Source organism: Hordeum vulgare, chromosome 1H (assembly GCF_904849725.1).
Source record: "Hordeum vulgare subsp. vulgare chromosome 1H, MorexV3_pseudomolecules_assembly, whole genome shotgun sequence".
Lineage (NCBI taxonomy): Eukaryota > Viridiplantae > Streptophyta > Magnoliopsida > Poales > Poaceae > Hordeum > Hordeum vulgare.
The window spans coordinates 501,092,006-501,163,834 of record NC_058518.1 but is presented as its reverse complement, the minus strand read 5'-3'; the positions used below and the strand labels follow the sequence as shown (position 1 = coordinate 501,163,834).

Genomic DNA, 71,829 nt, shown 5'->3' with positions numbered 1-71,829 from the left:
TGGCAGTGTTTTTTTATTGCTGTGTCATTGCTCTGTTTATGTTTTACTTGCTATTCATCGTCATTAGAGGGGGCATTTAGGTCTGTCCAGTGTAGACGATGTGATCTGTGCGCCATGACAAGTTCATGTATCTTAAATGAATTAGCAGTTTGGAACAGAAATTATTCAGTTTTCATGTTGTGTTTCCTCTGTTTTTTGTTCTTCAGTTAACAGAGTACACACCCAAATTCCGTTAGCAGTAAAAAAAACAAAATTGGGCTGCCGAGTGCGAGACCAAAGAAAGTTCAGTTTGAGTACAAAACAATTATTCGTGGACTGGCGAATAGATGTTGGGCCCAAAATAAAAACGACGGATTATAACCAGGCCCAAAGGTGTAATTTACAAAAGGTACTACTGATTACAATAGGAATAACGAGGCCCAAAATTATTTGACTGGTCATGTATGATTTTCAATAGGAAATAAAAACGACGGATTATATACAACAATCCAAGTTCATCTATCTTAACATCTAATCTGATTTATATTATTTACAAACGGGCCCATTTACAAACATGGCCTAAGCGGCCTGCAAGATACAACTGTAAAATGTACATAGCAAGTACTACACGGGGAACTACACTTGAGGAACGTCTGTGATGCGTGGAACAGTGGCTGGAACAGGTTCTGCTGCTTATTTTCTGGCCCTTACTGCTCGCTGTGCCCGTTATTTTCTGCAGAATCGCCTGTTCTGGCTGGAACGGGACCGGCTGGAACAGGTTCTGGCTGCCAAACTGGAGCCCCTTGTCGCTGCGGCTGCGCTCCATTGTCCCCCCCTCCATTGCTGCCTTGCTGCTCCGGGCCCTGCTGCTCCTGGGTCAAACAAACGATAGATTAGTTCCTGGTGAATGGTGACAAAATAAACACAAAACCATGAATGGTGAGAAGAAAGGATGAGCCCAATACCTGGTTCACTGCGTCACGGTCACTGATAAATATATAAACTTACAGTATAGCCCCAAATAAACACATAGATGTGCACGACATAGATAAGATATAAACGGGCCCGATATAAACACGGGCATCACATAAACGTACGTAGGGCACAATAGTACGGGCGATTACAATAAACTTACAGATAACATAGTGTTTAACATTACATATACGATAGAAAGATTAAACTAAGATAAACCCGGCATGGAGGGGCGACGGGCGCGCGTCTTCACTCCTCGTCGTCGGCCGGCGGGAGGTTGTAAGGGAGGGTGTGCATGGCGTGCTCGTTGGGCCAGATGCTGTCGAGGTCGGTGAAGATGTTCTAGGTGGTGAAGCAGATGAACTCGCACCCGCCAAACCACACACGGCCGAGGAGGTGATAGGCGTCGTAGGGGTTGCGGAAGCGCACGATCATGCCCGTTCCTCCCATGCGAGACTCGTCGATGGTGAACATCTGCGGAGTTCCCACAGGGAGGTGGTGATAGAGGGCGCGAAGGAAGAGCCCCGCGAACTCCCGTCCACCCCGCCAGCGCGACATGGCCCAGACCCGGAGCTCGTTCTCCACGATGACCCCAGCGGGGTACATCCTTTCCGGCCTGGTGCCGGGCGCTCGGAACGTCGGGCCGTGGAACTCCATGTCGGGGCTTGCGGTTGCTTGGATGTGAGGAGGGCAAGGAGGAAGATGAAGATGTGCACGGGGCAGAGGAGGGTTAAATAGCAGGTTTTGGGCGGGCTGCATCGGTTGCGGTTTGTCGATTCAGTTGCAGCAATTAATGGATGCCGCCCATTTGCGTTTTCCTATTGGATGAAAGGGTGCGTCGCCGATTCACACACTGCGTCGAGGACTGCGTCGAGCACGCCCGCCGTTCAAACTTTCGTCGGTGCACCGTGTCGAGCACTCCCCCCTCATATTCAGAGCCCATTCAGACTACGCTGCTAATGGCTCTGATGCGACACGTGCATGCATGCAGAAAAACGGGCGCGTGTCATGCAACAAAGAAGCACACGAAGTCAGAGGCGCGTACGCCACATCCATGCACCGATTCATTTCCAAGTGTCGGATCTTCACCGAACTGACTAGATCCAACGGACAAGCCCTCACCTGGGCCCTCGATCCAAACCCCCGCTCGCCAGCCAATCAGCACACGCGGATCTGTTGGAAATATGCCCTAGAGGCAATAATAAATTAGTTATTATTATATTTCTTAGTTCATGATAATCGTTTATTATCCATGCTATAATTGTATTGATTGAAACACAATACTTGTGTGGATACATAGACAAAACACTGTCCCTAGTAAGCCTCTAGTTGACTAGCTCGTTGATCAAAGATGGTCAAGGTTTCCTGACCATAGGCAAGTGTTGTCATTTGATAAACGGGATCACATCATTAGGAGAATCATGTGATGGACTAGACCCAAACTAATAGACGTAGCATGTTGATCGTGTCATTTTGTTGCTACTGTTTTCTGCGTGTCAAGTATTTGTTCCTATGACCATGAGATCATATAACTCACTGACACCGGAGGAATGCTTTGTGTGTATCAAACGTCGCAACGTAACTGGGTGACTATAAAGATGCTCTACAGGTATCTCCGAAGGTGTTAGTTGAGTTAGGATGGATGGATCGAGACTGGGATTTGTCACTCCATGTGACGGAGAGGTATCTCGGGGCCCACTCGGTAATACAACATCACACACAAGCCTTGCAAGCAATGTGACTTAGTGTAAGTTGAGGGATCTTGTATTACGGAACGAGTAAAGAGACTTGCCGGTAAACGAGATTGGAATAGGTATGCGGATACTGACGATCGAATCTCGGGCAAGTAACATACCGAAGGACAAAGGGAATGACATACAGGATTATATGAATCCTTGGCACTGAGGTTCAAACGATAAGATCTTCGTAGAATATGTGGGATCCAATATGGGCATCCAGGTCTCGCTATTGGATATTGACCGAGGAGTCACTCGGGTCATGTCTACATAGTTCTCGAACCCGCAGGGTCTGCACACTTAAGGTTCGACGTTGTTTTATGCGTATTTGAGTTATATGGTTGGTTACCGAATGTTGTTCGGAGTCCCAGATGAGATCCAGGACGTCGCGAGGAGCTCCGGAATCGTCCGGAGGTAAAGATTGATATATAGGAAGTCCTGTTTTGGTCACCGGAAAAGTTCCGGGCTCATCGGTAGTGTACCGGGAGTGCCGGGAGGGGTGCCGGGGACCATCGGGAGGGGTGTCACGCCCCAAGGGGTCTCATGGGCTATGGGAAGATATAAACCAGCCCCTAGTGGGCTGGAATAAGTTCCCACTAAGGCCCATAAGGTTTGAGAAGGAAAAAACACAAGGTGGAAAGAGTTTCCAAGTGGGAAGGTGGAATCCTACTCCAAGTAGGATTGGAGTAGGACTCCTCCACCTCCAATTTCGGCCAAACCTTGAGGGTTTGAGGCTGCCTCTTCCCTCCCCCTCCCTCCTATATATACTGAGGTATTAGGGCTGATTTGAGACAACTTTTGCCACGGCAGCCCGACCACATATCTCCACGGTTTCACCTCTAGATCGCGTTTCTGCGGAGCTCGGGCGGAGCCCTGCTGAGATAAGATCATCACCAACCTCCGGAGCGCCGTCACGCTGCCGGAGAACTCTTCTACCTCTCCGTCTCTCTTGCTGGATCAAGAAGGCCGAGATCATCGTCGAGCTGTACGTGTGCTGAACGCGGAGGTGCCGTCCGTTCGGCACTAGATCGTGGGACTGATCGCGGGACGGTTCGCGGGGTGGATCGAGGGACGTGAGGACGTTCCACTACATCAACCGCGTTCACTAACGCTTCTGCTGTGCGGTCTACAAGGGTACGTAGATCGGACATCCCCTCTCGTAGATGGACATCACCATGATAGGTCTTCGTGCGCGTAGGAAAATTTTTGTTTCCCATGCGACGTTCCCCAACAGTGGCATCATGAGCTAGGTTCATGCGTAGATGTCTTCTCGAGTAGAACACAAAAGTTTTTGTGGGCGGTGATGTGCGTTTTGCTGCCCTCCTTAGTCTTTTCTTGATTCCGCGGTATTGTTGGATCGAAGCGGCTCGGACCGACATTACTCGTACGCTTACGAGAGACTGGTTTCATCGCTACGAGTAACTCCGTTGCTCAAAGAGGACTGGCGGGTGTCAGTTTCTCCAACTTTAGTTGAATCGGAATTGACCGAGGAGGTCCTTGGATGAGGTTAAATAGAAATTCATATATCTCTGTTGTGGTGTTTACGTAAGTAAGATGCGATCCTACTAGATACCCATGGTCACCACGTAAAACATGCAACAACAAAATTAGAGGACGTCTAACTTGTTTTTGCAGGGTATGCTTGTGATGTGATATGGCCAACGATGTGATGTGATATATTGGATGTATGAGATGATCATGTTGTAATAGTTAATATCGACTTGCACGTCGATGGTACGACAACCGGCAGGAGCCATAGGGTTGTCTTTAAACTAACGTTTGTGCTTGCAGATGTGTTTACTATATTGCTAGGACGTAGCTTTAGTAGCAATAGCATGAGTAGCACGACAACCCCGATGGCGACACGTTGATGGAGATCATGATGATGGAGATCATGGTGTGACGCCGGTGACAAGAAGATCGTGCCGGTGCTTTGGTGATGGAGATCAAGAAGCGCATGATGATGGCCATATCATGTCACTTATGAATTGCATGTGATGTTAATCCTTTTTTGCACCTTATCTTGCTTAGAACGACGGTAGCATTATGAGGTGATCTCTCACTAAAATTTCAAGACGAAATTGTGTTCTCCCCGACTGTGCACCGTTGCGACAGTTCTTCGTTTCGAGACACCACGTGATGATCGGGTGTGATAGACTCAACGTTCACATACAACGGGTGCAAAACAGTTGCACACGCAGAACACTCGGGTTAAGCTTGACGAGCCTAGCATGTGCAGACATGGCCTCGGAACACATGAGACCGAAAGGTCGAGCATGAATCGTATAGTTGATATGATTAGCATAGAGATGCTTACCACTGAAACTATTCTCGACTCACGTGATGATCGGACTTGAGATAGTGGATTTGGATCATGTACCACTCAAATGACTAGAGAGATGTACTTTTTGAGTGGGAGTTCTTAAGTAATATGATTAATTGAACTAATTATCATGAACATAGTCTAATGGTGTTTGCGAATTATGATGTAGCTTGCGCTATAGCTCTACTGTTTTTATATGTTCCTAGAGAAAATTTAGTTGAAAGTTGATAGTAGCAAACTTTGAAGAGGATTGTCCTCGTTGCTGCGCAGAAGGCTTATGTCCTTAATGCACCACTCGGTGTGTTGCACCTCGAGCATCGTCTGTGGATGCTGTGAACATCCGACATACACGTTTCTGATGACTACACGATAGTTCAGTGCAAAATACTTAATGGCTTAGAACCAAGGCACCGAAGACGTTTTGAAACGTCACGGAACATAAGTGATGTTCTAAAGAGATGAAATTGTGATTTCATGCTCGTGCCCTTGTTGAGAGGTACGAGACCTCCGACAAGATTCTTTGTCCACAAAGTAAAGGAGAAAAGCTCAATCGTTGAGTGTGTGCTCAGATTGTCTGAGTACGACAATCACTTGAATCAAGTGGGAGTTAATCTTCCAGATGAGATAGTGATAGTTCTCCAAAGTCACTGCCACCAAGCTGTGAGAGCTTCGTGATGAACTATAACGTATCAAGGATAGATACAATGATCTTTGAGTGATTCGCGATGTTTGACACTGGGAAAGTAGAAATCAAGAAGGAGCATCAATAGTTGATGGTTTGTAAAACCACTAAGTTTCAAGAAAGGCAAGGGCTAGAAGGGATACTTCGTGAAACGGCAAAACAGTTGCTGCACTAATGAAGAGACCCAAGATTAAACCCAAACCCGATACTAAGTGCTTCTGTAATGAGGGGAACAGTCACTGAGGCGGAGCAACTCTAGATACTTGGTAGATAAGAAGGCTGGCAAAAGTCTAAAGAAGTATATTTGATATACATGATGTTGATGTGTACTTTACTAGTACTCCTAGTAGCATGAGGGTATTGGTACCGGTTCGGTTGCTAAGTGATTAGTAACACGAAATGAAAGCTACGGCATAAACGGAGACTAGCTAAAGGCGAGGTGACGATACGTGTTGGAAGTGTTTCCAAGGTTGATATGATCAAACGTCGCACGCTCCCTCTACCATCGACATTGGTGTTAAACCTAAATAATTGTTATTTGGTGCTTGCGTTAAGCATGAACATGATTGGATCGTGTTTATTGCAATACGATTATTCATTTAAAGAGAATAATGGTTACTCTATTTTCTTGAATAATCACCTTCAATGGTTTATTGAATCTCGATTGTAGTGTTACACATGTTCCTGATATTGGTGCCAAAAGATACGAGGTAATGATGATAGTACCACTTACTTGTGGCACTGCCGCTTGAGTCATGTTGGTATAAATTGCATGAAGAGGCTCCATGCTGATGGATCTTTATACTCACTTGATTTTGAATCACTAGTGACATGCAAATCATACCACATGAGCAAGGCCTTGTTTTCATTGAGATGAAATAAGATAGTAACTTGTTGGAAGTGATACATTTTGATGTATGCAGTCCAATGGGTGCTGAGGCACGCGGTGGATATCATTATGTTCTTACTTCAATGACGATTTGAGTAGATACTAGAGTATTTGCTTAATGAATCACAAGTCTGAAATATTGAAAAGTTCAATTCTGTTTCGGAGTGAAGTTCGTCGTAACAAGAGGATAAACTGTCTACGATATGATCATAGAAATGAATATCTGAATTACGAGTTTTGGTACGCAGTTAAGACAATGTGGAAATTGTTTCGCGGTTCATGCCACCTAGAACATCATAGTGTGATGATGTGTCTGAACGTCATAGCCACACACTATTTGGTATGGTGCATGCTATGATGTCTCTTATCGGATTACCACTATCGTTTATGGGTTAAGCATTAGAGACAACCGCATTCACTTTAAATAGGGCACCACGTATTTCCGTTGAGATGACACAGTATAGACTGAGGTTTATAGAAATCTAAACTGTCGTTTCTTGAAAGTTTGGGGTTTTGACACTTATGTGAAAAAGTTTCAGTCTGATAAGCTCGAACCCAAAGCGGATAAATGCATCTTCATAGGATATCCAAAACAGTTGGGTACATCTCCTATCTCAGATCCGAAAGCAAAGTGTTTGTTTCTAGAAACGGATCCTTTCTCGAGGAAAGGTGTCTCTCGAAAGAATTGAGTGGGAGGGTGGTAGAACTTGATGAGGTTATTGAACCATCACTTCGACCAGTGTGTAGCAGGGTGCAGGAAGTTGTTCCTGTGGCGCCTACACCAATTGAAGTGAAAGCTGATGATGGTGATCATCGAGCATCGGATCAAGTTACTACAAGCCTCGTAGGTTGACAAGGTCGCGTACTACTATAGAGTGGTACGGTAACCCTGTCTTGGAGGTCATGTTGTTGAGCAACAATGAACCTACGAGTTATGGACAAAGCAATGGTGGGCCCAGATTCCGACAAATGGCTGGAAGCCATGAAATCCAAGAGAGGATCCATGTATGAAAACAAAGTGTAGACTTTGGAAGAACTGCTTGATGGTCATGGGACTATTGAGTAAAGATGGATCTTTAAAAGGAAGACAGACGATGATAGTGATAAGTCACTATTAAGAAAAGATCGACTTGTCGCAAAGATGTTTCCGACAACATCAAAGAGTTGACTATGATGAGACTTTCTCACTCGTAGCGATGCTAAAAGTCTGTTAGAATTATGTTACTAGTTGCTGCATTATTTATGAAATATTGCATGTAGGATGTCAAAACATTGTTTCCTCGACGGTTTCCTTGAGCAAACATTGTATGAGATACAACCATGAGGTTTTGTCGATCCTAAAGATACTAGAAAGTATGCAAGCTCCAGCGATCCTTAAATAGGACTGGTGCAAGCATCTCGGAGTTGGAATATACACTTTGATGAGATGATCAAAGATTTTGGGTTTGTACAAGGTTTACGAGAAACTTGTATTTCCAAAGAAGTGAGTGGGAGCACTATAGAATTTCTGATAAGTATATGTGGTTGACATATTGTGGATCAGAAGTAATGTAGAATTTCTTTAAGGCATACAAGGTTGTTTGAAAGGAGTTTTTCAAAGGAATACCTGGATTGCGCTACTCGAACGTTGAGCATCAAAGATCTATGGAGATAGATCGAAAGCGCTTAATAGAAGTTTCAACAAGATGCATGCCTTGACAAGTTTTTGAAGGAGTTCAAAATAGATCAACAAAGAAGGAGTTCTTGGTTGCGTTGTAAGGTGTGAATTTGAGTAAGACTCAAAACCCGACCCCGGCAGAATAAATAGAATAGACGAAGGTCGTCTTCTATGCCTTGGCCGTAGAATCTGAAGTATGCCATGCTGGGTACCGCACCTGATGTGTGCCTTGACTCAAAGTCTGTTGAGAGGTACAAAGAGTGATCCATGATTGAATCACTAGCAGCGGTCAAAATTTATCCTTACTAACTGATGGACTAAGGAATTTTTCTTGATTATGGAGGTGGTTAAAGAGTTCGTCGTAAAGGGTTACGTCGATGCAAGCTTTGACACTAATCCGAATAACTATGAGTAGTGAAACGGATTCGTATAGTAGAGTAGATATTTGGAGTATTTCCAAATAGCGCATAGTAGCAGCATCTATAAGATGACATAAAGATTTGTAAAGAACACACGGATCTGAAAGTTTCAGAACCATTGACTAAAACCTCTCTCACGAGCAAGACGTGATCAGACCCCATAACTATACGGGTGTTGGATTCGTTGGAATCACATGGTGATGTGAACTAGATTATTGACTCTAGTGCAAGTGGGAGACTGTTGGAAATATGCCCTAGAGGCAATAATAAATTAGTTATTATTATATTTCTTAGTTCATGATAATCGTTTAAGATCCATGCTATAATTGTATTGATTGGAAACACAATACTTGTGTGGATACATAGACAAAACACTGTCCCTAGTAAGCCTCTAGTTGACTAGCTCGTTGATCAAAGATGGTCAAGGTTTCCTGACCATAGGCAAGTGTTGTCATTTGATAAACGGGATCACATCATTAGGAGAATCATGTGATGGACTAGACCCAAACTAATAGACGTAGCATGTTGATCGTGTTATTTTGTTGCTACTGTTTTCTGCGTGTCAAGTATTTGTTCCTATGACCATGAGATCATATAACTCACTGACACCGGAGGAATGCTTTGTGTGTATCAAACGTCGCAACGTAACTGGGTGACTATAAAGATGCTCTACAGGTATCTCCGAAGGCGTTAGTTGAGTTAGGATGGATCGAGACTGGGATTTGTCACTCCATGTGACGGAGAGGTATCTCGGGGCCCACTCGGTAATACAACATCACACACAAGCCTTGCAAGCAATGTGACTTAGTGTAAGTTGCGGGATCTTGTATTACGGAACGAGTAAAGAGACTTGCCGATAAACGAGATTGAAATAGGTATGCGGATACTGACGATCGAATCTCGGGCAAGTAACATACCGATGAGATCCAGGACGTCGCGAGGAGCTCCGGAATCGTCCGGAGGTAAAGATTGATATATAGGAAGTCCTGTTTTGGTCACCGGAAAAGTTTCGGGCTCATCGGTAGTGTACCGGGAGTGCCGGGAGGGGTGCCGGGGACCATCGGGAGGGGTGTCACGCCCCAAGGGGTCTCATGGGCTATGGGAAGATATAAACCAGCCCCTAGTGGGCTGGAATAAGTTCCCACTAAGGCCCATAAGGTTTGAGAAGGAAAAAACACAAGGTGGAAAGAGTTTCCAAGTGGGAAGGTGGAATCCTACTCCAAGTAGGATTGGAGTAGGACTCCTCCACCTCCAATTTCGGCCAAACCTTGAGGGTTTGAGGCTGCCTCTTCCCTCCCCCTCCCTCCTATATATACTGAGGTATTAGGGCTGATTTGAGACAACTTTTGCCACGGCAGCCCGACCACATATCTCCACGGTTTCACCTCTAGATCGCGTTTCTGCGGAGCTCGGGCGGAGCCCTGCTGAGATAAGATCATCACCAACCTCCGGAGCGCCGTCACGCTGCCGGAGAACTCTTCTACCTCTCCGTCTCTCTTGCTGGATCAAGAAGGCCGAGATCATCGTCGAGCTGTACGTGTGCTGAACGCGGAGGTGCCGTCCGTTCGGCACTAGATCGTGGGACTGATCGCGGGACGGTTCGCGGGGCGGATCGAGGGACGTGAGGACGTTCCACTACATCAACCGCGTTCACTAACGCTTCTGCTGTGCGGTCTACAAGGGTACGTAGATCGGACATCCCCTCTCGTAGATGGACATCACCATGATAGGTCTTCGTGCGCGTAGGAAAATTTTTGTTTCCCATGCGACGTTCCCCAACAGTGGCATCATGAGCTAGGTTCATGCGTAGATGTCTTCTCGAGTAGAACACAAAAGTTTTTGTGGGCGGTGATGTGCGTTTTGCTGCCCTCCTTAGTCTTTTCTTGATTCCGCGGTATTGTTGGATCGAAGCGGCTCGGACCGACATTACTCGTACGCTTACGAGAGACTGGTTTCATCGCTACGAGTAACTCCGTTGCTCAAAGAGGACTGGCGGGTGTCAGTTTCTCCAACTTTAGTTGAATCGGAATTGACCGAGGAGGTCCTTGGATGAGGTTAAATAGAAATTCATATATCTCTGTTGTGGTGTTTACGTAAGTAAGATGCGATCCTACTAGATACCCATGGTCACCACGTAAAACATGCAACAACAAAATTAGAGGACGTCTAACTTGTTTTTGCAGGGTATGCTTGTGATGTGATATGGCCAACGATGTGATGTGATATATTGGATGTATGAGATGATCATGTTGTAATAGTTAATATCGACTTGCACGTCGATGGTACGACAACCGGCAGGAGCCATAGGGTTGTCTTTAAACTAACGTTTGTGCTTGCAGATGTGTTTACTATATTGCTAGGACGTAGCTTTAGTAGCAATAGCATGAGTAGCACGACAACCCCGATGGCGACACGTTGATGGAGATCATGATGATGGAGATCATGGTGTGACGCCGGTGACAAGAAGATCGTGCCGGTGCTTTGGTGATGGAGATCAAGAAGCGCATGATGATGGCCATATCATGTCACTTATGAATTGCATGTGATGTTAATCCTTTTTGCACCTTATCTTGCTTAGAACGACGGTAGCATTATGAGGTGATCTCTCACTAAAATTTCAAGACGAAATTGTGTTCTCCCCGACTGTGCACCGTTGCGACAGTTCTTCGTTTCGAGACACCACGTGATGATCGGGTGTGATAGACTCAACGTTCACATACAACGGGTGCAAAACAGTTGCACACGCAGAACACTCGGGTTAAGCTTGACGAGCCTAGCATGTGCAGACATGGCCTCGGAACACATGAGACCGAAAGGTCGAGCATGAATCGTATAGTTGATATGATTAGCATAGAGATGCTTACCACTGAAACTATTCTCGACTCACGTGATGATCGGACTTGAGATAGTGGATTTGGATCATGTACCACTCAAATGACTAGAGAGATGTACTTTTTGAGTGGGAGTTCTTAAGTAATATGATTAATTGAACTAATTATCATGAACATAGTCTAATGGTGTTTGCGAATTATGATGTAGCTTGCGCTATAGCTCTACTGTTTTTATATGTTCCTAGAGAAAATTTAGTTGAAAGTTGATAGTAGCAAACTTTGAAGAGGATTGTCCTCGTTGCTGCGCAGAAGGCTTATGTCCTTAATGCACCACTCGGTGTGTTGCACCTCGAGCATCGTCTGTGGATGCTGTGAACATCCGACATACACGTTTCTGATGACTACACGATAGTTCAGTGCAAAATACTTAATGGCTTAGAAGCAAGGCACCGAAGACGTTTTGAAACGTCACGGAACATAGGACTCCTCCACCTCCAATTTCGGCCAAACCTTGAGGGTTTGAGGCTGCCTCTTCCCTCCCCCTCCCTCCTATATATACTGAGGTATTAGGGCTGATTTGAGACAACTTTTGCCACGGCAGCCCGACCACATATCTCCACGGTTTCACCTCTAGATCGCGTTTCTGCGGAGCTCGGGCGGAGCCCTGCTGAGATAAGATCATCACCAACCTCCGGAGCGCCGTCACGCTGCCGGAGAACTCTTCTACCTCTCTGTCTCTCTTGCTGGATCAAGAAGGCCGAGATCATCGTCGAGCTGTACGTGTGCTGAACGCGGAGGTGCCGTCCGTTCGGCACTAGATCGTGGGACTGATCGCGGGACGGTTCGCGGGGCGGATCGAGGGACGTGAGGACGTTCCACTACATCAACCGCGTTCACTAACGCTTCTGCTGTGCGGTCTACAAGGGTACGTAGATCAGACATCCCCTCTCGTAGATGGACATCACCATGATAGGTCTTCGTGCGCGTAGGAAAAGTTTTGTTTCCCATCACCAGAGGGGTTTAGGATGGGGTTTTCGGGGTTTTGGTTTGCAGTGGGCTAGGGTTGAGCATAAAAAAATCAAAAAAAATCAAACAAATATGAAACTTTCTCCCACTGTCTACTGATGCAACTACGTTGCTATAAAAAAATTGATTCATGTTATATCCATGTTTAAATGAAAAAGATTCACACAATTCATGTTATTGATGGAATGATCTAGGGTAGAGTATAAGTAATTCAAAAAAAATTAAAAAAATACAAAACCAACGCACATTGTGTACTTATTCAACTGAGTTGCTATAAAAAAATGGAAACTTGTTATATGCAAAGTTTAAAACCAAAATTCACACGTTCACGATATCGACGAAATGAGCTAGGGTTGAATATAATTAATTAAAAAAAATCAAAAAAAATATAAAACCAGCACACATTGTCATTTGACATCACATACTTAGCAAACAAAAATATAAACTTTGATTTTGAATTGGTCAACGTTTTTGTGAAAAAGTTGACTGTTTTTCAAATGAGCACAAATAATTCAAAAAAAATCAGAAAAATCAAAACTTGTGCCCATAGTCCTATTATGTTGCATAGCAACCAAATATATATATGAACATGGTTTATATACATTTGCAGAAAAATGCCTTTAAGAAGATGACGTTTACCCTACCTTATGAGGTCGTTTGTCACACATTTTTCATGACCATGGCTCTAACTTAACAAAAGAGCTCAGAATGATGACATAACAACCATATTTGAGTTGTTGTGGTAGCATTGAAACATCATACCTGAGTCAAAAGTTCAACTTATTCCAAATTTGAATTTAAACCGAAATTTTTATTTTTCATCAAATTTGAAATTCAGTTTGAAAACAATAATAATCAAACAAGTTTGATGGAAACATGTGGGTACATAGTGCCCAACAAATTTTATTACATGCCATAAATTTCAAATGATCAACAGTTCTATCTCTTCCGATCACGCCGTGTACCCTTCTTCGCCTTGGCATTTCTTGTTTTTGGTTGTACTGCACACACTTCACTTATCATCTTGGTTTTCTTCACTGGACTAGATGCTATCGCCTCATGAAACTCGATATCAGCTTCGGTTTCGACAATTTTGACAGTGTGCACAGCTTCAGTTTCAGTTTCGACAGTGTGCACAACTTCAGTTTCGACAGTGTGCACAGCTTCAGTTTCAGTTTCGACAGTGTGCACAACTTCAGTTTCGACAGTGTGCACAGCTTCAGTTTGAGTTTCGACAGTGTGCACAACTTCAGTTTCGACAGTGTGCACAGCTTCAGTTTCGACACTTGCAGCACCAAACTGTTCCATCCACTGACTTGTTTGCCTTCTGCTGCCACTCACTTGCTCTTTTTGTTGGCCAACACTGTTCGACAACAATAGGCTGACTTGGAAGCTTCCTCCTGAAAACAACAAAGCATGTCACATATTTATAATTTAAACAAAATCAGAATATGAACAAACACAGATAAACAAGCACATACTTTCTCGGATTAGGAGGAGAGAAAATGCATAGTCTGGATCCCTCTCTGTGCCCAAGTATTTGGCACCTTTTGCATCTGTTTTTGTTACCCTTTTGAGCCCTTTTTGGCTTTGCATCTTTCTTCTCCTTCTTGCCCTTCTTACTACTCTCACCTTTTTCAAACCATGCTTTGAATCTACTCTGTTTAGGTGTGCCTGCCTTTCTTTTTGTTAGAGGAGGACACATGGAATATTCAAGCGGCACTTCTGGCCACTGTTCCTGATCTGTAAGAGGTGGAATTGGAGTTGCATATGCAGCTCTGAATTTTGCAACCGAATAATACTCATGCAGATATGGATGCATATTTATATTTGGTTGGCCGGCTAAGAATAGAATGGCATGATCACATGGTTTACCAGTGGCCTGCCATTCGAGGCAACTGCAATCATGCAATTCAGTGTTAACAACATGCCTCCTTCCAGTCTTGTTATCTCTAACTTCAGCACCCCACAGTGATGATTTTTCAACAGACAAATCTGTAAGACCTCTGCTTCTGTTGACCACCTGTTGCACCACTGCTGGAAGTTTATCACCTTGCAGACAATCAGCAATCTTTTTTCTCAATTCCCACAGCCGCATGAGCATGATCCTGATTTGATCAACCATGTCATGCACAGGCAAATCTTTTAGCTGCTTCACCTTGTTGTTGAAACTTTCTGCCAAATTGTTGTTGATATGGTCACACTTGATGGCAGTGTTGAATCCTGACCTGTACCATAATAAAGAATGGTAGGTGTTCAACCATGTACCAAACTCCTCACATGTTGCCATTACCTTACTAAGATGATATGAATGTGTCTGTTTAGTGTAAGATCTTGCTGCTGGCCACATTCTCCCAAATTCATCTCCTCTGAATTTTTTGATCAAATTCATCCACAAATGGCCGAAGCACTCCCTTTGCTCAGCATGTGGGAACACATTTTTAACTGCATTTTCTAGACCTTTGTATGCATCTGTGTGTATTGCCAAAGGTGACACTGGCCCTAAGCATCTTTTCAACTGCATCATGAACCATGTCCATGAAGCCTCTGTCTCTGACTGAAACAAGCCAATAGCAACTGGAAACATCCAGTTATGTCCATCTAGAGCATTACATGCTGCCAACTGACCATTCCACTTGCCTGTCAAAAATGATGAGTCTATGCTCAAATATGGACGACATCCTGCTTTGAAGCCATCGATGCAAGGCTTTAAAGCCATAAAAAATTTGGAAAAATAAACCTTGCCATCCTCTGATACCTCAGTATCTATCTCGACAACACTGCCAGGTGACCTATTCTCCACCTCTGCTTTGAAATTGAAAAGCAGCCTAAATGTGTTTGCCCAATCACCATACAAATTCTTCATTGCCCTTTGTTTAGCCTTCCACACTGTGGTATAATGCAGTTTAATGGGGTACAACTTTTCCAAGTCTACTTGGAGTCTTTTTGCAGTAGTGTTGGGTGTTTTGGCCAAAATTGGAGTTATCTTTTCTGCAACCCAAATCTGTGATGTCATGCTTGATTTTTTCTATGAACTTGTGAGACAAGTATGTTTATTAGGGATTTGGTTAACCCTGACAGTACTTCCATCAGGCTGCACTCTAGCAGATATGTACCACTTGCAAGCCCTCCTACCACTACCATCAAAACCTCTGCACTTAGCATAAAACTTCTTTCTATCAGTCCAAACTGTCTTGGCATCAAACTGATGTCTGACTGCATAAGTCTTGAAAGACAACCTGAACTCATCCATGTTTGGCCAAAACTTCCCCACTCGAATGACAGGGTTTTCCTTGTCATACACATGCACTAGCTCTTCATCATGTGCATCATCTACATCATCTGCAGCATCTTTCATCAACTGTTCATCATCTACATCATCTGCATCATCTTTCATCAACTGTTCATCTACATCACTCAATTCTCTGTCATCATTATCACTTGTATTAGCTTCATCCCTCTCCTCCTCATCTCTGTCATCGACTGGAATGCCAAATAGTTTGGCCATCTCAGTATCAGCAATTGGTGCAATGCCCAAATCAGTAGGCTCCTCCAACTCAACTGCATTCCAATCAACAACATTAACATTTCCCTCTTCTGCATGTGCATTAGCTCCATCGGCTATTACTACTAGATCCGTCATAATGGGAACGATATGCCTCTGCGAAGCCCAATCATCATCTGCCTTCTGCATAGCCAAGTGTGACGGCACATAACCTACCTTCGAGTCAATATTCAGATCAACGAGCTCAGCAAAAAATTCAGCCCCGAGGCTTGCCCAGCCCTCTTGCCTATCGATTTCAACAACAATATCTTCACCATCTTCAATTCTGACATACTCTCCTTTGAAATCATCATACCGCAATAGTGAAACCTCTTGCTCTGGACCCCAAAGCACAGTTTCCCCAATTTTCTCCACCAATTTTCTCACTGCCTTCTCTTCCATCGACTGTATCTCAATGGGATCAATTTCTGCACAATCAACCTCCCATTTCACAATTGTGTCTCTCTGGATGTTCTCAATGCTACCATCAACTAATTTTGCCGTCGATGGAAAGAAATTGATTGCAAATTCAAATGTTTCAGGAGCAGCATTCCCTCTGTTATAGGCGGGCGGGCAGCGTCAGACAGAGCAAAGATTGCCTTCAATCGCACTCACAAAATGGGCGGGAAGGGAGGTGCATTACCTGTTCGAAGCTGAATCTGGCGGCTCCTTCTCGACCTGACCACGGGCTCCTCTCACCGCGCCGCCCCCTCTCACCTTCTATCGATTTCACCAAGCAAAACAGAGAGCTCAGATCTACAAGGCGGAGGGGATTGGGACTAGAGTATCGAATTCACTCACCACCATGGCCGCCGCCGCTGCCGAAAGGGGGCTACGCCGAGAAAGAGGGCTCCTCCGCCGTAGCCGCCGCCGGAGCTGAAGATGTCGGGCAGTTTCGGACAGCTCTAGTCGGGCAGTTTCACGAGATGCAGTGCTAATTAATTTGGGCCCAAATTAGGTAAGACATGACTTAACGCAAATTGGACTAGTTGACTAAGGTTTTATCGCATGTGTGGCCGTGAGCTATTTTCTTCCTGCAAACCGTCGCACGAGAGCTATTTCATCGAACAACGTCCCATTCCATCCAATTCGCAGGAAAGACGTCGCATAGGAGCTATTGGCCCCATCAATCCACCCCAAGCCGCCACTCACATCTACAAACTCGATAATGTAGAGTGCTCTGATTCTCCATATCTAAAACGGTGTCATCATCAATCCATCCACATAACGTATCGAGACCAACAGCTGGTGCAGCAGACCTAAAGCGCATAGCGTATACACACATTTTAGAAGCCTCCATCATCATTGGACCACTGACCCATCTTCAGAAGAAAGATTTGCATCATCCTTGCCAGTCCGAACATCCGTCGATGCCACCACGGCACCACCACCCTGCGATCATCCGTACGTCCAGACGTGAAGACTCTGGAAGAACTGTCGTGCATAGCACCTGCCAATCTGGCATGACTCAGCGCAACACTTGTAGGTCAGGCATGACTTGACAGCTTCACCAAAGATTTGTGCAAGACAAAGCCGCTCCACCTCCTACCTCTGTCATCCAGCGTTGCTCCACAAACAATGCTTCCAAGAAAGAAACGCAACGCAATGCTCCCAAGGAAGACCAGATCCTAGGGTTTTCCCTGAAGTAGTGCCCACCACCAGCAACCGTCAAGGACCCACACAGTGTCCACCACCACTCGGCCCTCAAGGCAACGCCTTCAGGAAGGTCACGGCATCAAGGACGCCGCCGCCACCCATCGGAGTTAGGGTTTTCACCCAAAAGGCAGGTAGGGGAAAGTGGAGGAATAGACGTAGACCGACGTCTCCAAGAAGAAAAGTTGCGCCCTTGAGCATCGTCGTCGGTGCGGCCGGCCGGGGCCGATCAAGGGGTTTCCCACAATCTGGATCTCCTTCACCAGCTTCACCTGCGGCCACCGGCCAGGTCTCGAGAAGCCACGCCGGCACCGCCAGGAAAGAAGCACACCGATCATCAGGCGCCTTCGGCCAGCAGAGAAGGCACGCCAGGCCCTAGTTCACCGAAGATCCATCTGCCGTCCAACCAGACCACCGGTACCACGCCAGTCCAGCCAATTGCCGCAACACGGAGGGGCCTCGCCAGAAGGGTCGTCGCCCCAGATCCAATATCGCTCTCTAGCGCGCAAGGTAGAGCAGTAAGGGCCCCGCCGCCGCAGTCCTCGACTGAGCCACGGGCTTGCCCGGCACCAGCCTCATGCAGCGACAAGGGAGGGAGGGAGAGGAGTTGGTTACGTCGCCCGAGAACGCTGGATTCCGGGATGGATGGGGAGAGGGTAAAGAGAGGGTTTTGGATCTAGTCTCTCTAGTGAAGGAGGTGACCGGAGGCGGGAGATCAGGCGACGGCGGCGGCGGAGTTCTCGCGGAGCCGCCCGAGGCGGAGCGTGACGAGGCGCACCTCCAATAGATGGGGAGAGGGTGAAGAGAGGGTTTCGGATCTAGTCTTTATTGTGAAGGAGATGGCCTGATGAGCTAGCTAGGAACGCTTTATTTTTTCTTCTCGAATGGGTGGAGATGTAATTTGTTCAATATGATCGATATAAAGCTTGTCGGATGGCATTAATTAGGGCGTGAAGCCGGTCATATATCCTATCCCATAGCGCACCACTCTGGTGTTTCTCTCCAGCCCGGAGCAGTTCCGCCGGCGCCAACCATCGTCTTCAGCGCGCTAACTCAACCTCCTGTACAGAAAAAAAAAATGAAACTCCATGGGCACTAGCACCCATGGTTTTATTGATATAGAAGAAGCATCCCTCATGAGAACCTGTACAGGTACGTGTCCAGCTCTCCTCTCTCTCCCCACCTTGTTGCGTGCTCGCTAACCGTTCCCTGGTTTTGTACCCATCCAAACCCTAGATAGCAGATCCACTTCAGAGATACTAACATACTCCGCTAGCTCCCCTTGCAATCTTAACTAATTGGCCAATCGACATCGCTATTTAGCCCATGATTCTCTTAGTTCGTAGCAAGCCCATACATCCGAGGAATTAATCGGTCAATTATCAATGAAGATAGTGGAAGAAGCTGCTTCATGAGGCCTCGTGGTTCATGAGGCCTCGTGGTTCACAATCGGGACTGACAGTGATCTCCATTGCACTTTCTCCTTCCAAACATGTACGCCGTGCCATGCGCGTAAGGGCACCGGCTCGTCGTATGTTTGTCCACAGCGAGAACATTAGAGAAGTTTTTTTTTCTTCATATTTTTCCATTATGAACTCTGTAGTCCAGTAATGTGCGTCAACCTAACAAATTCAGTAATAGTCCATAGAACTGCATGGACTGCTGTTGTGATCTCATTACGTTTACGTTAGTGTCACCTTTTGTTCAACCAAACAGCTCCTAAGGGTGACTGGGTGGGCACTCGATGTGCCTTCGGTGGATCTATAATAGTACTGGGTTACTGTGTTACATACAGTACTTGAATGATATATGTGAGATACAATTAATTTTCACATGCACAATTAAACCAACATGGAGATAAGTGCACTTTCTTCAGCACAATTGCACGACTTAGTTCTAGATCTGCTCTGTTCCAAAATCCAAATAAAACAGATTTTCGGTTTATTGAATTCTATAATAACTTATACTTCAATTTACGATGGTCAAAATTTCATTTATTTTGTATTTTGACATTCCCAATTTTCCATTTCAGTATTCTTCCACAAAAATGGATTCTAAGGGGGTGATTGCTGCTGCTAATCTAATCGATGATCTAGTGGTAGAAATCCTCTCTCGGCTGCCGTTCAAGTCTTTTTGCCGCTTCAAATGTGTCTGCAAGGCCTGGCTTGCCTTCGCCTCTGATCCACACTACCATGGGAGACTGCCGAAAATTCCCACCGGACCTTTTCATGGAGGCAATGATGGGTCTGTTGCCGAGCTTGTTAGCATGTCCCCAAATGACGAGGAAATTAATGGGGCTCTTACATTCTTGCCGCACCATGAGCATTTAGAATTTGTGGACTGTTGCAATGGCCTAGTTCTTTGTAAGTACAAGATCAGCCATGCTTCTGCGGAAACTTGCCACTTCATCGTGTGCAACCCTGCAACACGGGAGTGGAGGTCGCTTCCTGTTCCTGATACTCACCCTGACCCAACTGAGTTCGTCAGCGACACTTTTTTGGCCTTCGATCCATCATGGTCGGCACAATTCTATGTCTTTAACTTTCAGGAGAAGTTTGATGGTTATTGGTCACTCGGTATCAACAAACTTGAGGTGTTCTCGTCTGACCTATCCACATGGATTGTGGATGCTGCATGGAGTCCTTTTGTAGATATTTGTAATCCACACCACTTTATAGGAGGAGTTTTGTACGTGCACACAGATGGGGGTGACATTCTGGGGTTGGAGGTAATGGGTTCTGGCATACCACCGCGTCATTTTACCGTCAAGTTGCCGCATGGCCATTCGGATCTCGTGTCCGGTTGCTTTGGGAAGTCATCAGGGTTCTTGCAGTGTGCGCTACCAGAGGAGAGCGGGCGTACTGTTGCAGTTTTCAATCTTGATAGTTACCATTCCGACAAATGGTCTCTGAAGTATCGTCTTAGCATGGGCATTGCATTTGGAAGGGACGACTTCCTTCACGGCGACGATGAGGGCTGGTTCCATTGGCTTGATTATCAGATTGTCGCTCTTGATTCGGAAAAAAAGGTTCTCTTCCTTGTTGACAAGGTAAGGATGAAGCTTTTGTCGTACGACATCATCACCGGGAAACTCAGTGAGGTTGAAGATGGTTGCCGTACTGACTACCTTTATTATGTGGCATGCTACTCAAAACTTCCAATTCTCTCCTCTTTGGAGCATAGACAAGAAACTTTATAATTATTCAGGTTCTGAGTGACAAGAACCTTGTTAATGTTGTGGGTATTTGTGTCTGTTTTACAATACTAAGGATTAGGTTGGTAACATGGTGTAGAACCAGAATAACCTCAATTGTGTTGCAATCGCAAATGAGCTTAACTTGCTAAGGACGATTTTAATTTATGCAAGCTGTTGTTCTTATATATGGTAAAGCACACCTTCTGAATGTTCTTACCAGAATGTTAGGGACTGGAGATTGTATTTTTTATTTCAACTTCTCTTGTGCTTGCTTGCTTGCTTTGCTTTGGCTTTATCGAAAAACTTGCTCTGATTTTGGAAGGAAATTAAGGTAATCTGTGAGGAATATAGATGGGCAACATGGAGGATTTACTGATAGTCCTCATTCCTGTGTCCAATGCGAACACACTTTTTTTTACATTAATAAGATCAGCAAAAAATAAATTATTTGACATGGCCCATGGACATGTTTCCTACATATCAATACAGTTTCACACTTGAGCATCTTTACCTCTCCCCTAATAATAAAGCACGGAGCGCTTCTGCGTCCGTCGTGACTTTTTTGCGAAAAAGTCCCTCCATTTTCGAGCATTCAACCCGCGGTACCTGATTAAGTGAAAAAATGTTTCAGATTTGCAAGAAAGCCCCTCGCCCCCGGATCGGATCCGCCCCATCGCCGCAGGGCCGCCCCGCGCCTCCTCCGCCCCCCCCCCCCCCCTCCCCCTCCTCTCCACCGACCGGCTCCTCCTAGCACCCGGCCACAGCCCCGCCGGCCACCAGGTCGCCACCAGCCACCTCCTCCACCTCCGGCCGATCGCGTCGAGGTGGGTCTCTCCCGGTCATGGGGTCGGCGAGGAAGGCCTCGGTGACGCCGAGGATGGGGTCCTTGGGCGCCGGCTCGACGTGGCCGAGGAGCGACGCCATGGCCCGCGTCGGGAGCATGGGCGGGGCCCCACGTCGCCGGATCGCGGAGGCCGCGCGGTGGTACAGCGTCGCAGATGTAGATGATGGACACATCTTTCTGTTGTGCTTGAATTTTATGATGTTACTATGGTCAGATGTGGAGATGATGGGCAGCCGTTTGCAGGGCATACGACGACTACACCAGCCTTCGTTGTAGGCTATCACGGCGGCTCGTCCCAGTTCGGCGGAGGTCGGTGCCCAAGAAATCAAAGCACAGGACAGGAGAGAGTGTGTCCTTGGTTCTTGGGGTTGATGTCGCTTGTTGGATTGTAAGTATCCGATAGCTCTGTTTCTTGCAGCTGCTCGTGGGGGATTCTCTCAGTCGCATTCGAGGGCGCCGACGACGCCGATGCTCCAGCCGCTGCTGGGCAATCCAGTTGGGTTCCCTCCCAAGAAAATCCCCAAATTCATTCTGATCCGTGCGGGTTCTTGATTCGTCAGAGTTCAATTTCTTGGTTTCTGTTGCAGCCGTTGGGAGTGCGCCCTTCCCGTACCAGCACCACGCGCCGACCGGCTATGGTTTCTTCCCCGGCCAGAACCAGATCGCCGGGCAGACAGGAACAGGGCAACCGCGCGGCCACTCTGGCGGGGTAATTTGCGATTCATCATTCGTTATTTGGGCTTGTCCTGCCATGGACTAACTCATTGGTTTCTTCTTTGGCTCAATGTCAGCAGCCTTCAGCGTACATTCTTTGCGGAGCGGCCACCACCTGGGTTTTGGGCTTGACGCCATTGTGCGAGGCTTGCTATGACGACTATCCTTGCCAAGGATGTGCTTCAGCAGCACCCGCAGATGGGCTACCAGCTCCCGAGTCCAGTCACCACCTACGTGCTTCAGCAGCCTCGGGGTCAACAGCGCCAGCCCGACATCCCCCTTCGCCGATCTTCTTCACCGGCACCGGCTGCCGTCGGCTCACGCACGAGGGCACCAGGTGATCAATGGTGCCCTGTTTGCCGTGCGACCACAACACCGGTTCTGGGCCTGGAGCCGCTGCGCGAGGTTTGCCACGACTATCTCCTCGCCAGCAACGTGATTTAGCAGCACCAGCGGATGGGCTACGTGATCCCGAGTTCAGTCCACAGCTACGCCAGTTCTTCTTCTAGCGCCGCGCTGGCGCCGGAGCAGCGGTCATCTCCACGGGAGTAGTAGAATGTAGCTAGGCCATATCTCGTCGTTCCTATCTGAACTTTGGGACCCTTCAGCACCACTCTGGGAGTGAGAATTTCGTCTGAACTCTGGGAGCCTTCTCTGCTTGCTCTGTTCTGACAAAGATGCCGCTCTGAGTAGTGATGGTTCTTGTGATGATATGCCTATTGATCTGGCCAAATTTGGCAATACATACATTTCGTAGATCAATGACAGTATGACACCGTATACTCGTGCTTGTTTCCTTTATCATTACTCTGGCACTATAAATCTTTGGTTCTTTTCTGACGCGTTGGTTTTGCCTCAAGTGTTTGACTGTTTCACTTTCAGTTTAATCAGATGTCCATGAGTACTGAAGAGAGATCCATATTTTGGGACGAAGACTATGAAACCATTTGCCTTGATCTTTACTATTCTAGCTTCAGTATCCACAGGCCTGCACAGTAAGAAGTGTAGAGCAGTATTAATAATCACTATGCTCACTCAGATGATATACGTACTCCAAGAACAGACTTGAGCCATTTCATACTACCCTCATCTTGAAGAACATACTATCTACTGTAACTTATAAATAAAAGAGCCATTGACAATTAAAATGTACCTTGTCCTGAAATATATGTGTGTGGAGCTCAACTGATGCTCTGCTTGCCATTTGGGCATTTCGGTGCCTATAATTCAAGTCTGATATGATAATAATGTCAGTATCAAATGTTGCAAAACATATAAAGACTCACTTCAGTAGTGCATTGGATCACTCATCACTCACTGTCAGCGATGCGTGTGAGTTGTGGACCATCCTGGAAGACTGGTGGAAGTTTCGCAATATCTAGAGCAGCAGCTAGCAACCTATGCACATGTTATAATCAGCAAGGCAGAAAATGCTAATGTTCCATATATTTTGCATGCAAGAAGGAATGTTTATCCGTTCAACGAAAGCCAGCAGATCACGAAATTGGAGGGATTGTAATTAACCTTTTTGAATGCTTGAGACTGAATTGGAGAAGAACTATGGCAACCCCTCCAGACAAAATAGGCCAATGCATGAATCATATATCTCATCAGGTCACCGTCTTTCCAAACTTTGCATTGCCTAATGCATTGGAGGTTAGAGTTGCCGATCTTCTCTCTAATTGTTTTTCTGACTGTTAGGGTACTGAATTTTGTAGTGCTAATAAGTAACAATTGGACTTGAAATCTGTGCATGCACTATAATTTTTGTATGTTATTCTAGGGTAAAAATATGATAAATTATTTGCTTGATATTTGAGAGTAGACGGATATTGTAAACATGTTCTATTTTTTATTTTTTCGCATAATTAGGTTATTTTATTATTAGGGGAGATTTTAAAACTTCAAAAGAAACTCCTTCCGTCCAAAAATAGACGTCTTACATCTAACATTATAATTGACATTTATTAAAATTAATGCCGCATAATGGCAAAACAAGTAGGTTTTGCATTTTTTTTCTAGTCCGGTGCAACGCACGGGCATTTATACTAGTATATACTAGCAAAAGAGCCTGTGCGTTGCAACGGGAGAATGCAAGGAATGAGTGTCATGCTCGAAGGCATATATATTCTAATGGTACAGTATTATCAAACATGTCAAATATGTACCCTCAGGATCCTTGTGCACGTCGGATAGCATTGCGGATTTTTGTTAACGTTTAACTCACTTTTCTTCTTCTTACTCCTCCCATTATCTTTGTCCCCTAATTCAAGATTGTCTCTATAAGCAATGGCATATTCGACATGCAATACCGACGGGTATTGAGGGGGAGATATAGAAAATATAAAAAATAAAGCATTCTAAGAGCGATTGGAGTCGAGAAAGTCAATATAATCCTGAAGATAAAATGCTACTTATGGTATAAAAAGTGTCATTCTGCTTCCGCTTGTTTGATTTTCAAAGACGGGTGGTCGTTCATCATCATGGTGATTACATAACTCGGGCTCTACTGCTCTTGGACATTACACCTTCTACATTAATTAGACAACTAAATAATAATGACTTGACTGAATTAATGAAGCACATGTTAAGTTTGATTTTTTGACAGCAAGCCATACACAAAGTAGCACGGGATCATAGTAGGCATGCTGGAACACTTAGCAAATAGCAATAACATGATTTTATTAACCAGAAATAAGAATTTTCATCAAGACACCAACTATATAATTCCTCCAATCACATATATATAGCAAAGCTTTCACAACTATGAGAACTTGGAGCATGCTCTAAAACCTGACCAAGTACCATGTTATTCCTCAATTTGGTGTCCATCTTCAAGGAATATACGGATGGCATTGCCATCTCTCTCTGGATCACCGCTAGCAAATCCTTGGTATGCCATGTCAAAAAATGGGAAATGGTTATTCAACTATAGAAACACAAGAGAGATATGTAAACCCTTAACTGATAGCAAGGAACTAAGCTTTATGGCTAAACAGTACCAAACGGAAGTACTGAAATGATCTGCTGATTGTGAGTAGTTTGAAACCAACACTTTTCATATCAATGTTTGTGTGCAATAACCATCTAGCCACAGACTACATCAGTTATCTACAAGACAAACAGTTTCAGACATTTACGCACTAACAGTTCCAGTTAACTATTTTTCAGACTAAAGCAATTTCAGTAAACTGCTTGTCTTACTAATAACAGTTTCAGCAAACTCGTTCAAACACAATCAGATTAGCACCCCAATAAGATACAACCTCAAGGATCATGGGCATGCAACATATAGTTCATAAAAAAAAATTCAAGCAAGGCTATCGGTTCAGCTCCCCATCATCACCACACAAACACATTCAGAAACTTGCATGAACTGTATATCTACAAAATTACCGTCAAATTGTAGAGGAGCATGGCGTCGATATCGGCCGGCATCCCGCCGCCGGAGATGAGGGCGTGCCCCACCAGTTGACACATCTCAGCGTCTTTGTCCAACGCCAGCTGGATGAGGCGTGGCGTGATCCGGGTCCTATTATTTTCCGACGCCACGATGTCGCGCGTTCCAGGAACTGAATCAGAGAGATACAAAGAAACGGTGAGATCTAGAAATAGAGGAAGCGCGCGGGGGAGGGGAATGAGCAGAGGGTAGGATGCGTACCTCGAAGGCGAGGTACTCTAGGACGGCGGCGAGGTAGACAGAGGTGGTGGCGCGGATGCGCTCCGCGTACCTGCCGGCCTTGAGGTGCCTGGCGATGCGGCGGACGGAGAACTGCAGACCGGCCTTACACGACCAGGTCCTGCGCTTCGCTTTGCCCGCGGGCTTCGCCTTTCCCCTCCCGCTGTCGCCGGAAATGCCCATCTTCGGATTCGCGGTGGAGAATGAGCGGGCTGGTGATGTGGTCGCCGGAGAGACGGTCGGGATCTGCGAGAGGGTGGAGAACGGTTGCAGAGGGGCGATGGCACGTTATGGCAGGGGACGAGCGATGGGTGTGTTCTAACTAATGTGTGTGTGTGTGTGTGTGTGGGGGGGGGGGGGGGGTTTGTGAAAAACTGAAACGTTTTCCTCACTAAAGAAAGGACTGCGGGTTTATTAACAGAAAACGGAAGGGCCTTTTTGCAAAAATGCCATGACGGACGACCAGAAACCCTATTTGCTTTATTATTAGGGATCTATATATATACTAATAAAGCAGCTAACGCTTTTGTCGTACGTCGTCATGGTAGTTTTGCAAAAAAAAACCCAAGGTTTTAGATGTTCAACCCGCAGTCCCTGTTTAAGTGGCACTCTAGGAAAAACGTTTCGCTTTTTGCGTAAAAACCATTGCAATTGTTAGAAATTATGCCCGCAACCCTTATCCCGGACCCCGAGCTCCTCCTCCCCTGCGCCTTCTCCCTTATCCCCGACCCCGAGCTCCTCCTCTCCTGCGCCTCCTCCTGGGCCTCCCTCGCGTGTCGTCCGGCATCCGGCGCCGCCGCCGCCGATTCCTAGGTCACGCCGTCGCTCCCCTGCCTTCTCTCTTTCCTCTCTCTCTCTCTTTCTCTAATATCCTTTTCTCTCCTTCTCACCAGGAGCTCAGCGCACCACGGGATCTCCACCGGGCAGATCCGGTGCCTCCCTCGCATAGTCCGGCGTCCGGCGCCACCGCCGATTCCGAGGTCACGCCGCCGCTCCCCTGCCTTCTCTCTTCCCCCCCCTCTCTCTCTAATCTCATTTTCTCTCTTTCTCTCCAGGAGCTCAGCGCGCCACGGGATCTCCATCGGCCAGATCCGATGCCTCCCTCCTGGATCCGCGCGCCATACGACACAGGATGACGATGGAAGGGCTCTGGGAGGCGGGGGACGGCGGGAAGTGGCGGATGTCAGCACGAGGCGGATCAGGTCAGGATCCGTCGTGGTGACGCGTAGTGGAGGCCACCGACGGCGGCGCTCCATGGCCATGGCTGCTCGGCCTCATGGGAATAAAGGACAATTTGGATGGTGAGAAGAGAAGGGAGAGTATCTACCTACCGATTACTTTCACATTAATGGTGACAGTTTCATTTTCCTGTTAGTGACTTGCTTTGGTAACGTCAGAACAAAGGCATGTCATGTCTACCTAGAACATTAATTTCATGCCGAAGCAGGCCTTTATGCAAAGGAAATTTAGATGGTGTTGTTGTGTACTCTAAAGTTTGACAGGCATATATTCTCATGGTACCTTTATATTTGCAAAGAAATTTAGTAGTGTTGTTGTGTACTCTAAAGTCTGACAAGCATATACTCTCATGGTACCTTTATGCAAAGAAATTTAGATAGTGTTGTTCTGTACTCTAAAGCCTGACAGGCATATATTCTCATGATACTCTGCTCGATGTCTACTCCATTCCAGGTGCATTTGTGTGGATGAAGATAACAATATAATCGCCTAACAGAAGTCACCCAACCTATAAATTCAGTCTGCTGCTTCCAGAAAAATGTCAGGTATAACCAATCCGGTTTCTTCATCTTTCAGCTTGATGTAGAGGCTGCGAGATCGACAGTCTTTCTTAGAAAAATGTCTTGCATTGCTGATGTGTTTACTAATTTGTAATGACATGTTTTGCATGAAGTGCGGCGACGGTCATAGAGCACGGAGGGTCTGTTCTTATTCGACGAGTGAAAAGATCGGAGGTCAGACGTGGAGAACTAGGAGGATGAGAGGAGAAGGCTGTCCATCGGCGGGTCACTCAAGAAGAAAGCGCTAAATGCGTCAAGCAAGCTTATGCATTCGCTCAAGAAGCGGGGGAGGAGGAAGGTGGAGCATCAGGCTTCCTCCTTCACAATTGAAGATGTCAGAGACGAGGAGGAGGAACGCGTCGTGTTCACATTTCAGCAAGAGCTTTTGAGCAGGAACTTGCTGTGTGACAAGCAAAATGACTATCACATGTTGCTGAGGTTGGTGCTCAAACATAACTCAGCAGCAGACAAAGAGTTGTCGAAGCATGGACAGAGAATTTCTTGTTTTAATTACTCTAGAAGCCTAAAACTACCCTGCCTTTTTATGCACTGTAGGTTTTTGAAGGCAAGGAAATTTGATACTGAGAAAGCCATTCATATGTGGGCTGAGATGCTTCAATGGAGAAAAGAATTCGGTGCGGATACAATACTCGAGGTGCGTGAGACTAATGATGCTGGCCTGCAGGAAAAGTATCCTTATTCTTAAACTAGACTTTTACTTCTTCTCGACAATATAACCACCACTTGCCTCTGACAACTGAATCCTGTAGGATTTTGATTTTGAAGAGCTAGACGAGGTGCTTTCCTACTATCCTCAGGGTTACCATGGAGTTGACACGCAAGGAAGGCCAGTATACATCGAGAGATTAGGGAAAGTTGACCCGAATAAACTGATGAATATCACTACAGTTGACCGCTACATCAAGTATCATGTGCAAGAGTTTGAGAGAGCCTTCTTGGACAAGTATCACGGCATGCTTCTACATCGAACGACGTTGCCTCTGAGGACCCTTTCTTTGGCTATTTTCCTTGATTATTAGTCTAATTGCATAATCCCATGCAACAATCCAGTGGTTCTTGCTCGAATCACTTGGTCTGTTTGAGATTTTCTTTGGTTCTTGAACTGTTCGGTTTCAACAACTCTGGGGGTATAATTTCCCATTGAATGTGAGTCCTTGGCATGAGAATGTAGCTAGATACTGATTCATTTAGTGAATATGTACTTATGTGATGCAAGTGCATTTTTTTGGCGTTAGCTGATGGTGTGCTTGGGTATACGCTTGATCTCCTCTTTCTGGATATAGTTCTTTTCTTGATTTGTTCTTTTGAGGGACTTTGCCTTCATTTAGTTTTTTAATCAGGATATCATCACATACATGTTATTATTCTTATTAAGAAATATACTTCTTCCGTTCCTGGTAGAAGTAGTTTGACATTGTTTGTTTGAACTGTTCAATTTTTACAATAGATATCATGGCTATCTGATTTGGCTGGATGTTCATCTACTATTAGAGATTTCACTTTACACTATGTCCTTTCTCTCACACACTCAAGAATTTGAAGTTTATTTTCATAAATAATGCATGGCCAGAACTTCAGTCTATTTTCTGTTCTTAGTGTTCAGAGTTTACTTTTGTTTACATCTAAAGAAGTGTTTACTTCAGTTCAATTATTTTCTGCTAGAAATAATGTTTATCGTTTATCTTCCTTTTCTAGCCAACCTCCGATGCCCACCACATAACAAGAAGCACAGTTTTTCCATTACATAGACCATGTACATTAGGTTAGGTGAATTGAAACTCTTTGCTTCTATTCGATTTGAAGGACCTTCACAATAGTTGTTCTGGGTATTCTGTGATAGAGTTAAAGTATGAGCCTGTATGTTGTTAAATAATGAGGTGACCAAAGTACTTGGATCCTTCAAATTTTAGTCTGCTATAGTTGAGTATAAGACCGTACATAACGGATCCTACTATTTTTCTACATTACTAAATTACCTACCATCAAATACTTTCTATGTGTAAGTTGCTCATTAACTAGATAATGAAAGTATTTGTTGCCGAAGAAAGAGGATAAACGGTGGCATGTGTGCGAACTGTGTTGAAGTAGAGAACGTAAACACATCCTCCTTCTGTTAGGAGTATGTAGTATTTATTTTCCTGTTAGGATGCACCAAGTATGTTTATCTTTCCGAGAGATCACACATGACATATTTGGAGCTTGCAACATTGCACTTCTTTGCTGCAGCATTATGAGCCAAACGCCCCCGCGATATCCCGCTCCGAGTCGTCCCGTTTCTCTCGGGTGTAAGCATTTTATTTCCAAAGTAAACTACAACCAAATTCCTTTCGTGCAAGATACTTGCATCATTCTGGATTACACATTGGCTGATGACATCCTTCCTTCTCGTTCTTTTTTTTGTTATAGGGATTTGAGTTTGTGACAGCCCGATGCCGACGTTCCAGAAGATTCCCCTCTCTTTCCGTTTTCGTCGTGTGGGTATTTTCAGTTGCCGCATCATCATCGCATCACGCGCATCATCTGCATTGCATCGGCATCTCCGTTGCCGCCCGTTTTCAAAACTTGCATTCGTTAGTAGTTGCCGGTTCTCGTCGTCGTCCGTTCTGAGTCCGACCGCACACGCACGCGCCCGCGGCACCGTCGAAACCTTGTTTTAAAAGTGCGTGTAAAACTCTCTCTGATCGAGGTGAAACTTGGCACGCGGTCGCGATTAGATACAGCTAGGCCGCCTGTCGAGTTTCGTCGCAATCAGAGTTCGTCTGGTACCCGAACGGTCGACCGTAGCGGCACCGTATTCGGTTTACCGTCGGACGTCTGTCGGTGTTTTTAAACTCGTGCCGCGCCGCCCGCTCTCCCTCTCGTCTCCGGTAAACGCCTCTACACGACCGCGTAACCGTTCCCGCGTTCGGAATCGTCCGAATCCGACCCCGCGGTTGGATCCGGATCGCGATTCCGGTTAACCGAGTCCCCTTTTTCCTTATAAATACCCCCTCCTCCTTAATTTTTGGACAACCCCTCTTCCCTGCCTCGTTTTCCGCGCCCGACCTACCAAACCCTAACCCTAGCCGCCCACAGCCTCTCTCTGTCCCGCAGCCGCCGCCGGCCCGCGAGGCCCGCACCGGGACCATCCGGCGCGCCGCCGCCCGCTGCCGCCTCCTGCGCTCCCGTGCGCCCCACGCCTCCTGCCGCAGCGAGCCGCCGCTAGGAGCCGGCGGTACCCGAGCCTGCCGCCGCCGCCTCGGCCTCGCCCCTTGCCGCCGGAGCCCGCGCTCCACCGCCGGTCGTCGGCGTTCCCCTGCCCTGCCGCCGTGCCTCCTCGCCGGGACAAGCCGCCAGCTGAGCCGAGCCGCCGCGTCGCCTCCCGCCGCCGCCAGATCCGGCCGGCCCCCTCGCTGGAGCCTTGTCGCCGGCCGCCGTTGACTGCCCGCCGCCGCTGGAACCCCCGTCCTGCCCGTGCTCCAGGAGGGAGACGACGGGGGACGCTCCAGGCAGGCCCGTCCCGCTCGCCGCTGTGGGCCGCGCCCATCCAGCCGGCCCATCACCGTGTGGCCTCTCCCGTGCCGCACACCGACCGGGCCAGGTCCGAGCGCCTCGAGCCGGCCAGGCCCAAGTGGCCAGGGTGAGCACCCCCGTGCGCTTGTGTTTTTTTTTCTCTTTTATTTTTTTTTCTTTTTTTTCTGTTGTGTGCTGGTGGTGTTGGGCCTAGTAGTAGATCCGGCCCATTAAATATTAGTTGTTCTTCGGAATTAGTAAATTCCAGAAATTAGCTATATCTTAGAACGTCCGTAGTTTCTAAACCGTAAGTCGGAACGACGCGTGTAATATATCGTTTTGGGGTAGCTTCGCGAGTAGAACACGATTACCCAACATGCATATTTGTTTAACGTTGTTTAGAGTGCCTAATGCCTCGTTTTACGTGCTGTTTAACTAGGATCCGTTCCGTAGTTAATTCTCGGGCGTGTCCGGACTGCCCGTATGCCATGGATTTAATGTCCATGTTTTAGGGACCATATTTCTACGTTTTTTAGAGCGGTCACTCGTATTTTTCCATGTAGGGTTTTGCCGATAGTTTATTTTCCCGCTTAGAGGTATTATCTCGCATTATTGTGTGGCTTTATTTTGCGTTGCAAACCCCACATATTATAAATGTTTCCGGGGTAGAGAAATCCCAGGGATTTTTCTGTGCAATTAGTTTTAGCTTTTGAGGAAGTTAGTTCGTGAGTTATTTTGTCGTGAAGCCCTTTTGTTTAATTCGTAGGATTTATTCCGTGCCTCGTTTGAATTAGTTGCCAACTAGGGAGTTGATCTTGGGTGTTTTGTTTAGCCTCTAGTATTTTTAGTTGCAATAGAAATGCATGTTTAGGTGTTGTTTGCTTGCTCTCAAGTTGCTTGAATAGTGCTGTTTTAGAGGAGCTGAAATATTTCTAAGTCTGGAATCTGTTGTTATTTTGTTGCTGTCTTGTCTTGCTTGTATCTTGTGATCTGTAGCTCTTTTGGAGTTGGTCCAATGGAATTAGTTGTACCCCTGATGTTTCTTCAGCATGCTGTGAAGTTTCATGCCATTTGGAGTCCTGTAGCTATAGGTTTTTCTGCTGTCAATATTGCTTCAGGCTGAAAACTGCACTTTGACGAGGTGTTATTTTCACTAAGTCTGAAATAGTGCGTGAGATGCCCTTTTGTATCTTCTTTTCCTAGTGCTCCTTGTTGCCACGCTAGTTGTTGTCAGCTGTTCGTGGTAGTGCTTCTTGCCCTCTTCCGTGTCATGCTTTGCTTGAGCTCTTCGGAGTTGGGTGGCCAAAGTTGTGAGGCGTAGAAAGTGCCATGTGGCTGTTTTTGGCAGATTGTTTCGTTTTCCTGTTTTGCTCGTAGTTTCCGAACCGTAGCTCCGATTTGGCCATGTCCTACATGAAACTTGCTTAGAATCTCGTGTAGTTTCTTTTTCTCTTGCTGGTTGTTTGTTTTAAAGTGCTCGTAGCCGTCGTTGCATACATATTGCATTCATGCCATCATATCTTGCGGTGTCCGTATCTTTTGTTCCGTAGCTCCGTTGGAGATGTTCCTTATGTGTAGATTGCTTGCCATGACGCGTAGAATCACGTGAACCTATTTGTTTTGCTGTTTAACAACCAATTAAATGCATTAGTTCAGATCTGGACAGAATTGTAAATTAACTTGTGAGGTCGTCTCGGAGATGCTATATGTCATTTCCGACCTCGTTTAAAATGTCTAGATAGGTAGTTTATTTTCCGCTTCACCTCTTGCATGTTTGACAACTTTAATATTGCCGTGTATCTAACCGGGAGTGAACTAAATAATTAACGTGGAGTTTCGTCAATATGCAACTCGTGCATATTGAACTTCACTTAAAGTGTAGTGTTGATTGTGTGATTTGTCATGTCGTGACTTGCATGTATTCAGTAGCTCATGCATCATATGTGTTGTGCATCGTGTGGTGAATATCGTGTGTTGATGCTTGTTTCTGGCTTGCTCCGCCTCGGTAGAGTTCCGCAAGCGTGTCGGATTGTGAGGACCCGTTCGACTACGTCGGTTCGTCTGCTTCACGGAGGCTTTCTTCTTCCAAGCGGGATCTCAGGCAAGATGATCATTTCCCCAGATACCATTACTATCATTGCCATGCTAGTTTTACCATTGCTGTCGTTTATGTCTCGTTGCCTACCACCTGGTAAATGTCAGCCTCTTTACAATGCCATGTTAACCTTCAACCTGTTCACCCTAGCAAACCACTGATTGCCTATGTTACTGCTTGCTTAACCCTGTTGATAGCGTTGCTAGTTGCAGGGCAGTTTCTTCCATGCAAAGCATGGGTTCCTTGTTATATCACCATATTCAATGCTATTTAATTTAATGCACCTATATACTTGGTAAAAGGTGGAAGGCTCGGCCTTTCTAGCCTGGTGTTTTGTTCCACCTTTGCCCCCTTAGTTTCGGCTACCGTGTTATGTTCCATAAACGAGCGCTCCTTACACGATCGGGGTTGTTATGGGAACCCCCTTGATAATTCGTTTTAGATTAAAGTTGTTCTGGCAAGGCCCAACATTGGTACTACATTTGCCTAATCACCTAATAATTTGCATAGGGACTTTCCGGACCCCGAGGATAATTTAATCAACCCCCGGGCCAGTGCTCCTCATGAGTGTTGGTCCAAAACAGAGCAGCTTATTAACGCTACCCGGGGCAACTCGGCGTTTGGCGTGGTAACCATCGCTCATCCGTCGTGTCCTGAGAACGAGGTACGCGACTCCTATCGGGATCGTCGACACGCCGGGCGGCCTTGCTGGATTAGTTTTACCTTTGACGAGATATCTTGTGCATCGGGATTCCGGTGATGCTTTGGGTAATCTCAGAGTTGAGGTTTTCCGCTAGGGAATCCGACGAGATCGCGAGCTTCGTGATTGAGGATTAATATGCGGCTTGTGGTAATTTGTGATGGACTAGTTGGAGCACCCCTGCAGGGTTAAATCTTTCGGAAAGCCGTGCCCGCGGTTATGTGGCAACGTGGAAACTTTGTTTAACACTGGTTCTAGATAACTTGAATTTAACTTAATTAAAACATGTCAACTGTGTGCGTAACCGTGACTGTCTCTTTCGTGAGTTCCTTCTCCGATCAAGGACACGGTAGGGTTATGTCTGACGTAGGTAGGTGTTCAGGATCATTCTTTTGATCATCTGTAGTTCACGTCCGTTATGCGTAGATCTTCCCCCTCTTACTTCTTGTACTCGTAAGTTTAGCCACCAAATATATGCTTAGCCGCTGCTGCAACCTCACCACTTAACCATACCTCACCCATTAAGCTTTGCTAGTCTTGATACCTTTGGAAATGAGATTGTTGAGTCCCCTGTGGCTCACAGATTACTACAACACCAGTTGCAGGTACAGGTAAAGGTTACATGATGCGAGCGCGTTGATTGTTCATTTGGAGTTGCCTCTTCTTCTTCTTCTTCATCGATCTAGGATGGGTTCCAGGCCGGCAGCCTGGGATAGCAAGGATGGACGTCGTGCTTCTTTTGTCGTTTGTTTTCGTCCGTAGTCGGACCCTGCTCTTACTCTTGATGATTGTGTATTGTACTGAAGTGACTCTGATGCATCTTGTGGCGAGTGTAAGCCAACTCTTTATATATCTCTTCTTTTCAGTACATGTACTTGTAACGATATCCATTCTTGCAACACGACGAGATGCGCTTCTATCCCTGACGAGGCCCTCGTGCCAAATTGAGGATAGGATCGCATCTTGGGCGTGACAGAGTTTCAACAACATCACATGCCAAGTACCACAAACCTTGTTGAATCTGAACTCATTAAGCTTCTTGTATGGACTACCTTGACTTGCAAAGCATATTTCTATGAAATGAAGGCTTTCATCATTATTGTAGCTAATGTTTATAAATTTTCTTGTGACTAGATTTCTTGGGAATAATAGCCTTTCAGGGAACCTCCCAAGCTCAATAGGATCTTCGCTTAGAAATTTGTATGTAATGTGGTTAATTTTATTTACACAGTAAACGAAGGAAGGAAGTTGAGAGGGCTACGACAAAAACTGGATGCACTTCGTGTACAAAACGGACAATCTCTCTCGAAGTATCAGCGTTTCGAACGAGAACTCATCTCTTACAAAGGGATTTCATTTTTTTTTGAACTTATTTGAACTCCATACTTTTTGTGTGTTCAAAATGCACCATTCAAAGGCACATCACAAAATTTCAACAATTTCTGACTTCATTTGGTATTCTTCGTGCATTTACTTATTTTTTTTGAGCTAGTTGACCCTGAAATTGAAAAGCACTACAAATGAACTCTGAAAATGTTGAAAGTTGGCATGCTATCATCATTTCACCCACATAGCATGTGTTAAAAAGTTGAGAGGGCTACGACAAAAACTGGATGCACTTCGTGTACAAAACGGACAATCTCTCTCGAAGTATCAGCGTTTCGAACGAGAACTCATCTCTTACAAAGGGATTTCATTTTTTTTGAACTTATTTGAACTCCATACTTTTTGTGTGTTCAAAATGCACCATTCAAAGGCACATCACAAAATTTCAACAATTTCTGACTTCATTTGGTATTCTTCGTGCATTTACTTTTTTTTTGAGCTAGTTGACCCTGAAATTGAAAAGCACTACAAATGAACTCTGAAAATGTTGAAAGTTGGCATGCTATCATCATTTCACCCACATAGCATGTGTTAAAAAGTTGAGAGGGCTACGACAAAAACTGGATGCACTTCGTGTACAAAATGGACAATCTCTCTCGAAGTATCAGCGTTTCGAACGAGGACTCATCTCTTACAAAGGGATTTCATTTTTTTGAACTTATTTGAACTCCATACTTTTTGTGTGTTCAAAATGCACCATTCAAAGGCACATCACAAAATTTCAACAATTTCTGACTTCATTTGGTATTCTTCGTGCATTTACTTATTATTATTTTTGAGCTAGTTGACCCTGAAATTGAAAAGCACTACAAATGAACTCTAAAAATGTTGAAAGTTCGCATGCTATCATCATTTCATCCACATAGAATGTGTTAAAAAGTTGAGAGGGCTACGACAAAAACTGGATGCACTTCGTGTACAAAACGGACAATCTCTCTCGAAGTATCAGCGTTTCGAACGAAAACTCATCTCTTACAAAGGGATTTCATTTTTTTGAACTTATTTGAACTCCATACTTTTTGTGTGTTCAAAATGCACCATTCAAAGGCACATCACAAAATTTCAACAATTTCTGACTTCATTTGGTATTCTTCGTGCATTTACTTATTATTATTTTTGAGCTAGTTGACCCTGAAATTGAAAAGCACTACAAATGAACTCTGAAAATGTTGAAAGTTCGCATGCTATCATCATTTCACCCACATAGCATGTGCGATAAAGTTGAGAGGGTTACGTTAAAAACTGGATGCACTTCGTGTACAAAATGAACAATCTCTTTGGAAGTAGAAGCGACCCCCACAATAAGAGACGACATTCTTCTTCTCTCATATATGGTGGACACTAGCTCACCTGATTTTTCAACCGTCGATGATGGTCACTACTCCTACTTCCCCTAGTGCATAACCAATATCTAGCACAAGGAGAAGAAGGAGAAACGACCCCCCACAGCAACAGTCGACATTCCTCTTCTCTCATGTATGGTGGACACTCCCTCAGTTGACTTTTCGACCATCGATGATGGTCGCTACTCCTTCTTCCCCTAGTGCATAACAAATATCTAGCACAAAGAGAAGAAGGAGAAGCAACCCCCACAACAACAGTCGGCATTCTTCTTCTCTCATGTATGGTGGACACTCCCTCACCTGATTTTTTGACCGTCGATGATGGTCGCTATTCCTTCTTTCCCTAATGCATAACAAATATCTAGCACAAGGAGAAGAAGGAAAAGCGACCCCCATAACAAAAGTGGTTCCGCTGCACGCCACGTGGTTCCGCTGCACGCCACGTGGGACTAATGGTCTTTCATTTTTAAATGACTGTTTTAATCAAAAACAGATCTGTTACAAAAGGGATTTCATTTTTTGAACTTATTTGAACTGAAGACTTTTTGTATATATATGTGGTCGAAATGCATGATACCATGAAGTTAGAAAGGGCTAAACCATTCAAAAGTAGCAAATGAAGTTAGAAAGGGTAAACCATTCAAATTTGGAAACTATAATGGCACAAACAGAAACTAGACATATATAAATTGGTCCAAGCAGTACATGATACTAGTCCAAACAGTACATAATAATAGCTATCATAGATATATATATACAAGTGTTCGACGTTGAGAACACTACTCGTCTGAATCGTCTGAATCAGAATGTCCACCTTATTCGAGGTGACGCTGGCCATAGTTGACGACTCGAATCTTGCGGTACAACTCGTATGAAACGTCTGCATCTTTTGCTGCATACTCAATGTTTATACGATCAAGTGGGGCCTTCTCCCAAAGTTTGTGTTGAGACTTTGGGAAATTGGTCTTCATATTACCATACTCCTCGTCGATCAAGGCAACTGCCATATGAGCCATCGAAGTCCTGACATGTCGAAGCCTGAATACCGTTTGGAGATCAATGAGGCAACCAGTTGGTATCTCAATACCGAAGTTGTACCTCATATTCAGCTTGTCGTTCGTTATGTCAACGGTAGCAAAAGTGATGCCGCTGCGAAGGAAGTCAATGAGTTCTGGACAATGCTTGTCACTACTACAACAGAAACAAATTAAAATGGAACAAATGTTACATACTGCTGCAATAGGGAAACATGTTTCACTACAACTAAAGAGAAAATTATCTTTAGGATTCAAATAGAACATATTGCTATCCTATGCAATTTTCATATCCTACGAATTGATCAAGAAACCGTAAATTAACTATGACATATATATATATATATATATATATATATATATATATATATATATATATATATATATATATATATATATATATATTCTCCCACGGTTTTGCAAATATTCAATAAGCTAGACATATTGCATATTGCTATCCAATGGAACCTAGAGAGATCACTATAGCTATCCAATGGAACCTAGAGAGATCACTAGCTATATGCAATTTTCATGACTATGACATATCATATTGCTATCCAATGGAACCTAGAGAGATCACTAGCTATATGTAATTTTCATAACCTTGGATCAAAGAACACCGCATAAAATTGTATCACTACAACTATGATTTCAATGGAACATATTGAACCAATCAGATTTTTCAGATTGTGGAACACTATTCCAATCAGATTGTGTTCCCTTCAACTAATCAAAATTGTTTCACTACAACTATTTGAAGCGAACCAACTATGATTCCAATGGAACATATTAAATACTAGTTGATTCTAATACGATTTTTCAGATTATGGAACACTATTCGAATCAGATTGTGTTCCCCTTCAACTAATCAAAATTGTTTCACTACAACTATTTGAAGGGAACCAACTATGATTGAAACAAATAAACTTACAATGTCATTACCTTGGATCAAAGAAAGCCTCAAAACTTACCTCGCCCATTGGAAGATCAAGACATGGTGTTTGAAACATAGTTGGATGATGGCAACACCGCGTTGATCGGCTGTGTACTCCAGATCAAGCCCCAAGAACTTCTCATGATCCACTGCGGCGTCAAGCCATTCCTTCAACTGTCTAAGAAAATGCGGCACCTCCCTGCTCTCGTTCGTGTACACGACATCGAGCTTGGTCTTGCCATGTGCGAGCACCTCTCCAAAGCGAGTTGGCATGGTGGAACAAGAGAAGGGAAGAAGAGAGGGGAAGAACAGAGCGAGAGCGAGAGAGGAAGAAGAACATAGAAATGGCGACGCGACGGAGACTCTGCTTCGGTTGTGGTTTTGGGCAGCGGGATGCAAACCGTTTGGGCCTTTAGTCCCTGGTTGAGCCACCAACCGGGACTAAAGAGGGATACCAATGGTTGCCACCACTACGGCAGGCCACGTGTCAGACCTTTAGTTCCGGGTTGAGCCACCAACCGGGACTAAAGGGGATACGAACGGTTGCCACCAACACGGAACACCACGTGTCAGACCTTTAGTCCCGGTTTGGGACACGAACCGGGACTAAAGGTGGCGCACATGCGGGCTGCCCACCGCGTAGCCATTTAGTCCCGGTTTGGGACACGAACCGGGACTAAAGGCTCCTTACGGGCTGGGACTAAAGCCTCGAGGGAGGCATTGAGAATTGGGGCGACGTGGCCGGGCCTTTAGTCCCGGCCCAGAGGCAGGCCGGGACTAAAGGGTCCCGGCCAAAGGCCCGTTTTCCACTAGTGTTCATGTTTTTTACTTTGTAGAGATTTTTCTTACAACCAGCCCTCAGGAACTGTTCCTTCTTGGGCTAAAGATTCACAATTGTAAGTTCCAAGTCCTGAAACTTTCCTTTTTTGCTCAATCAAATATAGCCCAACTAAGGGCACGTTTGGTCTAAGTTAGGCCCCTGAGCTTACTTGCTAGGCTTATAATGTACAAATGAAATAAGCGAGAACCATATTTGATATACCTGAAACACTGTTTTGGTGCATTTATCTTACAAGTATTTATAAAATTGTTTAAGATGCCTATGGCTCCTATTCTGAGTGAAGTGAGACATTAATCTTACAGACTAGCTCAAAATTTATGCATAAATTAACTTTTCTTATTTAAGCTATCGCAAAGAAGTCCTGAATATGGTATGAAGTACGATCAATGCCTTCTGATTTTTTGCCTGTTGTTCCTTCTACTTAGGAATCTGAATCTGGTGACAAATAATTTCGTGGTTGATAGTTCCAGCAACAGGTTCGTCCATATTTCAATATATCCTCAACATCTTAAGTATATTTAGTAGGTTCTCTCGGCTTTCATTTTGGGTTCAAAATGTCACTGTTATGTTTTCAGTCTCTTTACATTGTTCCTGTCACGAAGAACTTTCTTGAGATTCATCTCTTCTGGGCTCGCAAGGGGACTTGCTGCATTCCTACTCAAGGCTACTACGGGCCTGCGATCTCAGCTTTGAGTGCAACACCAAGTACTTCTCTTGACTTGAAATAATGGTTTTAATACCACCATCATATATTCTCCAGATTAACTTGGTAGAAATACATACTAAGTTATGTTGAATGTAATCCTATGCAGCTTGAAATAATAGCAAAGGGAAATACTTAAGAAAATGATGGTCGGCCTGTACATGTTTCATTTAGTCCTTGATGTAGTCATAACTGTAATAAAAATTCTAATTATTCTACTTTAATTACCATGGAATGTGGAAACATTGAGCCTTAGACATGTAGCAATCAGATCTAATAGCATTGTTTTGTTGACTATTTAAACCAAAATCATTCGTCAACTTTGATTGGAAATCTTATCCCAATACTTTCGATATTGTACTTCGATTTTGACAACAAAAAGTGTTTCAACTTGCCATGTGAAAAATCAAGGAAGAGCATATCCATGTTTACTTATTAGTTTGTTTTCTGATAATGATATGAGATTTAGAAACTGAAAAATTATTTTAAACCAAAATTATTTGAAAAAATTATTTTTATATGGTTGTTTGACTGATTGCAATTTTGTTTTAGTGGTAGTTTTTCCAACTGTCTAAGCATATTTTATTTACACCCGGTGCAACGCACGGACCCTTTTACTAGTATTCTTATAAAAAAATGTTAAAAGTGCGAGGAATGCCTTGGTTTCCTTTTTGGTTTCTCCTGTGCTTGGTTTCGGGAGGAAAGTAAGGTACTTGTAGTTCCCTTTTAGAGTATTTAACCAAAAACTACCATAATTCACGCCAACGGCCCAGGAACTACCACAATTCGTTTTTGTGCGAAAAAATACTACTTTCAGCCTAATCAATGGCAAAAAAAACTACCAAAAATTTTAACTGCCCATTTTAGCGTTTTTAACCGTTTTCATGACTTCCCGGGCTCGCATGTCAGGTGCCAGTTAAAAAGTTTAGCCCGCGTCGCTCCCCAGGGTGCGGCTCGAGCGAACCCTAGCGCCGCCGCCGGCAAACAACCGCTCCACGACCTCCCTCTCCCGGTGATGAGCACCCCGCCGCTGATATAAGCCCCGTGAAGCGCCCACAGCAGGTCCCGATCTCCGTCCCGGCAACCTCGGCCCCCAGGAACTCGCGGACGAACGGGCCGACCATGACCGCGGGCGACGCGGTGACCACGACCCGCCTGCCGGTGCCGCACCCCCGGAACACCTCCCACGAGTCGGCGCGCACCCCGACGGTGTAGTGCTGCGGGAGGACGCCCCTCGCGATAGCCTCCACGGCCCGCACCCAGAGCCCCGCAAAGGTGGCGAAGACGAGCAGCCCGATGACGGCCGGCTCGGAGAAGGCAGTGTAGAGGAGGAGCAGCGCGAGGGTGCGGAGGTAGCCGCTGGCCTCGAGCGCCACGAGGAAGTAGTAGGGGAACGCCGAGGAGGAGGCCAGCAGGGTGCTGTCCAGGTCGGACGACGCCAGCGGGAACCTGTGAATCGGTGACCCCGGGAACACCATGCTGGCACCTGACATGCGGGCCTGGGAAGTCAGTAAAACAGTTAAAAACGCTAAAACGGGCAGTTAAAAAATTTGATAGTTTTTGCCACTAATTAGGCTGGAAGTGGTATTTTTTCGCACAAAAATGAATTATGGTAGTTCCTGGACACGTTGCGTGAATTGTGGTAGTTTTTGGTTTAATACTCTCCCTTTGAACACAAGAGACAAGCAATGTGGGGAATTCACACACTGAAAAGATGGGGCAGGGGGAACGCCTTTCTATTCAAAAAAAAACACTGTTAATTTTGGTGCCCAATATACAAGAGCGTATTTTATTTACACTTTCACACAATTTCATGGATAATTTTGCCTTCGCACTTTGATATAGCATTGAGCACTGTTTCCATCAAGGGCGTGACGAATTGTGGGCACGGGGCCATTGCTTCTCACGAAGTGTGCGATGCCGATACAAAGACCAGACCACAGAAGTACAGCAGTAAATGACGAACATTATGCCGAACTGCAGGAAAGAAAGAGATTGCAATTGAGTTATACGTATCCATGCACTTTCCACATTGACATCTACGTATGGTACAATCGACTAGGGGTGGATTAACAAGCTGCTCGGCTCGTTAAGCTCGTGCTCGTTAAGATTAACAAGCAGAAACCTGCTCGTCTTGGTTCGTTTGAAGCTTGTTAAACTCGTGAGAGCTCGTTAACAGATACTGATGTGTTATGGTCTACATATTGAGTGTGTAGATGTTGTCTTTAAGAAGGAAAATGATGATTACAAAAGGCAATTAATACACTAGTTTGTTGCCTATTATGTCAATTGAATTGAATAGATGGACAGAGATGCTTTAAAAACTTTATTACGTAAGATAAAAATATGTGTTGTTCGGTTACTAACGAGCTTAACAAGCTACTCATGAAACTCGTTAGCTTGTTTGCTAAGCTTAACAGCTGAAATTGATGATTGACTCTGTTCATTAAGAAGCAAGCCATGAGCATAATGAGCCGAGATATCGAACGCTCATTAAGCTCATGAGTTACGAGCTTTTGGTCCAGCCCTACAATCGACCAGAACAATGGAGGTTGTCGTTGAGTTAAATACATACATTTCCCATCAAGGCATAAACATGTCATTTTAGTTGCAATCACCTGGGAGAACTGAGTTACAACATGCAAACCGAGGACTCTTGGTCATGCTCAAAGTCGGCTCCCCTTCCTCCTAGCCCCGCGTCATCCTCCCCAGGGTGACTCGGGCGACAGCGCTCCCCCCGCCGCAGCAAGGCCTACCTCTTGCTTCCCCTCCCCTCGCCGCCGCCCGATGGCCTCCACAGGGCAAAGCCCGCGCGGATCTGGCGGCGGGGGGGTTCTGGCGTCCCAGAGTTGTTCCTTCATGAGCAGGGGACTTGTGAAGTGGGGGCAGCGCGACGCTCCTTAGCGTGTGCCGCTGGTGCTTTGTGGCAGGGGGAAGATAGAGGTGGTGTGCCATGTGTGCCTCCTCGTGTGGCGCAGCTGTGGTCCGACTGCTAAGTGGCTGCTCAGCCCCATGGCCAGTTTGGATCTGGAATGCGGCGTGGCTGCTGCTGGCCCTGGTGCTTGCCGTCTCGAGGTTTCGGCGGTGGCCCATGAGTCACCAGATTTGCGTCCCTGCTGGTTTGGTCCTGCCCAACCAGCATCTTGGCGCTATGGTGGCTGATACTCGGTGACATGGTGGCAGCTCGTCTAGGGGGCACGGATGTGTGTGGAAAAAGGCATGCGGCTGGTGACGGTGGTTCACTCACGCGGTTGATGGTGGGGCCAGTTGGTTTGGCCTATGGAGTGGATGACGATACCACGCAAAAGTGTGTCTCTGATTATGGTTGGAGCCGGGAGTGGCAACGTCCGTAGGCGTCGCTACCTTCTTGAAGGCGTTGCTGTGATGATGTGCTCCTCTCCCTTACCATCTCCTGCTCCGAGGGAAGCCTCGGACTGTGCTCTCAGATCGGATGATGGCGGCATATTGTGTCGTTCCCCTCTTGTGGGCATCATTTTTGGAGTACGGATCAGCCGGAGGGACCAGCAGTGGTAGTGATGGTGGTGGTGCGATTGGCTTGAGGTCGGCAGTGGTTGTCCGGTGGTGTTTATTGGGGCTTGGCGGCGATGACTTTAGTGTCGTAGGGCGGCCATCTGTTTCCTCCTCGTGAGCTCAACTATCCCTTGACGTGTGGTTCTGATTCTTCCTTCTGAAGCCGGGTTAGCGGGGTGTGATCCTCTTCGGATCACTTCGTTCCCGTACGACACCTCTCTCCTTGGGGTGTTGTTGGGTGGCGACAAGACAACCAACGTTAAAGGATCCCCTTGCTAGGTCAGATAAAGATGGAAGTTTAGACCCCCTTTGTGTTGGTTGTGTTCTTCTTCATGTGTTTCTCTTTGTCTGCCCTTTGTGTGACATCCGTGCTTGCTCAAGACCTTGGTTCGTGTTCGTCCTGTTGGCATGCTCAAGACCCTCCCATGGTTTCCGTTGTGCTGCTGCAAGCTTCAAATTCTTAGTGTTGGCATAGTTCACCTTTGCTCAATGACGACGCAATGATGCTTCCCCAACCTGCTAATCGTTTCGATCTCCCGTGACGAATCTCCTAGTCAAGGTTCGTGTTAGGTTTGGCACTCATTGATTATGGTTGATCCTCTATTGTGCCGTGGGGCTCGGTACGCACGCCGGTACGGTGCGTTAGGTTGTTTGCAGAGTCTTGATATTGTGATCCTTTTACAACATCCCACATCTACTTGTGTGATTGTGTCTCTCGTGATGTTGGTCTTTCTGCCTACTAGCTAGGTCATGCCTTCTCGTGGTTAATATTTTTTTCTCATCTTCCATAACCTTGTTACCTGTATGGTTTTTGGCTCGGTTTTTCTCATAAACGAGGTGAGTTTGTTTAGGTTTTTGATCCGATTTCCCTTATAAACTGGATTAGCCGAAGTTTAAAGGATGGTTCTTATCTTTGACAGCTTTTTGAGTAATATGTTTAGGTGGGGATCCTTTTCTCCAGATGACCGTTCAAAAAAAACTTACGACCTGATGTGGATAGCCGTAACAGTGATGGTACCAAGTACTCCCTCCGTCCGGAAATACTTGTCCTAGAAGTAGATGTATCTAGACTTATTTTAGTTATAGATACATCCATTTTGTACATTTCTAAGACAAGTATTTCCGGATGGAGGGAGTATGTAACAAATGCTACAGACGCATCCACTGGAGCTTTAATACGCACTTGACACATGCATCAATCTAGATTTTATGTATTATTATGGGTATTCTTTGTCTCGAGTAGACAACAGAATCAAGGATGTTTACAATAACATTAATATGTGTAAGCTAAGACGGCGGTGATGGCCCGTACTAGAAGATCTAGGTTTTGTTTTTAATTTAAGTTATTTTCATGTTTAAGTTTTTAAGTGTGATTTCTATGTTTTTCTAGACGTATTATTTGAAACGTGCCGTATGTGTTGGACGTATCTATGAAAATAGGATCACAAATTCGCCTGACCGATCTAAACGGACCCAAAAAAAAGGCAATACTGCATCCGTTTGCGTTGACCGATTGATGTTTGTCTTACGCACCGTCTAGCTAGCCGACTCGTACAAGATTTGCAGCAAACAACCTATCCGGACTCTAATATGATCACTTTCAAATCGAATAAAACTTGAAGCCAACTCCAACACGTACGTACGTACGTTGACACCCTATTAGTACTAGGCAGGCAAGATTATTGCTACTATCTTCCGCCTGCGCCGCCCGTCGTCTTGGCCGTCGCCGCGGCAACTCAACCCCCTCCTACAGGTTCGTGCCCAGTCCCTGATCGTTCCGTGATTTTGCACCCAAGTAAACCCTAGCTACCAGATCCACTTAAGAGCAAGATATACGTACTCCATTAGCCCCCCTTGCAATCTGTCAAACACCCCGACTACTAGGCCAATCAACGTCGTTATTTAGCACTCCTTCCGTTTGTAAATATAAGCCTTTTAAAGATATTTCAATATAAACAATACATACGGAGCAAAGTGAGTGAATCTATACTTTAAAATATGTTTATATACATCCATATGTAGTCCGTATTGAAATATCTAAAACGTCTTATATTTAGAAACTGAGGAGTAACTTATTGTCAATTTACCATGGTCAAAAATGTTTTCTTTTGTATTTTGACATTGCCAATTTTGCCTTTCAGTATTCTGCCAAAAAGATGGATTCTGAGAAGGTGATTGCTGCTGCTGCTCTAACTGATGATCTTTTCGTGGAAATCCTCTCTCGGGTGCCGTTCAAGTCTTTCTGCCGCTTCAAATGTGTCAGCAAGGCCTGGCTTGCCTTCGCCTCTGATCCACACTACCAACGGAAACTGCCGAAAATTCCCACTGGTCTTTTTCACGGACGCGAAGATTCGTCTATTGCCCAACTTGTTAGCCTGTCGCCAAATGATGAGGAAATTGATGGAGCTCTTACATTCTTGCCGCACCATGAGCATTTAGAATTTGTGGACTGTTGCAATGGCCTAGTTCTTTGTCATTACAAGAGCAGTTATACTTATCCGAAAGCTTGCCGCGGCTTCACCGTGTGTAACCCTGCAACACAGGAGTGGAGATCACTTCCTAATAAGCACCCTGGCCCAGCTGAGTTCGTGAGTGATGCTTTTTTGGCCTTCGATCCATCTTGGTCGTCACAATTCTATGTATTTAAGTTTGTTGGTTATTGGGCACTCGATATGAGTAAACTTAAGGTGTTCTCGTCTGACCTATCCACATGGATTGTGGATGCTGCATGGAGTCCTTTTATAGACATTTGTAGTCCACACCACTTTATAGGAGGAGTGTTGTACGTGCACACAGGCGGGGATGACATTCTGGGGTTGGAGGTAATGGGCTCTGGAATACCACCCCGTCATTTTACTATGAAGTTGCCGCATGGCCATTCAGATCTTGCATCCGGTTGTTTTGGCCAATCATCAGGGTTCTTGCAGTGTGCACTTCCAGAGGAATGCGGTCATACAGTTGCAGTTTTCAATCTTGATACTTGTGATTCCTACAAATGGTCTTTGAAGTATCGTCTTAGTGTGGGCAATCCATTTGGAAGGAGCGAGTTGCTTCACAGTGGCGCTGAGGGCGGGTTCCGTTGGATTGATTATCAGATTGTCGCTCTTGATTCGGAAAGAAAGGTTCTCTTCCTTGTTGACAAGGTTCGAATGAAGCTTTTGTCGTGCGACATCATCGCTGGGAAACTTAGCGAGATCGAAGATGGTTGTTGTAGAGACTACCTCTATTATGTGGCATGCTACAAAACTTCCAGTTCTCTCCTCTTTTGAGCATGGACAAGAAACTTGTTAATTATTCAGGTTCTGGCTGACAAGAAACTTGTTAATGTTGTGGGCGTTTGTGTCTGTTTTATGATACAAAGGGTTAGGTTGATAACATGGCCATTCGAATTTATGCAGGCTGCTTTTCTTATATATGGTTAAGCACACCTTATGAATGTTCTTACCAGAATATTAGGGACAGGAAATTGTATTTTTTTTCCCAACTTATCTTGTGCTTACAACCTACATGCTTTGCTGTGGCTTTAACGAAAAACATGCTTTGCTTTTGGAAGGAAATTGAGGTAATCTGTGAGAAAAATAGGTGGGCAATGTGAAGGATTCACTCATACTCATTCATGTGTCCAATGTGAAGAATTTTTTTACATTTATAAAATCAGAGAAAAAAAATATTTGACATGGCCCATGCACATGTCTCCTACATATCTGTACGATTTCATGCTTGAGCATAGGTCATGGGTGTTCTTATAAAAAATGTTAAAAGTGCGATGAATGCCTTTATTTCTTTTTTGGTTTCTCCTGTGCTTGCATGGCTTGCTTTCGGGAGGAAAATAAGGTATACTTTTAGTGCCCTTTTGAAGAGAAGAGAATAGCAATGTGGGGAATTGACACAACTATTAATTCCTGTGCCCAATATATATGAGCCTATTTTATTTACACTTCCACACAGTTTCATGGATAATTTTGGTTGCCCGGACAAGTTGTGTGGTTGTGCAATTTCATTTCATCAACAGGCAATGACTCTGTGGCTAATAACTGGCTAAGAACCATTCTAATTTATGCAAGTTGTTGTTCTTATATATGGTTAAGCACACTTTCTAAATGTTCTTACCAGAATGTTAGGGACTGGAGATTGTAAAAAAAAATCAACTTTTCTTGCGCTTACCTGCTATGATTAGGGAAGGAAATTAAGGTAATCTGTGAGGAAAAGAGATGTGCAATGTGGAGGATTTACTGACACTCCTCATTCCTGTGTCCAATATAAACATTTTTTTTTTACATACTATATAAGATCAGAAAAAATGTTTTTTATTTGACATGGTGCGTGCACCTGTTTCCTACATATCTGTACAGTTTCAAAGTTGCGCATATATAGGTCATGGATGTTCTTATAAAAAATATTAAAAGTGCGAAGAATGCATTTGTTTCTATTTTGGTTTCTCCTTCGCTTGCATGGCTTGGTTCGGAGGAAAAGAAGTTATACTTTTAGTTCCCTTTTGAACAAAAGAGATAAGCAATGTGGGGTATTCACCCACTATTAATTCTTGTGCCCAATATACAAGAGCGTATTATATTTACACTTGCACACAGTTTCATGGATAATTTTTGCCTTCACACTTACATATAGGCCGTGTTGGGCACCACTTCACTCATGCAGGACGGAGCGGAGCGTGCGGAACACCGGGGTAGTAGCTCTCCAAATTACTGCTACATGTCGCTCCGCTCTGAATCGGAGGATGGATTTCAAAGGCCGACTGCTACAAATCAGTTGGATGATTTCTTTAGGAAATCATCCGGCTAGCCAGCCGTTTGATCAACGCACAAGTGGCCGTTCGATTAAAAGCAAACACAGCAGTGCGTCTTCGTCCCATTGCCTCGCATCCACCATTCCAGCACAAGCATCACAAAGCAGCAAACGCGACTCCAACTCCGCGTAACCAACACAACTACTCCCTCCGTTCTTAAATATAAGACCTTTTAAATATTGCATTATGAACTACATACAGATGTACATAGACATATTTTAAAATGTAGATTCACTTATTTTGCTCCGTATGTAGTCTCCTAGTGTAATCTCTAAAAGGTCTTATATTTTGAAATGGAGGGAGTACATCACATCCTCAACATGGCAACGACGCCGATAATATCGCAGCAACGGCGATGTTAACTCCACGTAACCAACACAACTACATCACGTCCTCAACATGGCAACGATGTCGATACTATCAAAGCAGCGGCGATGTTGCATCCCAGACAAGCACAACACCATCAAGGCGCGACGCCGCCATAGTGTTGCATCCCCGCCACGCAGCAACCCCGTCGTCGATGGCTCCATCGACGTTTTATTGCAGCGCCGCCGTCCTCGACTTGCCGCGCCGCTGGCAGCAACGCCCGCTTCATTGCACCGGTGGAGACCATAGCCGTCCTCGACTTTTGTCGCGCCGTAGGCATGCAGTAGCGCCCGCTCCGTTGCAATGTTGCCGGCAACAATGCCCGCTTCATTGCGGCGCCACCGTTCTCGACTTGTCATGTCGCTAGCAGCAATGGTCGCTTCATTGCGCTGGTGGCGAGGGTCGCCCTTGTCGACTTGTCGCACCGTCAGCAATAGCACCCACTCCGTTGCTGCCCGCTTCATTGCAGCACCGGTGGCGGCGAGCGTTGCCGCCCGCCCCATTGCAGCTTCGGGCGTCGTGGTGCCGGGCTCCAATATTGCAGCCCCAGCCGACGACTCCCATAGCATCCAGACGTCAAGCGACGGCCATGCTCTCAGTTCGCCGCCCCGGCCAGGCTCCCTCTACCTCACTTTCTCTTGGGATGTGCATGATTTGGCTGCATCACTTGAGAGAGGCAGCATAGCATTACGTGGTTGTGCGTCTCTCGGCTGGAGATAAGAGAAACCAAGGGCGGTGTGAGGACCCCCAAAGACAGGAGGCACGTACGTGTCGCACAAACAAGCGGCTGATGAAGAGTTAGAAATCATCCCGTTGTTGGTTACAAGAGTTTTCCATTTTCAAATAGGCTTATAGTGTTGAGCACTGCTACCCTTTCTATGGTCCCTGTTTCTGTTGTTGATTAATCAACACACAAAGACTCCGTGGCCCAATGGATAAGGCGCTGGTCTACGAAACCAGAGATTCTGGGTTCGATCCCCAGCGGAGTCGAATTTTTGAACTCTTTCCACAATTTTTGAATTTCTAAATATTTGCGACAAGAGTAAGATGAAAAATGGTTGCTTTTGCCACATAGTGGCATTTGTGATGTATTGTCAAAAGTTAAGAGCTACAAAAGTGAGGCGTCAAATTCTAGAGTGGCACAAGCAAAGTTTTTCCTAAAAAAAATTACAAAAGCACACATGCCTAATGTCATCTCTCTTATGTCTGAATAAGGTATAGTTAACTGTCACACACAGGAGGCATAGTTTCATTCACAAGACGGCAAAAAAAATATTCAACACTTGCAAGATCAAGCTCTGGAGAAACATCATTTTGCACACATTAGCATAAATACACGACAAGCTGTAACTATGTCCTGATACTTCTTTGCTAACTAGCAACAGCTGTTTGTTTACTGGCCAACAATCGATTTGTTAGCGTGGACTTAAGTAACAAAGAATAAGTATATAATATACAACACAATCTTCATGAGAAAAAGGATGGACACCAATTACATCTTCTTTACATAGAAAAAAAAGTGGAGTGCTGCCATTGTTTGATGAATGTGGATGAATGATAATCTATCACTCGCCTGCTTCCATCAAGGGCGTGACTTGTGGGCACGGGGCCGGTTTGTGAACACCCGACCGTTGCTTCTCACAAAGTGTGTGATGCCAATGCAAAGACCAGCCCAGAGAAGTGACAGCAGTAAATGACGAGCATCGTGCCGAGCTGCAGCAAAGAGAGAGATTGCAATTGAGTTATATGCATGCATCCATGCATTCTCCCACGTTGACATCTATCCATGGTATAATCAACCAGGGCAACTGGGGTTGCAGTTGAGTTATATGCATACATTATTTTCCATCAAGGCATAAACATGTCATTTTAGTTGCAATCACCTGGGAGAACTGAGTTACAACTTGCAAACTGTTATGGATAACCGTAACGGTGATGATACCAAGTATGTAACGAATGCATACATTATTTTCCATCAAGGCATAAACATGTCATTTTAGTTGCAATCACCTGGGAGAACTGAGTTACAACTTGCAAACTGTTATGGATAACCGTAACGGTGATGATACCAAGTATGTAACGAATGCATACATTATTTTCCATCAAGGCATAAACATGTCATTTTAGTTGCAATCACCTGGGAGAACTGAGTTACAACTTGCAAACTGTTATGGATAACCGTAACGGTGATGATACCAAGTATGTAACGAATGCATACATTATTTTCCATCAAGGCATAAACATGTCATTTTAGTTGCAATCACCTGGGAGAACTGAGTTACAACTTGCAAACTGTTATGGATAACCGTAACGGTGATGATACCAAGTATGTAACGAATGCATACATTATTTTCCATCAAGGCATAAACATGTCATTTTAGTTGCAATCACCTGGGAGAACTGAGTTACAACTTGCAAACTGTTATGGATAACCGTAACGGTGATGATACCAAGTATGTAACGAATGCTACAGACGCATCCACTGGAGCTTTGATACGCACTTGACACATGCTTTGATTTCCAAGTGACACAGTTCAAAGTATGTAAAACCCACCGGACATACTGTAGTAACAGCATGACTCTTCTATTAATCCACTGAAATGTGGAAAGAACTGCAAGAAACTTGCCCAAACTGGATTTTGGCAAAATGTACTAGTTTTTACTAGTGCGATGCAATTATTTAGGGGCAAAACTTGTGTGTACAGCATTGCACCCAAAGAGTTCTCAAAAAACAGACTTCATAAGTTTCTGCTTGACAGAATGCAAGCAAATCATAGCAAGCACTAGTTGATATAATTATCACAAGCAGACAAGCAAATCATAGCAAGTACTAGTTGACGGAATGCAAGCAAATCATAGCAAGCACATATTTCAGGCATTCAGCAGACTGAGAAATCTTACCGTGCATCAGTGACATCATCATGAATATAAAAGCTCCGGAAACCAATGCAAAAGCAAGGCGGGCGGACTGTAAAAGAGGAATAGTACAAGTGAGAGATCTTTTCTATTGGGAAAATAGACGAAACCCGTCTCTGCATCCATTCTAGCTGTCTACCATACACAACTATTCCGGAGCTAAAGTGAGTATTAAGTGTCTGCAATCTTGTGCCTAGTAACAGCTCACCCTAAACGCCAGGTACATATCAGAAATATTCCAGAGCTGACTTATCCTAGAATACTAAATAGGCATTTCCATCTTCCAACGAAAACTTCACAATCTGACAGGTAAGAGCAGAAAGCAATAGTAAAATTGTACTCACCGCATAGCTCTCTACAAATCCTGCTTTTGCTGGAGGTGCCATGTCTCGACTAACAGATGTGATGTAACGTCCTTGAAGAAGATCCATGGCATCCTATAAAGGACAACCAACAAATAGACATAAATAAATAATGAGGCACTTGCATCCTAGTTCAGTTTTTTTACTGGAAGTAAGTTCAATAAATGTTGCCTGCGTGTTGTCCGCTAGATTTGGAAACCTAAGCAACATAAAATTACGGAGGATGCTTGCTTGGCCAACAAGGCCCTCCTCAAACATAATAGTCCATTTATAATGCATTTTTTCCATGTGTCAAACAGATTTCATGATATCTAATTAGTTGCATTCGCACTATTCAATGAACAACTAAATGTCACCATAAGCTACCAATAGTTTGATGTTTGGCACCATCAAGATGACGAATCAACAAAGTCTCAATCATGAATTTACTTGGCTACTGATATAGCGACATACTCACGAGTCGCACATGCATAAAAAGGTCAGCTGCATACCTGCTTCGTCCCGTCTACGAAGTTGTTCAAGTAGTATCTAGCAAGTGAATACTGGAGATCATTGAAAATTCCCTTGGCACTTCGCTCCCCGTATCTTGTAGAGAAAAATAATGATTGTAAAATACAGAGAACATAAATATATTATCACCCCTATGTTTCAGCAGAAGTGTCTAAATAAGCAATAAAATGAGCTTACAATAAGTAGCAGTAATATAGGAGAGTTCCAAGAACAGAAGCATATCACTTCAACGATAGTTATCTGTTATCCTAGGCCCATTTTCTCTGATAGGTATTGACATTAACAAAAAGATACTACCCAAAGGGTATTTTCAATTGCCAGTTTGCCACAATGATGGAGACTTTGCACCACAGATCAGTAAAATACATCTTTACAGTTGCTCGCTATCTCGGTGAAACTGGTATGGACTATAGAGATTTGCTGTGGTTGAGCTGTGAACATAATGGTGAAAATACTAATACTCCTATTTGCAACGCGAAAACTGAGAGTAGTTCCCAGGCTTTCTGGAAAAGGGAGAAACTAAGACTAGCAATAGATGTAAATATAATGCACTTACAATAAGAACATGCAAATTGCGTTTATAGAAATTACCGAACAAAATCTCCCTTCAAAGCAGGAGTTCCGGAGTACTGAATACTTATTGCATCTCCATGATTGGCCCACACTGGAAAATGATTTTTCCATTTCAGTAACACCGTTCAAATATACTCCCTCTGTCCCAAAATAAGTGACGCAAATTTAGTACTAAGTTAGTACATATTTTGTACTAAAGCAGCGACACTTATTTTGGGACGGAGGGAGTACAACAAAAGCATGGGAGACATACAAATGAGAAAAACTCAGGCTAGTAAATATGAACATAATACTCACAAACTTTGTAGCTTGTATCAAAAGCTGGATACTTGGTTATTGTATCGTTAATACCAAAAACTTCTATTTGTTGAAGTTGGCTCTCCAGAACTCTTCTCCCAATCATGCTCTGTTTTGTCACAGTGGAGATTATCAGCAAAGTTCAGCTTAACGTATGAGAACTGTAAGTTCGACAGACGGAAGAGGTATATATAAAACATTAAAACAAAAGAAAGAACGGTAGTAACAGATGAATACTCCATGACAAAAGAATTTATCAAGGTAGAAATAAATATAATGCCTAGTTATCCATGACCATGAGCTAAACAGGGTGACCCTGTCATGCAGTTAACTGCACCACAGAGACAGGGACAAAGGATTTGTCTAACAAACATATTGAGCCTTGGAGATGAGAAATATTAGTGATAACATATGGCCTTATATATATATATATATATATATATGACTCTCCTACTAACAATTCTTGACATAATCAATCTCAATATAAAGTAGGTAATGATAAATATATAAACAAATACTATTTAGGGAAACAGATAACTTGATTTGAAAGAACCATCCTAATTCCCGACGCAGGACCACTACTGCAGAATTGTGAGCGACTTAGTACTGGCCATCACTGGCGTGGAGCAGCAGCAACCTTAGCAAGCTCAATTCACCTGCCCTCAAAGTAGACTAGGGAATACCAGCAAGAACTCGATTACCATAAGAAACAGCTTATTGTCTCCTTGTGTGATTTTTCTCTTGTCCTTTACTCTGTGCTTTTGTATTTCTGGAATCGCATTGTTTGCTTGCTTTGTAACCCTAGGATAGCCTCAACCTAGTATCCTTGAAAAAGGGTGTTGGTGCATCATGAACTTAGCCAATACTAGATTATGAAGGCAGCAAATGGCACAAAACAAATTTTCTTGAGTTTTTCACACAAAAATTGCTAAAAGGATTTAGAAGTCTTCTATTCCCACCCCCATCCCTCGTATTGTCATCCTTGATCCTACGTATTGGACTCTATAAGTTGTTTGCTAAACTACAGCCCATGTAATAATAACGTCATTCGTGCCAAGTGAACTAATTAAAGTGTTATTGGATTACAAGACCTACTGTTAAAATTGAGATTTATATGATAAGGAAATAAAAACTGTACTTGGAAGTTGGAAAGATGTACCTGAGTTACATTGGTACGATCTAAACAATCAATACAATTTGTTCTGACAGTGCCAACCTGCTCCTGAATTTTCTCACCTTTCTCATTCAACAGGAAGTACCTTTAGCACACCATTATTAGCAATACCATGAGAGGGAAAGACCATCGAAGGATATAATAAGAATTTCTGAGATAAAGCACAAGGGAACATAGTAGATGGATGTACATAAACCACCAAAAAAATCCCTTTTCTTCCTAAGCGGGAGAAAACTAAAACAGCTATACAGGACAGGACCATCCAACACCTGCTACTCTCTTGCCCCTTTGCGCGGCAGGCATGGCACGAGACACTATCCTGGCTGCATCTCCCGGCCCCGTTGCCAGAGCACGATGTCTCCATCCAGGACTGGTGGAGGAGGGCGAGGGATGCCACTCCATCATCGCTCCGCAAGGCACTGAGATCTGTCGCGCTGCTGGTGCCCTGGATGATATGGAAACATAGGAATGCGTGTGTCTTTGACCATATTCCTCCGTCGCTCGACGAGCTCTTGGATAGGATCAAAGATGAGGTTAGGTGCTGGGCTAGAGCCGGGGACAAAGGGCTTAGGGTAGTCTTGCCCCAATCCTGGAATGTCCACTAAACCACCATGTAACAATGCTGTAACCACCTCTTAGGAGGCTGTAAACTCTCTCCTTTTCAATACATAGAAACGCAAGGCTCTTTGCGTTTTCTCGAAAAGCTATACAGGACAGTACTAAGAGTAAAACTGTAGACATGCTTCAATTTTCATGTTCTTCCAGGAACTATGTTTTATCAAAAACAGCATATACGATGCAGCTCTTCTGAGGCAGATGCACTAGTGCCTTAAAGGTTCCATAATTGTTCCAAATATCGGCCAGTTAATCGGCATCTCGGTCAGTTAATCTCTGCTCAGTAGGTCACCAAATAGCTGATTAACTGATTTATCAGCCGAATAAGTGACTTATCAGCCAATTAACTGGAAAATTCATCTATTTATCCCTACTCAGCACCTGACCGATATGGTACCAGTTACCGATATCCTGAACATCCAACCAATACCCAAACCTTAGAAGTGGAGTCGGAAAATAAATTGTTTGCTAATAAGATGACTGTGGGTATGATGATATTGCTTTTTATGTTGTACTATAATGTAAAGAATCATGCACCACAAATAGATTATGTCACTTTAATAGCAAGCAAAGCTAACCAATTAACAATTACCATTAGACTAGAAAGTACAAAAAGAATTGGTAAAGCCACGATCCCCGACTTGAATATTAGTTTGGAACACCTCAAGGAGGAAGCAGGTCATATCAACCCTATTCCTGCTTTAAGATTTGTGTAATTTTCAAGGAAATGAGCATACATGAATCTCTCGATGGTTAAGAGATTGCCTGATTGCAGCACAAGAGGAAAAAGCATACTATGATAGAAAATTAAAACCAAACCTAAATGTACAGAAGTGATTGGTAGCATGTCATGGAAGATGGAACACAAAATAGTATATCTTCTGACAACATACCTGTGTTTCTTCAGATAATCCTCAATTTGCTCATACAACTGAGAAAGGCGCTCGAAGTGAACATGACCACAAATACGATGGAAGTCAAAATGCACATATCTGCAGGTGACAAGCTTAGATACACATGTAGCTACTAAGACGCGGTATGATAACTCTACAGTAGATACAAACAGCAAAATAAAGCATTACCTTACATCTTCGCTGAGAATTGGTTCGATAGATTTTGCATATTTTTCATGGAGTCGACCTTCACCACCTTGCTGAATATAGCCATACAGGAAAAGGAGAGGTACAAGATGAACATTACATGGAAAACACAATAAAGTTAACAGGCCAGACTCATTTGGAAAGAATGTGCTACTCATGCTCTGTGGAAAGAAAATTCCGTCAATAATCACTTCATCGAGTATTATTTTTTACCAATTGGCAAGATAAGGAACAGGTAATTTAATTCCATGTCAAGGAATAAATCATGCCAGAGAAAGAAACAACACGAACGTTTACATGTGACTATGAGAATCGTCGATCTTTAAAATAAAGAATTTGAATCTAATTTTGTAAAATAGACACCTTAACCGGGAGTAGAAGCAATGTGTGATGGCATTTTCTGAAGCAAATATATCTTAGCTTGAACTGAACATTGGTTGAGCTAGAAGGCCGAGAGCACAGTACTTACTGTATTGACAAGATCAACAGCCAAGACAGCTCCATATTTCTTTTGTAAGTCTTTGAAGTGCCTCTCAAGTACACTAGGCTGAAGAAACATAGAAAGAAGCCCAAGACAAATTAAGAGGAAAGAAAATAGTAAACGCAGCTTGGATTGCTGATCAACGTCAACAAAACAAAGCATAAGTTGAGAGAGCTCACCGCTTCCTCTTGTCTAACAACGTCAAAGCTAGGTTTGTATGTCAAATCAACAATCTGCTCCCACAAGAATGGCATAGAACCTCGAACCTACAAAACATATAATTTGTTAATGTTTGGAGGTGGCTAAAGTTTTTTTGGAACCAAGAACCAACTAACGAGACTATTAGCACATATACTAAAAGAAAGGGTAATAAAGAGGCTGTTTGTATGTCTGAAGAAACTTACTTGTACATAGGATGCTGTATACCCTTTTGATTGCATTATCTGCTCTGATTCAACAAAGTTTGCAGCATAACCCTCTGGATCAGCTCCTCTTCTCCACATACGAGTACCTTCAGTTAAATAATAGCCTCATGAAGTGTTGTTCGATCATTGGGCATTGAGTTTCTCGAGAACAAGAAATCAGGATATAACATTATATAATTGAAGGGAACTTGTGAATAATCTTATTTTGATGTCTCGTAAACCTCACCTATCCTCTCTGTGCACCTACGTGCTATCAGGGTCACATTTACCTTCTCTGACCCAACTTCTGCCTGGATATTCTGAAAACCTGATATTTAGTTAAGTTGCAGTAACTCACATTATAGGGCTCATTGAGTTTAACATAAAAATACATCATCTTATATATCTGGCCTTTACAAAGAGTAAAGGACATGAAAGACAAGGATACTGCCTTGAATGACTGGCAATAAATACTGGTCCAGCTGTAAAAGGAACAAGGTAGGAATCAAATACTCTGCAGACATTGGTTATAACTCCTTTAAAACTGAAAAAACAAATAAATGGTAAGACTGGTCTTACTTTGTTCTCAATTAGAGGTTCCAGCAAGTAGCTATTCCACAGAAATCTCGGCTCTGCCTGAAAAGAATAATGCTCATTAATCTGTGAAAGGATAGTTATACTGATAGCTGGAAATGCAGCCAGCGGGACATAACAAAGATGGCCTGGTACTGGTATTTACATGTACAAGTGATAACCAACAAAGCCTCACATATTACAAGGAAGGGAGAGGGGTCAGGCCTTCCATGTGTAAGCAAACTCTACAGCAAGAAATGAGAAGGAATCAAACCTGTCTCCAAAGAGGACGTGATTTGAACTCGTCATCGACATCATACAGCGTCTGTGAACTGGAATAGTAGGGACAAAGATATGATGCCAATTATAGTGAGAACATAAGTAACTAAAACATGTCAGCATGTCTGTACTATAAACATGAAGAGAGGGACAAAATGCCAACTAGTAAAGCTGAGAACATGGCTTGACACTAATACACAAGTGTAACTGGCATGTTTCATAAATAAGATACTCACTTAAGTGTTAAGTTGATATCATGGGAGAAGTAGAGGCCCATGGTCTTCTCTGCAGCATCCAGGAGTCCGGAAATTTCAGATTCCATTTTTTTCTGCTAATAGTTTATCGGGATGTTTAACAGATGGAATATAGGTGGAAACAATATTTGATTGGGGGCAAATAAGCATTGTTAGACCTGCTCAGAAGAAGTGTTAAGCGAGTCATTGCAGCGAAGGACTTTTAGCCCTGTCACTTTAAAAATTGCATGCCCCAAGTATGACCCCACGCAATCACGGTCAGTGATCACAAAAAAATACGATCCAACTGCAAGTTTGAGCACTCCTATCACACCATAAACTGTTTGAACTTTAGGATTTGTGGAGGGGCTACGTGGTGGCAATTCTTCAACTAAACTCATTGATCCACTGGCCCGACTAACTGACAAATATAAGTCAGCAAGACCATCAGTTGGTTCAAATATATATCGGTCTGCAAACTCCCAGAGTCTCAGTCTTGTGTGGAGTTTACATGACGGGTTTGCATCCTTTGCTGCATCCATGATGGGATACCCTGAAATAGAGATCAAATACCGCCCACTTTAAGTATAATGAAGCAGCCATATAAGATACAGCAAGGGATACAAATAAAAAAGGTTAATACATTCAACAGACCACAATGTGACCATACACTTAAATAATGAGAAATTAACGATGCATTAAGAGACCGCATGCAAGTGATGGGGTTTTAATGAAGCAACTACTTCCTGCTAAACACCTCCAAGGCTCCAACAATTGTTGATTGTCTCAACTGCGATACTCCTGATGTTACCCTATTCATCACTAAATTCAGCTAAAAGCATAAATTGTTTTTCTAATGCTGGCATCGAAATAGCAGCATCACATGCCAACGATGATGTTGTTTTTTTCTTTTCATCAACATGAGTAGCAACATAGGGTTTGTATGTTATTGTTATCATTAACTGATTTTTTCCCCGCCGTATAACACTTTCAGTTTCAAATTAACGGTTGAAGTCAGGAGTTTGGCCGGCGTTTTGGAAGCATAAAATACTTGTTTGGTGGTGTTTAGAATAACGAAAAAAAGGCATGATGGCGTATATAGAACTAAGATTTTTACAAAAATACTCCCTCTGTTCCAAATAGAACGACACTGTTTTTAACCTTCCACAATCTCCAGTATGCAACATGGACAATTACAATTTTTTATGAGTATACAAGGAAAAAATTATGCCGTCAAAGTAATTTTCATGGCAAATGTAATGACGGCATTCCCACCTAAACCAGCCCAATTACTTTTATTTTTTAGCTACAAAACACAGAGAAGTATGGCTGCACCATTTGTTTCTGATTCAAGATAATAAGCAACGACAGCAGAACGCCAGGACTTATCATCAGATCAAGCCTCCTGGAACGCCGAAACCCAAACACAAGCAGCAAGGCAGCAGCTAAAACACACAAACTGAACCTTCGGCATGGACAACCGTACGCGTGCTGAGCGAGCGTCCTGCACCGCTCCAGGGAAAACGAGCTCCGGAAGCAACAGGGCGAACCCAACTCTGCGGCAAGGCAAGCGGTCCTCTAGCCCCCTTCGCCCCGCCAGTCAAGCAACGGTTCGCGCAGGGCGGGAGGGCGCAAAGAATGCGGCAGCCTGCGGCCATTGACGCCTATGCACGCAGCTCGAATCGGGGATCTTGGGCCATGGGGGATCCGACTGGCTGCCTATAGGTTAATAACTCCGGATCAGGGTCGGGTGAGCCGATCGACAGTCAGAGGATGGCTGATGAACTACGCCATGTGGGAGTGCATCGGGATCCAGGCACGGATCAGCTCGAGCCTTGGTGAGCGACTACTCGGTCAGATCTGGCGGGCGATTTGCTGCTACTACTACTCAGGTGTAGCACATGAGCAGCCGACCTTTTTGACGCAAATCGCGATAGGGGGAAAGGGGAGGGGATCTGAGCTGCTGACCTTTTTGGCCGGCGGGGGAGAGAGTCGTGGGCGGAGCAACGCCGGAGCGGCGGAAGGTGTCGTCGCAGGCGACCTCGGCGGCGATGGGATTAGCTGCGCGGGTGGTGGCCGGTCTGTCTGTCGCTCCGGTGTCCTTTGGCAGAGGCGGACGCACGTTGACTGCTGCGACTCGATTTCAGCTGTGGCCCTGGCCGTCCTGTTGTGTTTTTTCTTGAGAAAAAGCTATGACCGTCCTCTGGCCCAGCTCCGTGTGCCCCGCTCAGCCCACTTTTGCCGTTTATTTTAAAAAGCCCGTCTACTTTACAAATCTGTAGGAGCAGCCCACCACCAAAAACACCCTCGCCAGAACAAAAAAAAAACAACAAATACACAAGTTCCTCCTCCTAAGCTGCCCTCGAAGTCTTGGGACTTTGGTTCAGCATACATAAATCCGTCCACCTTAGCTGCCACTGGTTGCACAAATTGGAAATATCCTATCCTAGCTTGGGTGTGGATGGTTTAGTAAAGTGCAAGGATAACTGCTTTGCCCCTGAAAGTCCATGGACCCTCTTCCGTATCTCTTTTCCACTCACTCCAACAAAAGAATTGTATTGTGTACAGATTATCCCCAAGCGGCCGAATTCTTCACCTATTTCGCAAGATCTCAAGCCACTCGGATATTTTTGAAGAACCAAAATTGGTTGTAAGGTTTATCCATATGAACCCAAGCTATGGATATACAGCGGGTTGCCTCTACCGCCAAAGCTTCCTCCTATTCAACAATGGCATCGTCAAGATCGTCCTCTATACCCAAACTCTCCAGGCCTCCACATTGCTCGTGCCCGAGCTCGAGGCCTTCGAACCCATGTTGTTCCCTACCACGAGATATTAATATATCCGACTCCAACCTAAAATCTAACTCCCCTACGATCCTACCAAAAGCTAACCAATACCGAGAAACGATGTTAGATCGCCCCTTGTTCAATCTGGATTAATTGGGTCAATGGGAAGAAGCAAGAGGGAGAAGACAAAGTGTCTACAATGACTGGGATCACCGCCGACGACAGGAGGCGCCCTGGCGAGAGTGAATGTGATAGTTCTAGTGCTCCACCTTAATTATGGATGAACTAAAACGTGGCACCGGTGTCACTGGAAAGAAATGGAAAGAGACGGATATTTTAGTGAAGTGTGGATGATTACTGTATTGGTGTGGCGTTTGTGGTCATCTAGGGAATCAGTACAAAGAACATGGGGATGGGGTGCATCCATCAACAGATTTGATTTTCACAAACCTCCGACCGACATGGTTCAAAGGTTCAGGAGTTGGAGCGGGGCAAGGGAGAAACCGTAGGTGGTCAGGGCAAGATCGTGATAGGGGCACTATTGGGTGAGGACCTGGGCATGGAGGCCGCAGTAACTATATGGGTGATTCAGGGCATGATCCACACGGTGATGACAAATGTTGATTTAAACAGGAAAAAGGGAGCTAACCATCTTGACCCTCCTATAGTTGACCATGAGACTAAAGCCTTAGCATTATGTGGGACTCAACAAGATTATAGAGGTCGTGCTCTTATGCCTCCTCCTCCATCGCAATACCACCCAACCGAACTTCAAAGCAAGATCACAAGAGACCCAAAAGGGCTAATACAATAGAGAAGGATGGAGGCAAGAAGCATGGAAACAATGTGCAGAATGATCAAATTGTGTGGGCTCCCAGGAGGGGTCTCGTTGGTCCCAATGAATCTTGTTTGTTGGAATTATCGTGGAGTGGGCAACAACAAGACAGTTCGAGACCTTCACGACCTTGTGAAGATATTGCCCCATTTGTGCTAGGAATTGTTGAGACTCGGATTAGTAAAGCACGTTTTGAAGATTTAGCCCCATCTTTGCGTTTTGATTGTATTTTGCAGTTACTAGCTCTGGTAGGAGCGGCGATCTTGGTGTTTTATTTTTGAAACAATGCAGTAAATCTAGAAGTTTGAGCTCATCTCGGTATCACATAAATTCTAAAATAGATGGTGTTTGGTCCGGAACCGTGGCTTGTGATCCTTGTTTACAGGGAAGCACAAGTTACAGAGAGGTATAAAATGGGATACTATCAAGGGTTTAACTGTTGCAAACAACTTGCCATGGATCACCTTAGGAGATGTCAATGATGTTTTGAACCTAGATGAGCATGATGGTGTGGGCAACTAGAGTCAGACACAGATTGATGATTTCATAGATACAATGGATGTATGTGGTTTTCGCCATCTGGGTTTTCATGGGAACCCTTTGAATTCTGAAAAGAAGGTTACAGGCGGAACCTGTACGAGGGTGCGGCTAGACTGGGTGCTTGCAACCCCTCCTTCAGAGTTTTTATCCTCTCATCTTGATGTCATGCACCATAACTCATCATGCTCTAATTAATCTCTGGTCCAGTTATGCCTAGACAAAAAATCATATGCACATGTATGTTTAGATATGAGGAATTGTGGGAGTCACACCCTGATATTCTTAAGGTAATAATTGATGCATGGTCGACTAAGAGCAATAGAGGGGTCTATGTCATGGGACCCAAGGAAGAATTGCACGACCTCACTAGAGTTATTATTAGATGGGAAAGAAACTCCTTTGGTAATGTTAGGAAGCAAATGAGAGTGTTGTAAAACAAACTTTATTGGTTGTGCATTTGCCAACTTGAGTCGGTTTGTACCATCATGAATTAAAATAAATGAAAGCCCTATGGAGCTATACGACCGGGATGAAACATTGTGGAAGCAGATGTCACTAATCCAATGGCTCGCAGAAGGAGCAAAACACGCATTTTTATCATCAACAAGAAAATATGTTTAGACAAAAAAATAAAATAAAACCCTTCTTAATGCCAATGAAGGGTTGATTAGTTAACCTTTCTAGTTAGAAGCCATTGCAACCAAATTTTGCTATACCTCATAAGGGTAGTAGAGATGTAGAAGGTCTTGGACATGATTCTAGAAAAGATAACCCCGACCATGAAAATAATGTTGAACAAGCCTTATATAAGAGAGGAGGTTAGGGAGGCCCTATTTCAAATGTTCCCATTGAAGGCTCCTGGAATGAGTGGCTTCCCGACAAACAATTTCCAGCATCACTGCGATGTGTGTAGGGAGGAGGTGACCATGGCCGTTCTTAGTATTGTGAAGGGAAATGAAAGTGCAAAAGCTATCAACAACACTATTTTACTGATTTTTTTCTAAATGAATCTAACGTTTCTAGTCTTTTACAATTTTGCCATATAAGTTTATGTAAGGTATGCATGGTAGAAGATAGCTTCCAAAGTGCGATTTGCTTTTGTTTCAGGTGGGCTTATGACAAACAATATCATATAGGCCTATGAGTATATCCACTATATAAAGAGAAACAAGTCACTGAAACATAGGTTTTGTGCTTTGAAGCTAGACATGATGAAGACATATGTCAGGGTTCAATATGGCCATATCTTCAAGCTATTATGATTACATTGGGCTTGTCTACACCAGTATTGTAATGAACATGGTGAGCTCTGATTCTTTTCTCGGTTATGTTCAATGTTAAAAAACTCGAAGATGATATCCGACATGAAGGGGTATCCAACATGAAGATCCTCTTTCACATTATCTATTTTTGTTGGCAGAAGAGGCCTTTCCATGCCTCTACAAATCCATGGATCGGTTATTGCAGCTTGGTGGTATTTAAGTGGCTCAATCGGCACCCATGATGAATCATTTAATCTTTTTAAGATGATAGCATGTTTTCTTTAAAGCGAGTCAAGTTAGCGAAGATGAAGCATCCAAGCTTGTGGATGCATATTTTTGTAAAGCTTCTGGTAAAAAAATCAACAATGCAAAATAATCCATTTTTTCAACAAGGGTTGTCAGCATTAGAAACTATGTGAATGAAACACTTGATGTCCATAATGAGTCCATCAATGAAAAATATTTGGGAATTCCATCTGATGTAGGGAGATAAAAAAACTGGGACCTTCAATTACTTAAAGGACAAGGTATGTGCAAAGATACTTGCTGACTTGAGAAAATGTTGTCTATTGGTGGCAAGGAAGTTTTGAGAAAGTTAATTGTGCAAGCCATATAATTATACTCTAAGGGGTGTTTCAAGCTTCCTTGGGGCCTCTGCGAGCACCTTAACATGATGATTAGATAGTTTTAGCGGGGCTGCAAAGATGGCAATACGAAGGTACCTTGGGTTTACTGGGAGTGTATGACAGGCCAAAGACTTTGGAAGGAATGGGATTCAAAGACTTGGAGTTTTTCAACCTAGCTCTCCTAGCACGCCACGCGTGGAGAATCATCAATGACCCTACATCCTTAAGTGCACAAATTTTAAAAGTAGTCTATTTCCCTATAACTCATTATTGAAGGCGAACATTGGCTCACATCCTTCAGAGATTTGGCGATATATTTTGTTTGGGTGGGGGTATACTGTAAAAGGGCCATATAAGGCGAATTAGGGTGGTGCTTCACCAGAGATTTGGAACCACAATTGGCTACCTAGGAAGGGTGTTATGCGCCCGATTACATCGTCCATTAATGTTAATGTGCAAATAGTGAGTGAGCTCATTGATCTCACAATGACGTCATGTAGGAAAGAGGTGGTTCGCGCGACGCTCTGTCATTCTGGAATCCCTCTTAGCACACAACACATGTCAGACTTTTGGGCTTGGGCGCATGCGAAGAAGGACACGTTTCCGATGAGGCTCGCTTATCGAATGCTCGTACAAACAGAACAAGAATGAGAAGGATTGGTATACCACACTGCGGGCTCCTCGAACTACCATGCATATAAGAAGGAGTGGTCAAGTCTTTGGGGAACACCTGTGCCATCAAAGAAGAAAGGTCTTCTTGTGGTGTTTGGCGCAACACTCATTACCAACCTTGACACATTGGAGAACCAAAATATGGCCACATTTTCATGATGCAGCATATGTGGTAGTGAAGATTCATGGCATCATTCACTTTTGAATTGCTAGATGTCACGGTGCATGTGGGCACTTACCAGAGAGGAGGTGGTAGACCACTTTTGGTATCCAGCTCCAAAAGCAATGAAAAATAGTCCTCAAAACATGTTATCACATGTGGACGTCACTTTGAATTCTTTTACTCTATGGGCGAATTGGATGACAAGGAGAAAGCGATCCACTAGAGCATAAATCAGCCACCCATATCAGCACATTTATTTGTGCAAAATTTCATCCAAGACTTGGAGACTAGTTTAAATATGGAGAAGAATTTGTCACAACAAACCATTAAGAGCTCTAGTCGCCATCAATGGATGTCGCTGCCACATGATTTTGCTAAAATCGATGTGGATGGTGTGGTCGGAAGGAAAAGGGTTGTAGTTGCGTTAGTATTCTGTGTTCAATTACATAACTAGTGTACCAACCCAAAAGTGGCTTGCATGTAGTCCAAGTTCAATACTAAATACATGCATAGTTGGCCTGAAAATGATCTTTCCACAGCATCTTATAAATGGATCTGGAAGGCAAATATACCGTTTTAAATTTCAATTTTTTCTATAAAAACTTTTCCATGTTGATGTTTTAAATAGAGATGTAGAGTCGACCAAACACACAAACTTTTTTTTTCTTTTTGCGAAAAGATCAAACACACAAACTAACGCTCGACTCACACAACCAAGTCGCTCAAATCCAGAACCGATGCAAGAATCTTAAACAAACACACAAACCCTCACAAATTTGCAGGAGAAGCCACCAAGCTTAGGTGTGTGGTATGTGTGTGTGTGTGTGTGTGTGTGTGTGTGTGTGAGAGAGAGAGAGAGAGAGAGAGAGTGTGTTCTTTTCTTTATGTGCTAATTCAGGACGACCACAGAGAATTGTTCCACAGGGTGAGGCTACATGTTTTGCACACCTCCAAGATGAACGGGGCACGGGTTAATCGAACATGTTTTTTAAGTGTGGAAATCGACGTATACATGAGTTGACCCACCAGCATAGGGCACCATTTATGTGAGCAAGGGCTTATATGTAGGTGCTTACTACATACATGTTAACTCCATGGATACTTCTGCTTTCACACTTAAAATGTAGTCTTGACTGTTGAGCAATCATTTGTGTTTTGCCATGCTTGTCAATACAGAGACTACTATTAGGGTCTTGTGGTGTAAAAAGAATAAAAAGACTCCGTGGCCCAATGGATAAGGCGCTGGTCTACGAAACCAGAGATTCTGGGTTCGATCCCCAGCGGAGTCGAATTTTTGTACTCTTTCCATTCCTTCTTGCTTAGTTTTTTGCCCCTAAAGCTTTACTCCTCGTGATGAAATGGAGCTGCAGCTGTATTTACACTTTCAAGTTACATGATCGCCCATCGTTATCCATTACAGTTCCCCAGTTCTGCTGATTACGACACCTGGTGTACCTTACTGATCCATTGATCAAAATGCTTCAAGATATGATGACATAGCTTATATGTCTTTTCTCTTTTGAAACGCGGTCTTTTAGGGTCTGATTCATTAAAAATGGTCGAAGAGAATTGTCCAATTCATTAGGGGGAAATTGAGCGAAAATTGTTACATCACGCCCGCAAAACAAAGCATACATGACGGCCTGACAACCCAAACAGAAATGCACAACTCGACGTCATCGTCATCAAGCCTCCGCGAGGACGACTCCAACTCCGTCATTAACGACCATCAAGGAAGCCTTCACCGCGGACAAGCGTCGAGGCCTGCGTCAGCCGATGCCAAACAGTCAGCCACACGCGCCGGCGACAAGGCAGCTTCGACTATGCGACGAGCATTGCCGGGGAAAAGCGTTGGGCTTGCGCCGAGTCAGCGCCAGCGCTAGAGCCGACCACCCATCTATGTCCCCTTTTATGCGAAGCAAAATTATAATTTTGTTCTCTCGACTGCCCAGCTCATGACACATCGAAGGCAACAACATTACATTTTTGCTTGTTAATTCGCATCAAGAACCTTGCATCCGATGAAGTTACATAAAGAACTCACCCCATTGTATTATTCGTGTTCAGTTGGTAGCAGCAGTATGCTGCAAAGCACACATCATTATTTTTTTACCGGGTAGTACTGATCAACGCGCGTTTACTTCAGGGTAAAAGAAAACGGCTCCACAATTTACAATTTACACGTGTGGGTTGTTTATTCGGGGCAAAAAGAAGTTGCCTCCATGATTTCCACGTCAGGCGGCAAACTCGTGAACATGATTTGTCATGGTACAAAGCTTACCATGATCCTAGCATTATTAGGAGTTGCTTGATATCATCGTGTGGCCTGTGGGCGGTAGCCCTACACTATTGTCGTACTTAGCTATGCTTAGAGTTATGCAAGTATCGGTCCAACATGGACGATGAACCAAATGTGGTAGTGATCATCTTACTGATGATGAGACGAGTATAAGTGTGAATTGGATTAAAAATGACGATGAAAGGGCCGTGTTGGAGAACATGGTGGGTGTCTCACTGATCCCGCACATAGGACAAAGAGTTCTCGAATATGCTTTCCAAGTTAGAGAGTACAAGCACACAATGTGGCCTACTAATATCTCTCAATTTTTTTAATTCACCCTGTTCTTTGTTCATGAGTCACAATAATTCGAAACTTTAGTAGGACGTGATCTGGTTTGCGAAGTGTGTGAAGACCTTGATCGGGACCCTCTTGGGGCCTGCACGCATCGTTTAAGACTGGACTTCCAATTACGGATTCACATTGAGATAGGTGACTACTTTGGGCTAGAGTCATTGTGAGTTACTGCCGTGGTAACATCCTCGCCAGTATCCAATTGAAGTACTCCATCCCAAAGCGGTAACTGATGAATCATGTGTGCATCATTGCAGGGTTAAAACCTATTTGAATAGCCGTGTCCGTGGTTATAGACTACTTGAAGACTTATGTTTGATCATATTGAGCATCGAACCCATTAAGCTACGCGAAAGGGGCGGCCGCTCGCGCTAGCCACGTACTAGCGAGGCGCACTCGTATTGATCGGGAAAAAAGACAAAGAGGACTCGTACGTGCTTCCCTTCTCCTCTTCCTCACACAGTCAGACGACCTTTCTCTCTCTGCCCGCGGTGCATCCTCCTCTCCTCTCTTCCTCCCAGCTAGGGTTGTTGCCGTCACCCCCGTCCATAATCAGGACATGCGCAGGTGGCTGGCAAGGGCATGTGCAGAGCAATTTTGCCGTGTTGGTTGAGGGGCAGCCGGAGCGGGTCAGACATGGATATGGCCGTCCGCGGCGCCGTCCTCGGGAACCATTGGGTGCTACTGCTGCGGGCAGGAGCCCCCAACAAGCGCCGCTGCTTCTGCTTGTGCTCCGGGAATGGAGGCTGACAGAGCTGCTGTTGCTACTGCGCGCGAGAGCCCCCAACGAGTTGGGCTCCTGCCGCCGCTACTGGCGTCCAACCCCGAGTGACAACCGGCCGGTAGTCCGACGCGCGGGAGGCCCCAACGAGCACTGCCGCCATAAATTCAGTTTGGTTATGAACCACCGGAGGCTGCTGCGTCAGATTCGTCACTTTCAGTTTGACCGTGCGTTGATAAATTCAGATTTGTCGGAGAACAAATGTTTGACTGTGTGATGTTTGATAGTGATTGTAACTTCAGATTCTTCAGAGAACGACCACTATCTAACTTCAGTTTTGTCAGAAAACAATCACTGTTGAACTTGATTGACATATTTTTTTTTGAAACGGAGGCAAAAGAATTGCCTCATCAATTAATTAAAAATAAAAAAAATGCTCAATTAATTAATGAAAAACCAAGGTAAAAAGGGTATGATCATATCATAATTCGACTACTCTCCAATCATGAAACCTCTTTAAAGACTTATATTTAGGAACGGAGGGAGTAGATGGCAAAGCAATTTATCATACGTACAAACTATCCGTTGAAAGCTTATTCATATTTTTCTTTCCTTCTTATTGATCCATCTAGAAATGGCTGTAATGAATTTATTTTATATGGCTACATCCAACAGAGCAAGAGATGCTAACGTTATAACATAACGAATGAGACTGATATGTGCAGAGACATGATAGACGCGCACAAGCCCGCCATAGGAGGCGCCCCAACCACTAGTGAATGGATAATCTGAAACTGTCTACGACAGATCTGGTGTACCTTCCTGATGCACTACTGCCTGATATCCTCATGACAAACCATGATTTATTTACGTAAAACACTATTGATCAATATTTCCATCAATGACTCCGTGGCCCAATGGATAAGGCGCTGGTCTACGAAACCAGAGATTCTGGGTTCGATCCCCAGCGGAGTCGGCGCATTTTTTTATCCTTTTCTTGTTCGTTTTGAGCTGCACCAGAGTTTTACACTTTCAATTTCCGTCATTTTATACTTCCTCCGTTCCTAAATATAAGTCTTTCTAGAGATTACACTAGTAGGCTACATACGGATGTATATAGACATACTTTAGAGTGTAGATTCACTCATTTTGCTCCGTATCTAGACTCCTAGTGGAATCTCTTAAGAGACTTATATTTAGGAACGGAGGGAGTAGTTTGCATGATGATGTAGTTCTCCATTTGTGCCGAGTAGTACGAGAGAGAAGCTTGCATGATGATATAGTTTCTCCATTTGTGCCATTTTATAGTTTGCATGATGATGTAGTTCTCCATTTGTGCCGAGTAGCACGAGAGAGAAGTTTGCATGATGACATAGTTTCTCCATGTGTGCCGAGCAGTACGAGAGATCTGATGCACTCCCTTCATCCCAAAATAAGGCTCTGATGTACAAAATTTGCGACATTTATTTTGGGTCGGAGGTACTGCTTAATGTATGCTTCAAGATCCAATAACAAACCATCATTGCTATCCTCTTATTATCCTAAACCATCATTGCTATCCTCTTATTATCGTTCGAGGCACAGCGAAAACGACAATGTCAAAAATAATCTTTTTTTTTCTTATTATTAATTCTCACCAAGAACCTTGCATCTGATCAAGTTACATAGAAAGAACTCACCGCACTGTATTCGGGTTCAGTTCGTAGCAGCAGAATGCTGCAAAGCACACACCGTTATTTTTCAGCATGCGGTACTAAACGGCGCGTGGTTTATTCGGGGGCGAAAGGAAGACCCGCTCCACAATTTACACGTGTGGGCGACATGAACACATGACCGAAAATTAAGTGGCACATGATGGAGCCTCTATCGGCGCCGGTTGCCGGTCGCGATCTCCCAGGCCCGTAGCACGTGGTCCACGATCTCCTCCACGCCAACCCCGTGTTTCACCTGCACCAGCGACGCACAGGGCAGAATGGGTTCATCATGGCATTACGATCATTGCAAGAAAGAGAGAACTGCGTGTGTGTGTGTGGTTTGATCTGTAACCTGGGCAAAGACGAAGGGCCCTCCTTCCCGCATTCGAAGGGCGTCTCGTTCCATCACGGCTAGGTCGGCTCCAACCGCGGAGGCGAGGTCCGTCTTGTTTATGACCTGCGTTTGGAACAAATGATCCGAGTTGGTGAATCTGGTAGGTGAGTCTCAAACAGGTATAAAGGATAGACCAGTTTGACAGTGCAGGTTTGCATTGTGGTTGAATGGTTCGGTGAGGGTAGGAACGCACCAGAAGATCTGCCTGGGTTATACCAGGGCCACCTTTCCTTGGTATCTTGTCCCCGCCAGACACGTCGATGATGTAGATTATATAGTCTGCTAGCTCCCTGCTGAAGTTCGCAGCCAGGTTATCTGCACACAAGATGCACAAAACATAGCTTTCTTAGTTCCTGATCAGTGATAATGACTTGATCATAAAATGGCACAAGTTGGGCCATGAGGATACTATTCAGCCACCCAATATCCGGAAGCAAAGGAATCGTGAGATGTTCATCTAATGCCAAGATACAACAAAGTAGCTTGAGAAAAATCAACGACACACGCTGATATTCCTGAACAAGATTATAGAAACAGATACAGGTTTCATATCAAAACAAAGAGGGTACAGGACATTGTCCAAACAGTCAACTGATAATACTAAGCCGGTCTAAACATACACGATAGTAAACCTTCCAATGTGTACCTCCTCCAGATTCACAGAGCAGCAAATCCGCCTTGTACAAGTTGGATAGCTCCTCCAGAGGGCCCAGATTTATGCTGATGTCCTCCCGTATAGCTGCATGAGGGCAGCCTCCAGTTTCAACGGCACGTATACGCTCTTCAGGAAG

At 44.3% G+C, this 71,829-nt stretch overlaps 3 protein-coding genes, 3 non-coding genes and 2 pseudogenes across 6 annotated transcripts in view; 5 read left to right on the top strand and 3 right to left on the bottom strand.

Annotated features, from left to right (window-relative positions):
- Window positions 1-19,520: 19,520 nt before the first annotated feature.
- LOC123402282 lies at window positions 19,521-31,587 on the top strand (annotated as a pseudogene).
- LOC123419762 lies at window positions 19,759-21,024 on the top strand (annotated as a pseudogene).
- LOC123419776 (histone H2A-III-like) lies at window positions 25,134-26,435 on the bottom strand. The gene is made up of 3 exons (XM_045107218.1): window positions 26,127-26,435; window positions 25,862-26,037; window positions 25,134-25,354 (listed from the first exon to the last, which is right to left on the bottom strand). Exons 1-2 carry the CDS (start codon window positions 26,325-26,327, stop codon window positions 25,864-25,866), a joined length of 375 nt encoding a protein of 124 aa, XP_044963153.1. The 5' UTR covers window positions 26,328-26,435; the 3' UTR covers window positions 25,134-25,354; window positions 25,862-25,863.
- An 18,523-nt stretch (window positions 31,588-50,110) lies between the features above and the next one.
- On the top strand, window positions 50,111-50,183 carry TRNAR-ACG. Its single transcript has one exon. It is a non-coding gene; the product is annotated as a tRNA-Arg (tRNA).
- A 307-nt stretch (window positions 50,184-50,490) lies between these two features.
- Window positions 50,491-60,873, bottom strand: LOC123450467 (phosphoinositide phosphatase SAC7-like). Its single transcript, XM_045127704.1, has 19 exons — window positions 60,679-60,873; window positions 58,890-59,263; window positions 58,714-58,805; window positions 58,473-58,530; window positions 58,205-58,261; window positions 58,074-58,107; window positions 57,873-57,953; window positions 57,626-57,732; window positions 57,401-57,487; window positions 57,210-57,287; window positions 56,723-56,793; window positions 56,534-56,632; window positions 55,011-55,110; window positions 53,852-53,960; window positions 53,573-53,645; window positions 52,963-53,056; window positions 52,454-52,546; window positions 52,095-52,161; window positions 50,491-50,906 (listed from the first exon to the last, which is right to left on the bottom strand). The coding sequence occupies exons 2-19, from the start codon at window positions 59,250-59,252 to the stop codon at window positions 50,776-50,778; spliced, it is 1,794 nt and encodes a 597-aa protein (XP_044983639.1). The 5' UTR covers window positions 59,253-59,263; window positions 60,679-60,873; the 3' UTR covers window positions 50,491-50,775.
- Window positions 60,874-66,813: 5,940 nt separating this feature from the next.
- On the top strand, window positions 66,814-66,886 carry TRNAR-ACG. The gene has a single exon. It is a non-coding gene; the product is annotated as a tRNA-Arg (tRNA).
- A 2,967-nt stretch (window positions 66,887-69,853) lies between these two features.
- TRNAR-ACG lies at window positions 69,854-69,926 on the top strand. The gene has a single exon. It is a non-coding gene; the product is annotated as a tRNA-Arg (tRNA).
- A 622-nt stretch (window positions 69,927-70,548) lies between these two features.
- LOC123450459 (urease accessory protein G) overlaps window positions 70,549-71,829 on the bottom strand; it is a 2,855-nt gene continuing 1,574 nt past the window's right edge. The window contains exons 4-7 of the mRNA XM_045127700.1: window positions 71,685-71,829; window positions 71,232-71,353; window positions 70,997-71,101; window positions 70,549-70,897 (exon numbers count right to left, since the gene is read on the bottom strand). The exon at window positions 71,685-71,829 is cut by the window's right edge and continues 57 nt beyond it. Coding sequence (XP_044983635.1) covers window positions 70,814-70,897; window positions 70,997-71,101; window positions 71,232-71,353; window positions 71,685-71,829 — 456 coding nt within the window. The 3' untranslated portion in view covers window positions 70,549-70,813. The remainder of the gene's footprint in view (window positions 70,898-70,996; window positions 71,102-71,231; window positions 71,354-71,684) is intronic.

What these genes read in the sequence shown, in the direction of transcription:
- LOC123419776 (XM_045107218.1), bottom strand. Translation starts at nt 26,327, where the DNA reads ATGGGCATTTCCGGCGACAGCGGGAGGGGAAAGGCGAAGCCCGCGGGC. An exon ending in TAGAGTACCTCGCCTTCGAG is followed by an intron (nt 26,038 to 26,126) that starts GTACGCATCCTA and finishes TCTCTGATTCAG; the next exon opens with TTCCTGGAACGCGCGACATC.
- LOC123450467 (XM_045127704.1), bottom strand. Translation starts at nt 59,252, where the DNA reads ATGGATGCAGCAAAGGATGCAAACCCGTCATGTAAACTCCACACAAGA. An exon ending in TTGTTAGACAAGAGGAAGCG is followed by an intron (nt 57,288 to 57,400) that starts GTGAGCTCTCTC and finishes ATGTTTCTTCAG; the next exon opens with CCTAGTGTACTTGAGAGGCA. An exon ending in GATTATCTGAAGAAACACAG is followed by an intron (nt 55,111 to 56,533) that starts GTATGTTGTCAG and finishes GGTGTGCTAAAG; the next exon opens with GTACTTCCTGTTGAATGAGA.